This window comes from Eschrichtius robustus, chromosome 17 (genome assembly GCF_028021215.1).
Source record: "Eschrichtius robustus isolate mEscRob2 chromosome 17, mEscRob2.pri, whole genome shotgun sequence".
Classification (NCBI taxonomy): Eukaryota; Metazoa; Chordata; class Mammalia; order Artiodactyla; family Eschrichtiidae; genus Eschrichtius; species Eschrichtius robustus.
In genome coordinates, this window is record NC_090840.1 from 53,054,201 (window position 1) to 53,118,591 (window position 64,391).

A 64,391-nucleotide genomic window follows, 5' to 3' on the forward strand; every position below is an offset into this window, starting at 1 on the left:
ATTCTTGGCTCCTGAAATTCGGAATAAATTGGGTTCTTCTAAAAGAAGTTTTACTTGGGATTCTAGGCTGAACCCCTCTGGACGGCACGTAAGAGACGGCAAAGTGGAGGGGGCTCCCCGGCCCAAAAGCTGGACCCCGACACCGCGACAGCGTTCACCCCAGCCCGGCGGGGCCGGCCCAGAACCAGGCCCGGCCGGCACAGCGCGGGCGGGGCCCTGGCGGAGAGCCAGACCCGCCGCTGCCGCCGCGAGCCGTGACCTGCCCGCCAGACCTGGCGGCGCAGTCTCGCGGGATTCCTCAGCTCTCGCTCCCGGTGCGGCTCCTGAGGTGGCTAGAGTCCCGGACACTCCCGGGAGCCGTCTCTGGTCGCGGGGGTACGGTGGGCTGGACGGGGACGGGGAGGAAGGTGCCTTCGACCGCCGCCCGAGGTGAGGGTCCTCGGGCCCCGACTGGGCGGGCGGCCGCGGCCGGGCGGGTGCCGGGGTGAGCGGGGGCGGGCCTCGAGGGGTGCGGGGCGGGCGGGGGGCGCGCGCTTGGAGCCGCAGGTGCGGGGAAGGCGGCGGCGGCGGGACGGTCCGCACCGGCCAAAGTTTTCCCGGAAGTTGGGGAAAGGCGATGCTGGTCCCCGCGGGGCCAGGGGCAGGTGCCCGACGCTGGGCCCGGGGCAGGTGCCCGGGGGTGGGGCGAGTTGCCCTGCCTGGCGCTGGAAGTCGGGGCACCGGTGTGTGTTGGGGGATGGGGTGGGGGCGTGCGATTATTCGTGGCTCCGGGCCCACAGCCTCCCTCCCACCGAAACTCCGTCGCCGCCGCGGGACAGCTTTGCTCATTTCCCTTTTCCGTGAGATCGCTACTCCCCCCAGCCCTTGAATACTAGTTTCGCTCCTCCGCAGTAGGAATCCTAGAAGTCTCCCTCTAGTTGGCCTTTTAAAAAACGTAAAAGTATGTCTCCAGAAGAGTGCCACAAAAACTGGCCCTTTAGAGTCTTTAAAGAATTGAAGAACTCATGAGATCTTAAGGAATTTCCCCGGGACTCGATTTTCTCGTGCGTAATAAGATAGCCAACAGGGGCTTTTAGGTTTTACAGTTCTTTTAGTCCTTCTTAACTTATTCCCATCCCCACCAGTTTCTCCATCTCACTCATCCAGTGCCCCCCTTTTACCCTGTGTTCCGTACAGCGCAAGCCTCCTATCATCCGTTCCCTAGAGATGAGACTTCCTCAGCAGGCGATAGATTCTGTGCCAAGGCAGGTGGAAGAGGATCTCGATGGGACGAAATTTTCCGTCGTTTTTCCGGTGTTAGTTACCTAGGGTGAAAAATCTTAACTCTGCACTTTGACGTACGCATTTGAGTCTATGACAAACGTTGCTGATACACCCTTTTGGTTGTTTTTACAGTAATTGACCCAGAACCCATTTTCAGGAAAAAGAGCTTCCTTCAAAATGGTAAAATAATTAAACGAGGAATTTGAGCATTTTATCTTTGGATGGAAATCTGAGAATGAAAAGAGCGATTAATCCAAGCCATGTGGTAAAATTAGGAATTTGAAGAGAATGGAAACGTTTACATTTTTGTGGACATGTATGTTTCTACCCCTCGTACGAGGGCACAGTCTTTTCACCTGTGAACCAATTACTGTTCCCAGATGTATGAAAATGGCCTACAACATGACATTTTTCCCTAATCTGATGGGTCATTATGACCAGAGTATTGCGGCTGTGGAAATGGAGGTGAGTAGTTCTTCGTATCTTTATGGAAAAATAGTTTATGCTCTGTTCTGGAATAAACTAGAAATAGGACCTTTTTATTAAAAAAACCACAGACACAGTAAGGGATTTCTTCAAGTTGTATATAAGTCCTACTTTGAATAAATCCCTTTGAGAATTAAATCTCCCTACTAACTTACGCTCGTGTACATCTGTGGCCCTGCTTAGTGGATTTGCTTAAGATCGAGTTCATTTTATACGAAGTATAGTTATGAATGATTTTGCAATGTCTTGCACCTGTCAAATATTTTGCTCTCCTGAGTAAATTATGGTAGTTCCTCTAGAAATGTGAATTCTGAATTTTTCCTAATTGATTGAACGTATAATCTATATTGCCTGGACTAAAAGTTCTTGGACTACATGTATTTTCATAAGTAGTTGTTACGTTCACTTGACCCTGTTTTTCTGAAGCAAATCAATGGCTAGAAGATTTTGGGGCTGTAGATAGCGTTTTGCTAAAAAGTGACTTTTTTTTTTCTTTAAGCATAGTGCTTCAGTATTCTTTGTAAGATACCTGTTTGAAAAAAAAAAATAACATCAGGGGAGGAGCAGAGTGACACTAAAGATTGCCTCAGGTGCCTCAGTTACCTGCCTCTGGTTTAGAGATACGCAGATTGCTAGGGAGGTGTGGGAAGAAAGAGTTACCTGTAGAAACCTGTCCTCTCCTACAGGTCTGTTAGGTGGATAACCTTCATGAAGGAAAGAAGACTAATGTTTCTGTAGTTTTTTTCCAGAAAAACTGAGGATGGTAAAGGCTTTTCCCCCTCAGATTGTTTCTAAGAGTTGAAACCCCGGCAATTTTAATATAGACACAGCTTTAAAAACTGACCAGACTTGATTTCGCAGCTTCTAAAGTCTTCCATTGTTGTTTAGTTGAATAGTTGTCCAGCTACCTCATGGTAGACTCATGTCTAAAATAGGAAGGCTTTTGAATACTAAGTAGAAGTACTTTTAAAAGATATTGCAAATTATATTACTATAATCTTTCAATGGTTTTTCAAACCAGTGCAAGGTGGGTGTCTTTTTGAACACTGAACAGATGATGTGGTGAGACTTCCATTGGTTAATCAGAACCATTTTGATTGTTTAATCTGATTAAATAAAGTATGTAGTATGAGTAACTTCAAGGAATAATTATAACCTTCATTCACATTTTTTTCTGATAAGTGTTTTATAACTCATATCTTACAGAGTTCTCAAAAATTTTTTTAAATCTGGTCTCCTTTTTGTGTAGTAGCTACATGCATTTTGAATGCTGACATTGACCTTATAAATTCAGATAATTTAGAATTCCTTATCATAGAGTACCATTATGAAGATAGGGAGAGATGCATCCCTGCTATTAAATACTATAATTATAAGATGATAAGAACTAGTTTTTGTTCTAGACATGTCTTTTTAAAACCAATTGTTTCTGACCCAAAAAAGGTTCTTTTTCATTTACCTAGCTTCTTTCCCGGGTAGTTTTGTGTCTGGACTTGATATCAAGAAGGCATTTTTGTTCTTACCTCCTTTATTTGATTGCTGACATTACTAATCTCTTCATTATATAATCTACACTTTCTCTTAGCCTTTAATATTAAGTTTTATTCCATAAATCACATTTCAGTTGGTTTAAGGATATAAAAGAAAGCCATCAAGCAGTCATTTAATACCAGCATTAACCTAAGTTTACCAAAAAAGAAAGGGAAATGGAAAGGCAAAATAATATCAACCTAAATCAGACTTTAAATCCCTATAAATTATCTTTTTGGTTCAGTGTATTACGCTTTTCCTATTGCCCTGTCCTTATTTGTCCTTAGCCATTGGCATTCTCTTTTAGTTCCTGTATTGAATGTCCAAAATTCTATAATTCGAGAGTTGTAAGTGACTTAAATATCATGCAGAGCTTCTTATCCTCTTTTGTGCCATTGACCCATTCTCAGAATTTTAAAATTTAAATAACATAAGTAGGATTACAAAGGAAACCAATTATATTGAAATATACATCTATTTATAGCCCAGGTTAGGAAGCTTTGAACCTGTCATTATATAGGTGAAGAAACTGAAGCCCAGAAAATTTATGATTTGTCCAAGATCTGAGCGCTATAATCTGATGCAGTCTTCTCTGTCAACATGGACCATAATGTCATCTTTAACGGTTTTTGTGGGGTGTTTTTTTTATCCTTGACCTTATTGGATAAAAAAGAAAATATTTCCTAAGATTAGAATGTCCTGTGTTAATTTCAACCTTTGCTGCTTCTTCCTAAACTTCATTTTGATAAAAATTAAGCTGGGAGATTTTTTTTTAACCTCTAATCAGCTCTACCTTTCTGTTTCTCATCCATGCCTTGAATACAAAGTCTTGTCAAAATTTTTAGATCAAACATAAAATCCTTTGGCTTCAGCCTGTCCCCTCTGGTAGTGCCAAAGTGATTTCAGTAAAATGCAAATCCATGCAGTCCACTCTGGGGTTAAAATTCGTCACCATTTTCCTAAAGCTGGAAAAATAAAGACCTGACCAGTGCGGCACCTAAGGTTCTTTATATGAGACCCTGCCTTCCTGTCCAGCTTCCCATCTCGTTGCTTCCCATGTTACACACTCTGCTTCGGCCAAGCTGACCTGTTTGTAGATGTAGAGCTCAGGTCCATATTACTCCCTCTCACTTCCATACAGTTGCACATATTGTATCCACTGCCTCCTGGGCTCCTTACCTACCCTTCTTCATCTGCTCAATTTCTTTACATCTCAATTAAAGCAATAACTCTGTGTCTAGCAAAGCATTCCTTTCACCTTTCTCCCAAGCATATTTAATCAGCTCACTCTCTACACTCTGATAGTACATAATATATACAACTGTTCTTATACTTACCGTGCTGTATTGCACTTATTTACATGGCTCTCTCCCTAGCTTTTGAGGTTGTTGAGAGTAGGGATATTTATTCATTTCTATGTCTAATGCCTAGTACAGTGTACAGTGCCTCTGAGCATGGTAGATGTTCAATGAAGGCGAAATAAAGGAAAAGAAGATGTTTCTTATTCTAATAAATCATCAATGAGAATTTTCCCTCCAAATCTTTACCTTCCACCTTTATCTTCTGCAGAGTCTACGTGAAAGGCACTAATATTTTTATTTTTTATTTTGTTTATTTTTTATTTTTTTAACATCTTTATTGGAGTATAATTGCTTTACAATGGTGTGTTAGTTTCTGCTTTATAACAAAGTGAATCGGTTATACATATACATATGTTCCCATATCTCTTCCCTCTTGCGTCTCCCTCCCTCCCACCCTCCCTATCCCACCCCTCTAGGTGGTCACAAAGCACTGAGCTGATCTCCCTGTGCTATGCGGCTGCTTCCCACTGGCTATCTATTTTACGTTTGGTAGTGTATATATGTCCATGCCACTCTCTCACTTTGTCACAGCTTACCCTTCCCCCTCCCCATATCCTCAAGTCCATTCTCTAGTAGGTCTGTGTCTTTATTCCTGTCTTGCCCCTAGGTTCTTCATGACCTTTTTTTTTTTTTTTAGGTTCCGTATATATGTGTTAGCATATGGTATTTGTTTTTCTCTTTCTGACTTACTTCACTCTGTATGACAGACTCTAGGTCCATCCACCTCACTACAAATAACTCAATTTCGTTTCTTTTTATGGCTGAGTAATATTCCATTGTATATATGTGCCACATCTTCTTTATCCATTCACCTGTTGATGGACACTTAGGTTGCTTCCATGTCCTGGCTATTGTAAATAGAGCTGCAATGAACATTTTGGTACATGACTCTTTTTGAATTATGGTTTTCTCAGGGTATATGCCCAGTAGTGGGATTGCTGGGTCGTATGGTAGTTCTATTTTTAGTATTTTAAGGAACCTCCATACTGTTCTCCATAGTGGCTGTATCAGTTTACATTCCCACCAGCAGTGCAAGAGGGTTCCCTTTTCTCCACACCCTCTCCAGCATTTATTGTTTGTAGATTGTTTGATGATGGCCATTCTGACTGGTGTGAGATGACGTCTCATTGTAGTTTTGATTTGCATTTCTCTAACGATTAATGATGTTGAGCATTCTTTCATGTGTTTGTTGGCAATCTGTATATCTTCTTTGGAGAAATGTCTATTTAGGTCTTCTGCCCATTTTTGGATTGGGTTGTTTGTTTTTTTAATATTGAGCTGCATGAGCTGCTTGTAAATTTTGGAGATTAATCCTTTATCAGTTGCTTCATTTGCAAATATTTTCTCCCATTCTGAGGGTTGTCTTTTGGTCTTGTTTATGGTTTCCTTTGCTGTGCAAAAGCTTTTAAGTTTCATTAGGTCCCATTTGTTTATTTTTGGTTTTATTTCCATTTCTCTAGGAGGTGGGTCAAAAAGGATCTTGCTGTGATTTATGTCATAGAGTGTTCTGCCTATGTTTTCCTCTAAGAGTTTGATAGTGTCTGGCCTTACATTTAGGTCTTTAATCCATTTTGAGTTTATGTTTGTGTATGGTGTTAGGGAGTGTTCTAATTTCATACTCTTACATGTAGCTGTCCAGTTTTCTCAGCACCACTTTTTGAAGAGGCTGTCTTTTCTCCACTGTATATTCTTGCCTCCTTTACCAAAGATAAGGTGACCATATGTGTGTGGGTTTATCTCTGGGCTTTCTATCCTGTTCCATTGATCTATATTTCTGTTTTTGAAAGGCACTAATATTTTTATGTGGTTTACATATCATCCACCTTTGATCTGCCTGAGCCTAGTTCTAATAAAATACATCAGTTGATATCCTCTATGTTCTTTCCCATTATTAGCTTGACACATGTTTATTTTGAATTTATTTAAAAGATTAGATTTTTTAACCATTTATATTTATTTATATGGAGTGAAAGAATTAATCTTTTGATTGGACCATTGTATTATAAACTATATGTGTCAGATTTCTTTTCAAACATTGTACTTTAGTACTTAATCTCTAGTCCAGTCAAACACTAAATTATAACTGAATATACCTCAGCTTTTACTTTTAAAAAGTGTTTTATAGTTTCTCTAAAGAACTGATTGTGTTTTACACTTCCAACCCAACTGCCTTTGGCTCCTGCTGGTCCCGGTTGAATTTCCAGTGTTTACTATGAATTAACGTTAGGATGAGGGGCTGCAGAATTATCTGATGATTATGGCAACCAATTGTGCCTTCTTAGCTACCAAGAATTTCATGTAAGTCAAGAGATCTATTTCCCTCCTCTTTTATGCCTTAGTTTTCATTATGTGTGATGGTTATCCTGGTTTATGGAATTTATAACATTTGTGGTCATTGCTGATCTGTGATTATATGAGATGGTTTAGGGCAGTGGCTGTCAAACTTTAGTTCATAGACTAGCAGGTTGTGAGCTTGTTAGAAATGCAAGCTCATGGACCCCATCCCAACCTACTGAATCATGATCTGTGAAAGTAGAGCTCAGGAAATTGATTTAACAAGCTGTCCAGGTGTTTCTTATGAGTGTTAAAATTTGAGACCCAGTGGTTTAGAGCAGGGAATGCAGACATTTTCTGTAAAGGGGTAAATAATAAATATTTTTGGCTTTGCAAAACATTCAGTCTCTGTCACAGCTATTCAGCTCTTCAATTGTAGCCAATACAAATGAGTGTGGATGTTTCAATAAAACTTTACTTATAAAAACAGATAGTGCATCACTTTTGGCCCACAGGCTGTAGTTTGCTGAACCCTGGTTTAAAGTACTTGAAAATGTTCTTAAGGATTGCACACATAAAGCATGTAATAAAAATCATTATTGTGCATTCTTATTAATATGTTACCATATGTGTATGTGTTATTTTCTTTCCAGATAAGTTTTAAGTCAAATTTATCACAAACCAAAGGATCTGACTGAGATATCCTGGTCCTTTAGTTTTGTTCCAGAGATTGCTTGAAATAAGGGACTTTAATTTTTTCCTTATTTTATTATCTGAGACTGAAGTCATTTGTATTATTACAAAGAGTTAATTTAAAATTCTGAATAGTAACTTGGCTTTGTAATGAAAAGGATGTTGTACAGTCTAACTCTCCCAAGTGGAAAAACAAATGGTTGCTGGTTTCCATTGTGTTGCTTTTTGTTTCATATCTAGAGCATTGTTTCTCAAATTGTGAGGTTGATGTCCCTTGAGAGACTGATTTCATCCAGAAAGAGCTGAGATTGATCTAGGGAAAATGGAGACCAGAATATTGTATTTTTCTTTTTGAATTGCCTTCATTAAGGCCTAGGCAAAGCTAAGTCATGTATTGTGTTTGGAACAGCATGTGGTTGTTCTACTTTTGAACAGTCTAAAGGGAAGTGAGCCAAAAAAAAAAAAAACTCCTTTCCTTTCCACCTGTTAATATGCACTAGTAAAATGTCTCTAATCAATTAAAAGTAAAGGGATGGAGAAAAACTGTATAAATAAACTTTAAAGAAAAATTGTTTCTATTGGTTTTTAAACATATTCATCTGCTTTTAGATGAGTCTAGTGGATCCCTTCCTTTCCTCCTTATTCTCCACTCTTCTACCCCATACAAAAGGAAAGAAAATGTTTAGTGTGACTAACCTCTTTATTTTTCAGGGAAGACTTTCTGAAAATAGGTGTAATTATTCTGAAAGTAAGCTATCGAGTCATTTAAAATGAAATAAATATACAAAACTATTCCAGATCAGTTGTGTGTATAGTGGCTACTGTTGGGTTTTAAATGTAGAAACTATAAACTTACCTTCCTTTCTGACATTGTACTGCAGTAGTAGGGAAAGTACCTTGACTAATTCTGAGTCTACAGAATCAGGGTTAGACCTGTATGTGAACAGAGGACAGTATTTCTCCTGGGAGTCTCTGCTGATAGGCACAAAGTCCCTAGGGTCATTCCTTGTTATTCCACAGTCTAGGATATTATTAGTTATGCCTTCAGGAGAGCCTGTCCACAAAGAGACATGGTTCTTTTAGACCATGGGAAGACTGTTGTGTTGTGATTTTTTCCTTTCCTTGAGAATGTGGCATGTAGATAATGAAGTTTTATTACTCTAGTTTGTATATATGTATGTATTCATTCATTAATGTTTGTTGAATGTGTACCTGATGTGAATTATAGTTTTTCAAGGTACAAGTTCTCTTCAAATAAATTCGCTGCCCCTTTCTCTCTCTCTCCTCCTTCTGGGACCCTGATAATGCAAATTGTTAGTATGCTTGATGTTGTCCCAGGGGTCTCTTAAATCAAACCGTCCTCATTTTTAAAAAATTCTTTTTTCTTTTTTCTGTTCAGCTTGGGTGATTTTCACTACTCTGTATTCCAGTTCACTGATCTGATTCTCTGTATTATCTAATCTACTGTTGATTTCTTCTAGTGTATTTTTTATTTCAGTTATTGTATTCTTCAGTTCTGTTTAGTTCTTCTTTATAATTTCTAACTCTTTATTAAATTTCTCACTGTGTTCATCCATTCTTCTCCTGAGTTTGTTGAACATCTTGTGATCATTGTCTTGAACTCTTTATCTGGTAGATTGCTGATTTCCACTTTACTTAGTTCTTCTTTTGAGGTTCTGTCTTGTTCCTTCGTTTGGAACATATTCCTCTGTCTCCTCATTTTGCCAAATTCCTTGTGTTTATTTCTATGTATTGGGTCGGTCAGTTATGTTTCCCAGTCTTGGCGAATTGGTCTTATGTAAGAGATGTCCTGTGGGGCCCAGTAGAACACTCCCCTCTGGCCACCAGAGCTGTATGCTCTAGGGGTGCCCACTATGTGGGCTGTGTGGACCCTTCTGTTGTGACAGGGCTAACAACTGTGAGCACCCTGGTAGGTGGGGCTGGTCCCCAGCCCTGCTGGCTGCAAGTCCCTACCTTGTATGGTGGCTGCCAGAGGTAGTGGTACCCACTTACCGCTAATAGGCTAGAGGGAAGACTCCAAAATGGTGCTTGCCAGTACCAGTGTCCTCGTGGTAGAATGAGCTCCCCAAAATGGATGCTGCCAGTGTCTATTTCCCCAGGGGGAGTCCCGGCCTTCTGCCTCTCTGGGAGCCTTTCTAAGATCAGTAAGAGGGTCTGACCCAGTCAAATTACTGCCTCTGCATTGGGACTTGGAGTGTGTGAAGTTTTGCATGTGCCCTTTAAGAGCGAAGTGTCTGTTTCCTGCATCTCTCCAGCTCTTCTGTATGCAAGCCCTGCCAGCCTTCAAAGCTAGACATTCTAGGGGCTCATCTTCCCAGCGCGGGACCCCCAGGCTAGGGAGCCTGATGTAGGGCTCAGACCCCTGGCTCCTTGGGGAAAACCTCTGCAATTGTGATTATCCTTCCATTTATGGGTTGCCTACCCTGGGGAGTGGGTCTTGACTGTACTGTATTACTACCTCTCCTGCCTGTCTCATTGTGGTTCCTTCTTTATATTTTTAGCTGTGGAAAATCTTTTCTGCTAGTCTTCAGGTTGTGTTCATCAATAGTTGCTCTGTAAAGCTGTGATTTTGGTGTGCCCGTGGGAGGAGGTGAGCTTAGAGTCTTCCTACTCCACCATCTTGGCCACACTCTCTAAGTTACAAGTTTTAAATTAAATAATTGACTCTTCAGTGGACAGATTATTTTGCAGTACCAACCACTTACTATATATCTTTGTCTAATTTCTAAAGGAAAGGTCTTTTGGGGAAATAGTTTAAAATTTGTAGTGCTCGCTAAGAACTACTTAAAAAATAACAAGTTTTCTGTTGTGGAAATAATGCAGATTTCTGTTTTTTATTCTTGTATTGTATTCCAGGCCCTGGTTTGCATTTTTTAAAAAGAAGTTGACTTGCCTGAGATTGGTCACATTCATGATAATAAGTGGCAGAGTTTGTACCACTTGATTATACAGTAGTCCATTAACATTCTCAAAGAATTTACTCAACTCTCCTAACCACTTTGACAGTATTTGCTCTGTGAAGTGTAAACATTTAAGGACCCCTTTAGATCTTTAGTGAGTCTGTTGCCTACCTAAGGCACACCACTTTTTTTTTTTCAATCATTTTTTTAAACTTCTTCACTTTTTCTCAATTTTCATTACTATCACTAGAGGTTGGCTTTCTTTTTGGTGACTTTTTTTTTTAAATTCTATTTATTTTTATTTATTTATTTATTTATTTATGGCTGTGTTGGGTCTTCGTTTCTGTGCGAGGGCTTTCTCTAGTTGCGGTGAGCGGGGGCCACTCTTCATCGTGGTGCGCGGGCCTCTCACTGTCGCGGCCTCTCTTGTTGCAGAGCACAAGCTCCAGACGCGCAGGCTCAGTAGTTGTGGCTCACGGGCCTAGTTGCTCCGTGGCATGTGGAATCTTCCCAGACCAGGGCTCGAACCCGTGTCCCCTGCATTGGCAGGCAGATTCTCAACCACTGCGCCACCGGGGAAGCCCTTGGTGACATTTTAAAGTAAGAAATAAAGCTCTTACCACTTCTTGAGAGTTACTGTGTGACACCATGAGTAGAAAGCACAAATCCTGAGATGAGAATCAGATGCTTTACGGTCACTTGGCCTTGGTCACTAGTAAAGTGGCTTCTTCCATGTACCTGGGGGATTCTGATTCATGCTTCAGAAAAGTGACAAATGTCTATATAACCTGCATCTTTATTACTAAGGGAGGCAAGGTGCAGGCAAGATACTGCCACAAGCCCACTCTGCTTAGACTTAGCTTTATGTATTTTTTAAAATCAAAATATTTTTCTTCTTTTGATCCCTCTCTATTAGCCTTTTAACCCAGAGTTTCTCTTCAGGATCTTATAGCACCAGCAACCCCGGGTCTATACTATGGTCCCTTCCATTATCATGTCATTAGATCATGGGGAGCTAGCTGGTGTGTTTTAAGGAAAAGGTGTAGTATGACAGAAGTAGGCGTTCTGAGAGTGTGAGCAGTACGCTCATGCTGCTTTCCCGTGTCTTTAAAATCTACTCCGGCCACTTGAAGAGGGAATGATATTGGCTACACCTGATGTCATAAATAGGTGACTAGAAAACACCCAGTTCATGAGAGGTCTTGGGCTGATTATCTCTAGATGTCCCATAGTTGTGTCCAGTATCTACCAGGAACCATTAGCAGAATCAAAGTGGAAGGTTCCTTTTATTTATGTAGGGTTAATCTCCTCATTGGTACATACCTATGGCCTCACCAGCTTTATGTCCTAATATGATGGGCCAGCGTGATGTCCTGTGAAATAGTGATATGGTTAGAGTCTCTGGTCAAATGAAATTGAGGCACAGAGCTGAAGAGCTGATATTACTCTAAGGCGGTGCTTCTCACACTCTGGTGTGCATCAGAATCGTCTGAAGGGCTTGTTAAAACACAGATCACTGACACCACCTCCAGAATTCCTGAATCAGTAGATCTGGGGTGGGATGGAGAATTTACTTCTAACAAGTTTCCAGTGGGGCATGCTGTTGCTGCTTCAGGGACCACTCTTTGAGAATGACTGCTCTAAGGCAAGTTGGGGAAGATGTGTTGCTGTCCTTGTTAGGTGAAAGTAAATTCCTTTTGGAGGAAAAAGCATTGGCCAGATTAGAGCTGCATATGTGTTGCCAAGGCTGTACTGATTTGCTATAGTAAAGAGACCACATCTGGAAAAGTACCTTAGTTAGCCATTTGATTAAGGTTGCTTAAGACAATGTATTAATAACATATCCAGTTAAAATGGACAGGTGCCACCGATTACTACCCCTGAATCTGTTTTTGATGGTGTCACTCATCTCTGAAGGCCCTGTCTACAGTATTGCTTTTGATTGTCTATCATGGTAGAGGGAGACCTCTAATGTTTTTTGTTTTGCCACCTCGACCATAAAAATGTTTATCCAGGAAGCCAGTATGGTGATTGTGCTATTGTGAAATACAGCTATTTGAAGTATACACACCTGGGCTTGGGAAATTACACTGGGTTGGGTTTGGGATCTGTTAGTTCGCATCCTCCTCCGGAGTTGCCCCTGTGTAATCTGAAACTGGCCCCCATACACAGAGGGCAGGGAGAGACTGAAGAAGAGGCAGACCACTCCAGATTGGTAGGTGGCAGATTTAATAAGCAAGAAAACTTACTTATGAGGCTTGTCTTGGGTGGCCACAAGGTGAGTAGATCTCCGCACTCACCTGCCAGAATCTTAAAAGTTTATATAGAGGCCTTCACTGGGCTCAGTCACACATACCGTCCAGGTGATCTCAGCACCACTTTACTATCTCAAGGCTGAGGCCTTGGGCAGCTTGTAGTGCGGGGAAGGCCAGTGGAACATACCTTCCAAGGACAGGAGAGGGGATGAGGGACTTCCGTTTGCCAGGGTCCAGCTCATGGGTCATGTCCTCTCGATTATCTCCTCCAACAGGGTCCCACCAAGCCCCTGTCAAAAGCCCAGTCTCTGAAGCTAGCACGTTGAATCTAGAATCAGTACACGCCTATCAGTATTAGCACCATCTAAAATTTTGTTCTTTCCTCCGTAATCCAGCACCTTCAAACCAATATAAATGTATAGTGTCTTACAAATAATGTATAATCCTTTTTTTCAGATTTAATTTTGACTTGACCCTCCCAGGGCATGGTGGGGTAGAACTCTTCTTATAGATTGAGACATTGAAGCATGGTGGGGATGGGGTATGAGGCTATTTATTTGCTTCTTACAAAGTAAATCTTTCAGATGAGTGCCTCAACAGACCAGGGATGAGGGTCTGCTTTGAGGGCTGGGGGTTCAGAGTCCTCTGTGGGGACTCTGAACCTTGTCATGTATCCCCACTTCAGATCTTGACATCCCACTGCCTTCTTATCACAATATCACTGGATCTCCAATGTGAAAGGGAAGCAAATTTAACTGATATAATTTGGCAACCTGCAGGATCAAACTGTGCCTTTGGTTTTCAACTTCAGTCTTGAGATAGTAAAGTGGTGCTGAGACCACCTGGACGGTATGTGTGACTGAGCCCAGTGAAGGCCTCTATATAAACTTTTAAGATTCTGGCGGGCGGGTACGGAGATCTGCTCATCTCGTGGCCACCCAAGACAAGCCTCGTATTTAAGTTTTCTTGCTTATTAAATCTGCCACCTACCAATCTGGAGTGGTCTGCATCTTTTAATCTTTCTGTTTCACTCCACACCTTGAGCCAAGAATTCAGGGATGCCAGTATGTCGCTCTCTTCCTAAGCCCCTAGAAGCACTCACTTCGGCCCATAGTCCTTGAATACGTGATGGTCTTTATACCTTTCTCTGCTTGTCTGGCAGCAGCCACTCAGCCTTGTCTTCACTGGGCACATAATTCTAAGAAGTTCTTTGAATCTAAGTGATTATAAGGACAATACAATTAGTTGTTTTTCTGCTATATACCATGGGCTGCCAGATTTCCATCTTTGAATACTGACAGAATGTTTGCTCGCTTTTGGCCCCAGTTAGTCCAGAAAACCAGTTCTAGAATTCTTCCCATTTCACCGAGGTCACTTACAACTTGTTCTTTATATAATTTTTATGCCAGTTGGTCTTCTTGGTTGCAAACAATAGAAACCAACTTTGACTAACTGAAGCAGAAAATGGGTGGATGTTGGGTAGCTTGTCAGATCAATGGAGAGGCTGGAAAACCAGGGAGAAGCAAAGGGAACCAGAACACAGCTAAGATCATGCCATAAGATCAGTCTGTCACCAGTGCCAACGCCAGTGGACACTTCCTGAACCATTGTCCCTGGACACTTATTTTGGCACTGTGGGTATTATTGATTCCACTGCAACTGCCTCAAATAATCTGACTGTTCTTTCATACAAGAATCTCAATACCTGGAGCATCCAGCTGGCCAAGCTTAGATTATGTGCCTATGTTTTTGTTGTCAGGTTGCACCCCTGCATCTGTCCTTAGCTTCTGTAACATCCCACCTACTTTGGGATTCCCCAGAATAGCACTGCTGGGCAGATGGATATGGAAATGTTCACTGTAAAGCTCAGTGTAAGACAGAGTTAGTTAACTAACAAGGAGAAAATTTCATTGTGGTACCTACAGTTGCTTTGAAATTTATGTCCAGCTCTGTTATTCAAGTCTTTGTTACCCTCTTCATAAACTTTCTGAGCCATAAAGTGTCCTTAGAGACCATCCAGTAGTTCATCATGTTCATTTTACTGATGAATGCTCTGAGACTCAAAGACAGAAAATTATCTGCCAAAGGTGACACCAGCAGTTAATGACAGAGCTGGAACCAGAATTACAATGCTGGCATTATTTCCAGCAAAGGATTGTATAAAATACTCCACATATTTTGGTTCTCATTGTCTATATATCATAGTTTGGCTCTGCTCTTTTTCAGAATAGAGGTATAGTTTGCCTTCTTAATTGCCCTCTTCTTCCTTGTCCTTGCTAGTACTGATAGTAACTACCACAGGATTTCTACCAGGAACTGACCATTTTCTTAAAGGTTCCTACCTTTTATTTCTCTGAGTGTTAAAAGTGTAATCAACAGGACTATTTTAATTATTACTTAATGCTAGAATTTCAAAAGCAGCATTGATTTTTTTAATGCTGTGGTTAGTTATTGGGTGAGTTTCTGAGCCTTCTTTGAGAATAAAATTTGAAAAGGAGAAATTCTTGCGTGAGACCATGAAGGCTCTGGGTTACTGAGAGAGTTGAAGAAGGTGTGTCGTTCAGGGAGGAGAGAGGGAACGGACTGAAGAGCCTAGAAAGTTTGAACATTGCTCAGTTCATGGGTTTACATAGCACTTACCATGCTAAATACTAGTTTAATAATCTGATATTCTGAGTATGAGATTAAGGACACAAGAAATGTCACAATGAGTCAGGTTAGTAGTCTTTCCATCTCAGTCAAGGTTTGGTTTCTGAGAATGATACCTAGGACATTTTATGGAAGAACATAAAAGATTCCTGTCAAGAATTTTATTTAAACAATTAGGGAAATATGCTCATTCTGCTTTTTCAACCATTTGGGATGAGTTCAATAACAGGCTGACTATCCATTATTTGAAGTGCTATTATTTGTTCTAAAATTACCTGTTCCAGGGAATTCCCTGGTGTCCTGTGGTTAGGACTCCAAGCTTGCACTGCATGGGGCATGGGTTCGATCCCTGGTCGGGGAACTAAGATACCGCAAGCTGCATGGCGCGGCCAAAAAAATTTTTTTTAGATAGATAGATAGATAGATAGATAGATAGGTAGATAGATTTTAAAAATTACCTGTTCCAGAATTACCTGCTTCAGGAGGTACATGTATCATCTGAATATGATAAACATAGTTTGAGGTTTTACTGTCTTTGATTAATGTGTCCTGTGAACATTTGTTGAGTTTTGTTTCATGTTAGAAGATTCTCAGTCCTCTTTTGATATCCTTCTTCCCCTTCATTCTTATTTGCATTCCTGCCTGTCTCATGCTTTGGGGAAGGGTAATTTTCAGGGAGAGTTGGGTGGCAACTTAGTATCAGGATTACAGAGGACAGATCTGGAGTCATTTGGACCCAGGTTCCTATCCTGGTTGCCACTTACTACTTATGTGACCCTATGAAAGGTACTCTTAGAGCCTCAATTTCCTCATCTGCAAGGTGGAGGTAAGAACATCCCTCTCAGGGACTTCCCTAGTGGCACAGTGGTTCAGAATCCGCCTGCCAATGCAGAGGATGCGGGTTCGATCCGTGGTCCAGGAAGATCCCACATGCCGCAGAGCAACTAAGCCTGCGGGCCACAACTGCTGAGCCCATGTGCTGCAACTACTGAAGCCTGTGCTCCACAGGAGAAGCCACCGCAATGAGAAGCCCGAGCAAAAAGAACATCCCTCTCACAGGATTGTTGTAAAAACAACTGGTATATGAGAAAGCACAGTGCCTAGTTTATGGTAGGTGCTGAATAAATCTCATTTATTATCAGTAGCATTAGCTCAGGAATAAGGGCACTTAATTCTAATTTAGGCTAGATTTGGGGATTTCAGTAACAATTTCAATGAGGAATTGGATTTCATTTTCTCACTTGTAATCTGAGAAAATGGATTAGCTCAGTAGTTTTCAAACTGTGATCTCTGGAGGTGGTTTGAGGTCACCGGTGGGGAAGGGGAGCAGTGAGAGGTGTCTCAGAGGGAGGGCTTCCTGTTCAGCCGGAGCAGCTGTGCTTTTATTTATTTAATATATTAAGCTTCTTTGTAACCTCTTAGTTAAAGAAACTATTCCTTGGCAGAATACACACACACATTTTAAAAACAACAGGCTTAAAAGTCTACTCAGGTCCCTTCCAAGTCTAAAAAAATTTCTTTATGTCTATTAGTTTGCAACGGAGCTTGAACATTAGTGACCCACACTAGATCTGATCTGAAGACGTGTTTTGTTTGTCCTGTACATTATTTTAAATGTTCACATTAAAATTTATTTTAATTTGGAGATTTCGCATACAAATCCAGGTTCTGTTTTCTTATGAAAAATTGAAATACCTAACAGCTCTGTGCTCCCACTCTCCAATAACAGTCCACTAGAACTGAGTAGCAGCTGCTCCCCAACTACTCCTGCTGTCTTATACCCTTCTGAATTTATCTGCCTGGCCACTGAAGGTATTTGAGTTTTCAGCATCTCATTTATCCCTGCAGACTGCATGAACAGCAACGTTATTGGATTAACCAGTGTTGGCACTCTAGAAGAATTAAACAGAGGATGTGACTTGCCATGTTTGCCCCATAAGAAAATTGTTCTAATATAGCAAAAAGTACTTGTGTTACTTTCATTTTGTCTGCCCTGGACAATAATAGTTCTTAAGTGCTGACCATCAATTTATTTATAGCTATTGTAGAATGGCTTCTGAGTTAGAAGAATTAAACAGTGTGTTTTAATTATTTCCATCATAAGATTTGATTACCAGACACTCAAAATTTGTAGGAACTAGGCTTACTTGGAACAGGAAACAAAGAGGTAAATGCTACCAGTTGCCCATGCCTCCCTTTATTCCACCTCAGTCCGAGAGGGGGATGCTCACACAAGCTGGGCGTTCTCCCCCTCCAGAAAGAGAAAATTGGGAAAAGTACCCTACTGTTTGCTCTCCAACAAGCTCTTGTTAGGTGGCAAAGGTTTAGGCCTCAGCACCATTCAGATAAGGGAGATGCAGTATACAACCGTGGCAGCCCTGTCTTTGCTCAGTCAATTTGCCCCATCAGGGCAGGGTGGATTCTCCACTGGTCCAAAAGTCCTCCACAGCTCTTGTCCTCTGTAATTGTTGGGTGTGGGTTCTGTATGTGCCCTTTAAATGAGACTTGTTAATTGTAGTATTGTAATCACATCTCATATTTACTTATTAATCTTTTTTTTGGTCTGCTTGGCCTTTCATTTACTAAGAAATATGAATTGAAATTTCTGATTGTGATCATGGAATTGTCCACTTCTCCTTGTAGATTTGTTGCTTTTCATTTTACATACTTTATGCTATTTTATTAGGTGTATGGAGTGCTCAGCAATGCATTTTAATGTATATCTGTTGCAGTTTATCTAGAATCTGAATGTTTTGTGGCCAGAGATATTTAATTGGTCACAGTGCTGAAAATAGAAGTCCTCATTCTCCTATTTATTTTTCAGAGATGTCTCAGTGTTCATAGCTCACTGATGAGACCCTTCCCCTGTTTTTTTGTACAGCTATAGATTTTCTTTTTTATCTTTAAACATTTTCTCATATTTCAGTGGTATTTGGAAAGGAAGAAGACTATATATAAGTTCAGTGCATTGAATCAGATTTTTGAATCCAATTTTTTCGTCTAACTCTACATGTTCTCTTTGGATAATTACATTCAATTATTTCAGTTACTGTTTTTATAATGATGACTTCCACATCTATATCCTTAACCTAAAGTCTCTTGCCTGCAGAGCTCTATTTGTTTAACTTCCTGTTAGTAGACATCTACACTCAAATGTCCCCCAGGCACTTCATACTGTCCATCAACGGGTGAATGGATAAACAAATTATGGTAAAGCCATGCAATAGAGTACCACTCAGCAATTAAAAAGAATGAAGTATTGATACACAGAACAACAGGATGAATCTCAAAATGATGCTGAGTGAAAGAAGCCAGACAGAAAAGAAAATATACTGTATAAATTTATGAAAAATTCTAGAAAATAACACTCTTTAGTGACAGAAAACAGATCAATGGTTGCCAGGGAAGGTTACGGGTGGGGGAAGAGGGTGTTGATGAGAGGGGAGATAAGAGGAGGGATTATCAAGAGGCAAAAGGAAACTTCTGGTAGTGATGGATGAATTTGTTACCTTGATTATGGTAATGGTTTCAAAACCCGTCAATGTGTGCACTGTATACATGTTCAGTTTATCATACATCGATTGTACCTGAATAAAGCTGGGAAAAAACCCTCATTATTAAAGACTTTTAACAGAAAAACAATAATCCCTGTCCACTGTTCTCTATCCCCACCCAGTCCTCCTCCCCAGTGGCAGCCACTTTGAACTCTTTTGGGTGTTCCTCTGCTACATAGGCCATATTCTACCTAATATGCTTCGGGTGTTATTTGGATTCATCAATTTAGAACTTCAGGCAGTAGACTTTTAGTCTTTCCTTCATTATGGTAGTTGATAATATATTTCTCTTACTTTACCACTTTTGCTTCTCCTCTCAACCTCCTAATACAATTTTTTTTTCACTGCTGAATCAAGTAGTATACTTTGATTGCATTTATTTCCCATAAAACCTCCCCCCCCCCACGTAGTTAATACAGCAATTGCATTTTTCCCCATTTGCTTTGTTTTCTGTGTACCTATGGTTAATTTTTTTTTTAGATGTCCCAGCAGACCTGTTAGACATATAGCAGTAATTATCTCAGATGCTCAGAATATCATATAATCTGTCAGTTCCAATCCCCCACTCCCATCCCCTTGGACAGACCTACTAGAGAATGGACTTGAGGATATGGGGAGGGGGAAGGGTAAGCTGTGACAAAGTGAGAGAGTGGCATGGACATATATACACTCCCAAATGTAAAATAGATAGCTAGTGGGAAGCAGCCGCATAGCACAGAGAGATCAGCTCAGTGCTTTGTGACCACCTAGAGGGGTGGGATAGGGAGGGTGGGAGGGAGGGAGACTCAAGAGGGAAGAGATATGGGAACATATGTATATGTATAACTGATTCACTTTGTTATAAAGCAGAAACTAACACACCATTGTAAAGCAATTATACTCCAATAAAGATGTTTAAAAAAAAAAAAAAGGAAGAGCAGAATTGGAGAAAGTGGGTAAAGACAACTGTTTTCAGGGTTTTTTCTATAAAGCGGAAGAGAAAAATGAAATAATAGCTGGGTGGGGGTGGGAATGTGGAGTCAAGGAGGGATTTTTTTTTTTTTTTAATTTTTTGCTGCATTGGGTCTTTGTTGCTGCACGCGGGCTTTCTCTAGTTGCGGCGAGCAGGGGCTACTGTTCGTTGTGGTTCGTGGGCTTCTCATTGCGGTGGCTTCTCTTGTTATGGAGCATGGGCTCTAGGCTCACAGGCTTCAGTAGTTGTGGCACGCAGGCTCAATAGTTGTGGCTCATGGGCTCTAGAGCGCAGGCTGAGTAGTTGTGGTGCACAGGCTTAGCTGCTCCACGGCATGTGGGATCTTCCCGGACCAGGGATCGAACCCGTGTCCCCTGCATTGGCAGGCGGATTCTTAACCAATGCGCCACCAGGGAAGCCCAAGGAAAGATTTTTTTTTTATGGTTAGAGATAATAAAGTAAGTTTGTATGATGGGGGAATCACTGTAACACAGAGGGGGAAATTACTGCAAGAACAGGAGACAGGACAGTTACCAGAGCAAAGTCCTTGACTAGACAAGTGGGAAGAGATCCAGTGTACAAATGGAAGACTTGGTTGGTTAGGAGTTCAAGCTGTTCAACCATTGAAATAGTGAAGGCAGAGAATGTGGATAAGCTGCAGTTAGGTTTGGTACCTTTTGTGAGAGAATAAGGAAATTGTCTTCTGGTTATTTTTGATTTCTCAGTGAACTAGGAACAGAATCATTAACTGAGAGGATGGGGTGTGGAACTGGAGGTTTGAAAAGAGAGGAGAATGTGAGAGAGGTCTCTGTAAAAGAGAGTTCATTGACTGATGTTTTAGCCCAGAAATGTTTTAGTAGCAGGATTGCAGTGTGCTGCCAACCTTTTCAGTGTGGAAACTGGTATCCTTCTGTTCTGAGAAATGTTCTTAATTTCTTCTTTGATTATCACCCCAACTCGCATTTTCCTTGTTTCTTTCTGGAAGTCCTTTAGTCAGGAGTTGGACACTTGGAGTGATCCTCCTATTGTCCATCTCTTCCTTCAGCTTTATCTTCTAATCCTTCTATAGAGTTTTTAATTTCAGCTATCTTATTATTTTTAAATTTTCCATAGCATCTTACTCTTTTTTAATGGAAGCGATAGCTTCTCACTTAAGTTATTCAGGGTTTTGTTTGTTTTGTGATTTGTTTTCTTCTGTTCCCTGCATAGTCTCTATTTCCTCCAAATTTCCTTTTATCTGTTTGCTTGTTTTGGTCTCTGTCTTTCATGATGCTTTCTTCAAATGCCTGATGATCCTTGGCTGCCCGTTCATGTTTGTGGGGCCCTGAAAAGCTCTGTGTGCATGAATGGGACTGGTCACCTGTGGGCTTCTTGGTAAGGTGAGCTTGAGGTCAACTGGCTTTTTCATTGTCAATGTGTAGAGAGAGGTCTTTTCTCCAAGACTGTTGGGTTTTTTCAAAGATTGGGGATGGTAGGTGTATGCCTGTTTGCCAGCCTTTTGGGAATAGAGCAGGAAAAGAAGGTGAAGGCTTCCTGTTTCTGTAGGTAGACTCTTACTCAGTCCCCCTTTCGTCACTGTGGATTGTACTTCTGCCCTGCTCTGTGCCTGAGCCAAGTGCAGAACGTCTCTAGTGCCATCTCTTCTGGAAACAACTCTGGTAGAATGCGGTGGTCATCTGGCTGCCTGGCTGGGGATGGGGGGTGACATAGTGAGGAAGTAATTTGTAAACATTCCTCCAATTTTAGCCTTTTATGCTACTTGGTGCTTCAAAGAACTGAGACTCTCAGATTCTTTAGGACAAATCAGCTCATTCTCATGTGAATCCCTCCTCTCCAGCTTTGTCCCATTAAGTGACTTATCACTCCTCTAATAGCTTTCTGTCGCTCAGAGTTTGGGGCTTTGTTTTTTGTTGTTTTGTTTCATTTTTGTTCTTTGGAAAACTCAGATATGCTAATGTAGTTTATCTTGTTCACTTACTAATAGATTAGTACCTTTTTTTTTCTCTATTGTCATGTTACTAAGGAAGCAAGGAGGAGGGAAAGGAGATAAACATATGTGCTCAATCTACCATGTTTTTCCAGAACCTGTCCACACTCTCTAAAGGGTAATCACAATAACTAATATTTATTGAGCACTTACCTGTATGCCAGACACTGTTACAAATGCTTTACATTTATTAACTTAGTATTCATAATGATTTTATGAGACAGGTACTGTTATTATTGCCAGTTTACAGATGAAGAAACTAAGGCACAGAGAATTTAAGTAACTTGCCAAAGTTATAAAACTAGTAAATGTGGAGCTAGCATTCAAACTTAGCTGTCAGACTGTAGAGACACGTCCTGCTTACAACTCTCCCATAGTATCCCACTCCTTATTTTTAAATCCAAGCAATTTAGCATGTCATCCATGCTCTCCACGATCAGGTCCAGAGAACCTCTCCAGTCTCATCTCTCTCTACTCTGTCCTTGACTTCACCTCTTTGACCTTATCTTGTAGTCATACTGGACTTCTTGCCCTGAATACTCCATGTTCTTGTGATCCTCGTGCCTTTTTTCATGCTGTTTCCTCCACCCCAAACATTCCTTTATTCTCTAGAATGCGCAGTAAAGCGTTAAGGTATTTCAGCATATACTTACAAATTAAATATTTGTATGATCTATTTCATCTAGCAATCAAATCATACTTTTGATTTGTTTTGATTTAGCATGTCTTCTTGAAAAATGCATAGTTGAATAAAATAATATTTCACTGTGTATTAAGGGTTCTTATGTCTAACTAAACAAAATTATCTTCTCAAATTTGATTATATTGAGAGTGAGATTTAAAGATTCTTTTGGAGACTAAGTGAAAAAGTATATACTAAAAAATTCATTTGTTATATTAAAATGTTTTCTAACTGTATCTTACTGTTTTTCTTAATAGCTTTTTCTTCCTCTTGCAAATCTGGAATGTTCACCAAATGTTGAAACTTTCCTTTGCAAAGCTTTCGTACCAACCTGCACAGAGCAGATTGATGTGGTTCCACCCTGTCGTAAATTTTGTGAGAAAGTGTATTCTGACTGCAAAAAATTAATGGACACTTTTGGGATCCGATGGCCTGAGGAACTTGAATGTGACAGGTAAATTATGTTTTCAGCTGAAAGCTACTGATGATATTTCAATATTGATATTAATTTTCCAGAATATTAGTGACAGGCTTTCATTATTTAAGTCAACAGCTGTTTACTGCACACTTAATATATGTTAGGCACTTACTATATATCAACACTGTAAACAGTGGTGAACAAAACCAGACTTGGTTCTTGTTTTCAGGGAACTTACAGTGGTGTGGGAGGAACAGCGAGTAATCAAATAAACATAAAAATAAATGCAAAATTACAACTGTGTTAATACAACAAATGAGGGTGCATAGTTCTATGAGAATGTGTGATGGTGCCTTTGCCCTAAACTGGGGAGAAATGGGCCTTATTATCAATTCATGGACCTTTTTGCATCTGTCTTGATTAATTACTTTTATCTCCTATTCTCTAGACGTTGGGAGCTTGTAATTTGAAATATTCTACTAACATAATGACACCTCATATAATAAATCTGGGAAGGAAGGTGGCTCTCTTTTTGTTTCTTTATCTGTAGACTGAAGAAACTACAGACCCTTGTGGAACTCATACATTTCTGGTAGATACATAATCACTTTCCAGAACGACTTAATACATAGTAAAGGTGAAGATGCTCATGCCATACATCTTAGGAGATCCCCTTCTATAGAAACTTTTTCACAAACAAGGAATCGTATGCAAGAATACTTATTGTAGCATTATTCGTAATTTTTTTTAAGTGAGAAAAAGTCTGAAAGTCCACTGTAAGAATGATAAGTAAATTGTGATGTACTTACACACTAGAATACTGCTATACAGTTATAAGATGAATGCAGTTGACCCACATCTGTCAATATGGATAAATCTAAAAATTATAGCATAAGTAAAAAAAAAAGTATGATGTATATAGCACAATGTCATTTATATAAAGTTCAAAACCTGTAAAATAATACTATATAACATTGTAGTTGGAAAATAACATAGTAAAATATTTAAAAATGCATGAGGAGAAATAAATACTGAACTTGTAGTAATGAATATTTTGGAAGAGAGAGAAAAGAGAATAGGACCAGAAAGGGGTCCAAACTGTATCTGTAATCTTATATTGCTTTATTTAAAAAGATATAAAACAAAACTGACATACCGCCTTTTGAAAAAGCTTGTAGATACATCTGTGTTGTTTTTATGGGCATATGTTTTATTATTTTCTATTCTTATCTAAAGCATATTTCAAACGCTTTCTCCTTAAAAACCTCCACTAATTTCTAAACTATGTAGATCCTCCAAAATAATTCTGGTGTGTGGAGACAACTCAGTGATAAAGTTCTGCACAAAACAGCAATATCCCTTTCTATCACTCCGGTCTGCCCATAAACAAGGGAGACAAACAGCCACACTGCAACAAAATGGTGATGTGAGTTAAGCTCGTCCTCAGCCTTCCTCTTCTTGCCCTGCTTTATGAACTTAGATATCACTTGAACTCTGTCCTCTCCATCTGGGAAATGATCTCATTTCAGTCATTTTAGTTGTCATCACCTTACTATGAGGCTGATCTACTTTGCTCATGGACGCTAGAAAATAAAAATTAATTTCCCCAAGACATATTTCAAATGCTTAAACAGACAAGCCAGCATTTTTTTGTCTAGAGAATACCAATCAAGATAAATTTTTTCTTAAGTACTTAGTCTTGAAACCAGAAATTATTTAACAATTATTAATTGATTGTTTTCTGGGTAAGGGAGTTTTCATGTTCACTTGCCTGATAATATATTTGTTAGTGTGTTGGGGCCTCATTAACACCTACAAGTTTTTAGTCAACTTCAAAACTTTCTCCCCAGCTCTAAAGCTGTAATCTGTTTAAGCTCGTATGTCTTCCCATCAGTTATGAATGCATAAGGAAATATTTTATAGTTGGAAAGCAGAGTATTAAAATAGTGACTCAAAAATGTCGACTTCATGTATTATTTGTTTAAATCTTTACAGATTACAGTACTGTGACGAGTCTGTTCCTGTAACTTTTGATCAACACACAGAGTTTCTCAGTCCTCACAAGAAAACAGAACAAGTCCAAAGAGACATTGGATTTTGGTGTCCAAGGCATCTTAAGACTTCTGGGGGACAAGGCTATAAGTTTCTGGGAATTGACCAGTGTGCACCTCCATGCCCCAACATGTATTTTAAAAGTGATGAGCTAGAGTTTGCAAAAAGTTTTATTGGAGTAGTTTCAATATTTTGTCTTTGTGCAACTCTGTTTACATTCCTTACTTTTTTAATTGATGTTAGAAGGTTCAGATACCCTGAGAGACCAATTATATATTACTCTGTCTGTTACAGCATTGTATCTCTTATGTACTTCATTGGATTCTTGCTAGGCAATAGCACAGCCTGCAATAAGGCAGATGAGAAACTAGAACTTGGTGACACAGTTGTTCTAGGCTCTCAAAATAAGGCTTGCACCGTTTTGTTTATGTTTTTGTATTTTTTCACAATGGCTGGCACTGTGTGGTGGGTGATTCTTACCATTACTTGGTTCTTAGCTGCTGGGAGAAAATGGAGTTGTGAAGCCATTGAACAAAAAGCAGTGTGGTTTCATGCTGTTGCATGGGGAATACCGGGTTTTCTGACCATTATGCTTCTTGCTATGAACAAAGTTGAAGGGGACAATATTAGTGGAGTTTGCTTTGTCGGCCTTTATGACCTGGATGCCTCTCGCTACTTTGTACTCTTGCCACTGTGCCTTTGTGTGTTTGTTGGGCTCTCTCTTCTTTTAGCTGGCATTATTTCCTTAAATCATGTTCGACAAGTTATACAACATGATGGCCGGAACCAAGAGAAACTAAAGAAATTTATGATTCGAATTGGAGTCTTCAGTGGCCTGTATCTTGTGCCATTAGTGACACTTCTTGGATGTTATGTCTATGAGCAAGTGAACAGGATAACCTGGGAGATAACTTGGGTCTCTGACCATTGTCGTCAGTACCACATCCCATGTCCTTACCAGGTAAAAACCTATCATTTGTGTTATTTCACTATTTAATTTTAACATGGAAAATGTTCCCTGGAAATATCTTTGAATTAGTCATGACCATAAAATTAGATTTCAGGTGAGAAAATCCAATAGACAGAGGGAGTTGTTCCCTACGCCTCAGTTGAAACTAGGGTGAGTGTCCCAAAAGTTCTTTCCTGAAGTTTTAGCTTCAGTTACAATAGTAAAGTGCCTCCTTTAGCTATTCTTTTAAAAATTAAATTGGCTTGCAAAGGCAGATGAATAGTACTACAGAACAGAATCAGAAGAACAGGTCTTGTCATAGGGAGAAAAAGAGAAGTAACTTGCAGGATTTCCCTGGCAGTACAGTGGTTAGGACTCGGCGCTTCCACTGCAGGGGGCCAGGGTTCAATCCCTGACTGGGGAACTAAGATTCTGCAAGCCGAACGGAGCAGCCAAAAAAAAAAAAAAAAGAGAGAGAGAAGTAGTTGTTTTTAATTCTTCAGTTAGTTGGTTGGGGAAACCCTTATTTGGGTTTATAATAAAATGGTATATATCATCTTATACTTTGCTTGTATATGCTTATAAAAACAGAATTTATGCCGAAACCACCCTGTCATTTCTTATGACAAAGCGCACAATTAAAACAAAATGTTTCATATGTTTCTAATGCTTCTGGTTGGATTAAAGTGTGATTTTAAGATTAAAAAAAAATATCTGAAAATAGAAAATCTCTTAAAGCATTTTAGTTGAGTTTTTTTAAATAGAAACTTTGTTTTTAATAGATTTTATACATTTTCTTGAATATTTATATATGGTATTAACTAATTATATTGAGTGTGAGTGCTGTCATCACAGCGTATCAGATCAAGCAATGTGTGGGCTGAATTATTTTACATAATTTATATTCTAGAAAATTACTGCACTGTAACACAGTGAAATCTATTTTACATACTGATATGTGGGGATAATGGTTTTACCTGCCTTACATCCTGTCCATAGTGTGTTATCCATTGTCTGTTTTTACTATATGATTAATAAGTGAGCTCTCTTAAAGTGATACTGCTGTATTAAATGTCTCCTAGATTCCTCAGTATTTTTGGCAAACTAGGGGGGGAAGGCAACTGTTACACACTACTTAAAAGTTTAAGATATATGATTTTTTATTTTTTGTTTTATTTTTTAAATTTATTTATTTTTATTTTTGGCTGTGTTGGGTCTTCGTTTCTGTGCGAGGGCTTTCTCTAGTTGCGGCAAGCGAGGGCCACTCTTCATCGCGGTGCGCGGACCTCTCACTATCGCGGCCTCTCTTGTTGTGGAGCACAGGCTCCAGACGCGCAGGCTCAGTAGTTGTGGCTCACGGGCCTAGTTGCTCCGCGGCATGTGGGATCTTCCCAGACCAGGGCTCGAACCCGTGTCCCCTGCATTGGCAGGCAGATTCTCAACCACTGCGCCACCTGGGAAGCCCAAGATATATGATTTTTTAAGATTACGTTTCATGTAAAGAAAGAAACGATATTAGAAGATTAAGTGAGAAAATTCTAATCTTATAGTGGGGAAGGACTTTATGATATAAAATCCAGGAGCTATAAAAGAAAAGATTGCTAAATTTGACTAAGGAAAAAACTTTTTTCAGATTCTGCATGGCAAAAAAACCCACCATAATCAAAGTCAGGAGACCAACTGGGAAAATTTAGTCACACATCACATCATAATTGAAGGGCTAATTTCCTTATTTATAAAGAGTTCCTATAGATCAATAAGAAAAAAACCAACAATCTGATATAAAAATGAGAAAAGAATGTATAGAGGGGTCACAAAAAAGGAAAGTAAAAAAGCTGTTCTTAAACATATGAAAAATATTATAAGGCAGATGCAAATTAAAGTTATAATAAAATTATATTTCTGCTTATGACAGGTTTTATAACCACTGCATTGATGAAACTGGCAAAATACACGTTCTAGACTTTGCTGTTCAATTAGTTCAACGTTCTGTGGAAAGCATTTTGATAATATCTGGCATTTAAAATGCTCATACTCTTTGATCCTGTCCTTCTGGGAATTTATGGACAGCTCTGTTCACAAATGTGAGAAATTATATACATACAAAGATAGTCACTGCAACATTATTTGCAATGGCAATAGGTTGGAAATAACCTGAATATCTATTAGTAGGGATAGCTGAATAAATTATAGTTCATCCACACAATGGAACAGCCTTTAAAAAGAATGAAGTGCTCTGGAATGGTCTCCAAGAAATATTACTAAGTGAAAAAAGCAAGATATAATGCATAATGTATAGTATTTTGATACTTGTAACATTTAAAAAATATTTGAAAGTTTATGCTTGAAAGAAAAGTATGATTTAATTTTTAGAAAATTTCCACATTTTTACATTTTACTGATAACTTATTTTGCTCTAAGTTTTTGTAACAAAACATCAACAGTGCATAAAGACTCTAAAATAGTATGTTGTTACAATGAGTTTAAATGTATTTTTTTATAGATTATAGTGAAGGAAAAGATAAATATTGAGAGGCAGATATTTTGGCAATTATAAGAAGCTGCTGTACTTATAGGAAAAAAAAATGCCAGATATCAAGCCAAGATGTAAGACGTCCTTCCTAAATATATTTAATAAGTATTTTTCCCTTTCTAGCTATATATTTTGATAAAAGTTCTTTGTTCAGAACTTCTATATTACACTTAAAGCACTTTTCATATTATGTTATATCAAACACTTCATAATAAAACAAACTGATTTATACTTTTTGTTCAAGTTTTGCATTGACTGTATAGACTTTTTTCCACTTTAAATGTATCACTAAAATTCTTATTCGTTACTTTTTTGTAGGCAAAAACAGAAACTCGACCAGAGTTGGCTTTATTTATGATAAAATATCTGATGACATTAATTGTTGGCATCTCTGCTGTCTTCTGGGTTGGAAGCAAAAAGACATGCACAGAATGGGCTGGGTTTTTTAAACGAAGTCGCAAGAAAGAGTAAGAATCTATTGAATTATCTGACATTGTTTTAAAATAAATAGATCAAATACCAAATCATTGTACTGGAGTTTCATTATGTCAACTGTTGTTTCAAGTTGAAATCTTTTTCATGGAGAGATATGCTTTATTTTAGCATTTGTTATGATGGTCTTTGACATGTACTATTCTATTGAAATATGAATGAAAAGTTTGTAAAAAGTGCATTTTCTTTCCATGGCTTAGAATATATCCAGTATTATTACTGCTATCTTTAAGTTCATTGTTTTGGGTTCAGAATTTTAAATAATTTTATCCTTTTTTATCAATGATGAAAGATGAAATGGGTCAAATATATGTAAGGCAGTCTATGGAGTATGATTCAAATGTGATGTACAATCATTACCTTTAAATTTTATCACACATAATACTGACTTAACATGTCACTTATTTGCCTTGCTTAAGATGGTAAAAATTTGAGCTTATGGAATATTCTGTAACAATATAGTAGATTTACATTTATGAGTAAATAGTTCATTTTGTTATTTATATATGTTATACTTTGTGTACAATCAACAATGTAGTATAGAGTTTTTTAAACTGTTCCCAATTGGTTTGATTAATGAACTCATTTTGTGGTAAAAATTTCAGAACCTTTTCACAAATAAGTTTTTGCAGCCTGAAGAATTGCATTTAACTGGACTTTAATTTTTTTGAACTATTATTATATCTCTATCCTGTATTTATATACCCACACTAACTTCAGAATAACTTGCTATAACTTGAACGTTAGAAAGAAAGCAATTGCATTTAAACAAAGACCATTAATTATATTCTGTGTTCTTTCTCTCTGGTTTACTTTCATATTTGATATATTTATATATGATACACATACAGATAATCCCCTACTTTATGCTGGTTTGAGTTTTCTTGCCCTCATCTTCTGATTTTGCCTATTTAATTTCTTTCTAGCTTTATGCTGACAAAAGCAACTAACTGTATGCACAAAAAGATTTCATTTCATGGCAATCTACTTATATCTCATAGTATTTATAATCCCAGATTTTATAAATAATGTAAATCATATAGACGTAACTTTAATGAATTAGGATTTTTGGCACAAGATATGTGATATGCTTTATGATTTCTGTTATAACACTTCACATTTATCAAGTAAACTCTCTCCTTGGATTTTCTTACAGTCCAATCAGTGAAAGTCGAAGAGTACTACAGGAGTCATGTGAGTTTTTCTTAAAGCACAATTCTAAAGTTAAACACAAAAAGAAGCACTACAAACCAAGTTCACATAAGCTGAAGGTCATTTCCAAATCCATGGGAACCAGCACAGGAGCTACAGCAAATCACGGCACTTCTGCAATAGCAATCACTAACCATGATTACTTAGGACAAGAAACTTTGACAGAAATACAAACCTCACCAGAAACATCAGTGAGAGAGGTGAGAGCAGATGGAGCGAGCACCTCCAAATTACGAGAACAGGACTGTGAGGAACCAGCCTCCCCAGCAGCATCCAGCTCCAGACTCTGCGGGGAACAGACTGATGGGAAAGGGCGGGCAGGCAATGTGAATGATAAGAGCAGTGTGTCTGAAAGTGCACGGAATGAAGGAAGGTGAGCTTGGACTTTGCTATCTTAAACCATGACTCTTGAATACTGCATTACACATTTTTCATTAAAGCATGTCATATCTGGAAAGAAAGCATTCTTTGAGATGACATGTCTATACACTTAATCCAAGGAAGTTCGGGTTTTGCCTATAAATGCTATTTTGTAGTTTAATTCTTAGCATTGAGAAGACCCTTTCATGTTTATTGTTCAAATAGAAAAGTAATGTTCATTTCTGTGGTAATTGTTAACAGTTGCTTGTATATTTAGGGAAATGTTTAAGATTCATATAAAATACAGGCCATTAAGTTTCAATTAGTACTACATTATAGTACTGTCTGAAAGGTATTTGTCAGACTTCCCTAGTGGTGCAGTGGTAAAGAATCCGCCTGCCAACACAGGGGACACGGGTTCGAGCCCTGGTCTGGGAAGATCCCACATGCCGCGGAGCAACTAAGCCCGTGCGCCACAACTACTGAGCCGGCGCTCTAGAGCCCGTGAGCCACAACTACTGAGCTCGCGTGCCTAGAGCCCGTGCTTTGCAACAACAGAAGCCACTGCAATGAGAAGCCTGCGCACCACAACGAAGAGTAGCCCCCGCTCACCACAACTAAAAGCCTGCGCATAGCAATGAAGACCCAACGCAGCCAAAAATAAATAATAAATAAATTAAAAAAAAAAAAATATATATAAAGTAAAGAGAAGCAAGAAGAACTACAATCCTGCAGCCTGTGGAACAAAAACCACATTCACAGAAAGATAGACAAGATGAAAAGGCACAGGGCTATGTACCAGATGAAGGAACAAGATAAAACTCCAGAAAAACAACTAAATGAAGTGGAGATAGACAACCTTCCAGAAAGAGAATTCAGAATAATGATAGTGAAGATGATCCAGGACCTCGGAAAAAGAATGGAGGCAAAGATCGAGAAGATGCAAGAAATGTTTAACAAAGATCTAGAAGAATTAAAGAACAAACAAACAGAGATGAACAATACAATAACTGAAATGAAAACTACACTAGAAGGAATCAATAGCAGAATAACTGAGGCAGAAGAACAGATAAGTGACCTAGAAGACAGAATGGTGGAATTCACTGCTGCAGAACAGAATAAAGAAAAAAGAATGAAAAGAAATGAAGACAGCCTAAGAGACCTCTGGGACAACATTAAACACAACAACATTCGCATTATAGGGGTCCCAGAAGGAGAAGAGAGAGAGAAAGGACCAGAGAAAATATTTGAAGAGATAATAGTTGAAAACTTCCCTAACATGGGAAAGGAAATAGCCACCCAAGTCCAGGAAGCACAGCAAGTCCCATACAGGATAAATCCAAGGAGAAACACGCCGAAATGCATAGTAATCAAATGGGCAAAAATTAAAGACAAAGAAAAATTATTGAAAGCAGCAAGGGAAAAATGACAAATAACATACAAGGGAACTCCCATAAGGTTAACAGCTGATTTCTCAGCAGAAACTCTACAAGCCAGAAGGGAGTGGCATGATATACTTAAAGTGATGAAAGGGAAGAACCTACAACCAAGGTTACTCTACCCGGAAAGGATCTCATGCAGATTCAGTGGAGAAATCAAAAGCTTTACAGACAAGCAAAAGCTAAGAGAATTCAGCACCACCAAACCAGCTCTACAACAAATGCTAAAGGAACTTCTCTAAGTGGGAAACACAAGAGAGGAAAAGGACCTACAAAAACAAACCCAAAACAATTAAGAAAATGGTCATAGGGACATACACATCGATAATTACCTTAAATGTGAATGGATTAAATGCTCCAACCAAAAGACACAGGCTTGCTGAATGGACAAAACCAAGACACATATATATGCTGTCTACAAGAGACCCACTTCAGACCTAGGGACACATACAGACTGAAAGTGAGGGGCTGGAAAAAGATATTCCATGCAAATGGAAATCAAAAGAAACCTGGTGTAACAATACTCATATCAGATAAAATAGACTTTAAAATAAAGAATGTTATAAGAGACAAGGAAGGACACTACATAATGATCAAGGGATCAATCCAAGAAGAAGATATAACAATTATAAATTTATATGCACCCAACATAGGAGCACCTCGATACATAAGGCAACTACTAACAGCTATAAAAGAGGAAATCGACAGTAACACAATAATAGTGGGGGACTTTAACACCTCAATTACACCAGTGGACAGATCATCCAAAATGAAAATAAATAAGGAAACAGAAGCTTTAAATGACACAATAGACCAGATAGATATAATTGATATTTATAGGACATTCCATCCAAAAACAGCAGCTTACACTTTCTTCTCAAGTGCACACAGAACATTCTCCAGGATAGATCACCTCTTGGGTCACAAATCAAGCCTCAGTAAATTTAGGAGAACTGAAATCATATCAAGCATCTTTTCTGACCACAAGGCTGTGAGATTAGAAATTAATTACAGGGAAAAAAACGTAAAAAACACAAACACATGGAGGCTAAACAATACGTTACTAAATAACCAAGAGATCACTGAAGAAATCAAAGGGGAAATAAAAAAATACTTAGAGACAAATGACAATGAAAACACGACGATCCAAAACCTATGGGATGCAGCGTAAGCAGTTCTAAGAGAGAAGTTTATAGCTATACAAGCCTACCTCAAGAAAGAAGAAAAATCTCAAGTAAACAATCTAACCTTACACCTGAAGGAACTAGAGAAAGAAGAACAAACAAAACCCAAAGTTAGCAGAAGGAAAGAAATCATAAAGACCAGAATGGAAATAAATGAAATAGAAACAAAGAAAACAAGAGCAAAGATCAATAAAACTAAAAGCTGGTTCTTTGAGAAGATAAACAAAATTGATAAACCATTAGCCAGACTCATCAAGAAAAAGAGGGAGAGGACTCAAATCAATAAAGTTAGAAATGAAGCAGGAGAAGTTACAACAGACACGGCAGAAATACAAAGCATCCTAAGAGACTACTACAAGCAACTCTATGCCAATAAAATGGACAACCTGGAAGAAATGGACAAATTCTTAGAAAGGTATAACCTTCCAAGACTGAACCAGGAAGAAACAGAAAATATGAACAGACCAATCACAAGGAATGAAATTGAAACTGTGATTAAAAAATCTTCCAACAAACAAAAGTCCAGGACCAGATGGCTTCACAGGTGAATTCTATCAAACATTTAGAGAAGAGCTAACACCCATCCTTCTCAAACTCTTCCAAAAAACTGCAGAAGAAGGGACACTCCCAAACTCATTCTATGAGGCCACCATCACCCTGATACCAAAACCAGACAAAGATACTACAAAAAAAGAAAATTACAGACCAATATCACTGATGAATATAGATGCAAAAATCCTCATCAAAATACTAGCAAACAGAATCCAGCAACACATTAAAAGGATCATACACCATGATCAAGTGGGGTTTATCCCAGGGATGCAAGGATTCTTCAGTATATGCAAATCAATCAATGCGATAAACCATATTATCAAACTGATGAATAAAAACCATATGATTGTCTCAATAGATGCAGGAAAAAAAATAAATAAAAGGTATTTGTCATTTTATATGAAGATGATTATAAAATGTTTTTATTTTCTGAACCTGAAAGGATATTGACATTATCTTTAATTAATTTTTCCAAATGGTCATAGGTGATCCTAACACAGGTAAATATCGAATTAGCCAAAATATTGACAGCTGACTACTTTAAGGTCTCAAGGTTGTCTTACCTCATCTCCTCCCAAATAGGCCAAATGTACCTCCAACAGCTTTTGCATACTGGATTATGTATGATTAGATACATGCCTTTATCTTCCACTAGATTTGTAAACTCCTCGAAGTCAGAGCTGAGGTCGGGCTCATCTTTGTGCTCCCAACCTCTTACACAGTGTCCGATCCATGGTAGGAAATCAATAAAAAATTTGCTAAACTGAAGGCAGGAATCAAGCTGTCTTATTCCCCACGAGACACCATGCTCAGCCCATACATGGGTGGTGCTTGATGAAGTTTCTGAAGTTAGCAAAAATTGTATTTGAAAATAAATTATTTGTAGTTTGAGGAGTTAAGAGTATACATAAAGAGTTAATTATTTCTGATAAAAGTGGATACTGGTTGGGAGTAAAACTCATGGAAAGAGAAACAGCAATTATGAGGACAACTGGCATCACATTTGTGCTTTGGTGTGTATGTACATCAGCTTTTGTTCTTGTACCTAGGGTCACTCCAAAGAGTGATGTCACTGAAACTGGCCCGGTGCGGAGCCACAGCTTGCATGTTCCCAGGTCGTCAGAGCCAAGCAGCCTCAAAGCCTCCACATCACTGCTTGTTCACTCAGCGTCAGGAGTTGGAAAAGAGCAGGGCACTGGTGGTCACTCAGATACTTGAAAACCAGATCATCGCGTTACTAAGAAGTGAATTCCTGTTACACTGGAGGTGACAGTACACCCTCTTATAAGAATCACTGTTATATTCTTCTTCTGCACTTAAAGCTACATTGCCTCCTGTTACACTGGAAACAATAGATTCTGAGAATATGATTCATTTCACATAGAGGTTAATTGACAACAGTATACCCCCAAAACGGAAATGTGCAGGTTAATGATATTTTTTAAGTTGTGTGGGAGGAGGGAGTATTAGAGGAACCTTCCTTTTCTATTTATGAAGATTCTACTCTTGTTAAAAGTATTTTAAGTTGTACTATGCTCTTTCACTTTTATGGTATAAAATCAAGATTTTTCTTTGCTGAAGTATTTAAAACTTACCTTTGTATCTTTTTTTTATATATTTGAAAACAAGTTTATATGTTTTGAGCTTTTTTTAGAAATCCTGGAAAGTCTTTTCAAATATTTTTATTATGTTATTCCAATACCTTATTTTAGCACTGCTTTGGTAGCTTTTACACTGAATTTCTAAGAAAATTGAAAAATAGTGTTCTTTTATAATATAAAAAATAGTTGATACACCAAAAGATGTTATAATGGGAATTCAACTAAAAAAATCCATTTACTCTACCTTATCATCTTCAATGTGTGAATTTTATAAAGTCTAGTTGGTTTAGGAATTTCACAGATCTATTATGCAGCTGAAATAAGGTGCTTACTGAGTGTCCACTGTTGATAATATTATGCTGCTGGCTGGTCCTTCTGATTTTTTAAAATAAAATGTCCTGAAGGATTAGTAGATGAAATGTTACTCCTTTATAAATTAAGCCAAGTGCAATTGATTTCCTTTTTTTAATATATCATGACCACCCAAGATTATGTTTGTATGACCATTTACAGTTGCTTAAACTTTTGTTTTAACTTTTGTTTTTTAACATTTAGAATACTACAGACCCTTTGCATTTGTACAGTATCTTTCTCAGACATCATGTAGAATTCATCTCTGCAGCTAAATAGGATTTTGCTGAACATTCAGAAATGCTAGCAGTGTTAGTGCCAAACAAATGGAAAAAAATGTAGTCCTGATAAACAGAATAAAATGTATTTCATATAACATACTTTGAAATATTAAAGAATTTTCTTAATTTTGTTTCCAATGACTATTATTCCTTGAACAAGGTTTTCTTATACTTTTTTTTCTCTATTTAACATTCTGTTACAGCTTAAAAAGAAAATTATCATGTACTGTATGAAAAAGGTTGTAAATATTAACTTTTCCACATTTTTTAACTTTGTATACAAAAACTTTGTGTGACCTTTTCAGTAATAAAATTTTCTCTGTATATGAGATTGTATTCTGTGGTTATGCACAGTGGTTCTGGCCCAGGAAGTGGTATAATTTTTCAGATCAGTGGCTCCATGACTAATAAGCCAGTAGCTTCTTTTTAACTAGAGAAGGAGAAGACAGTCAGGACATGTGTTATTTTCTCTTTGTCACAGTTTCTTCCCAAAATATAATTATAGAGCTATATTTGTCATAACTTTTTTTTTTTTTTTTACTATTTTTTATTTTATTTATTTATTTTTTTGGCTGTCTTGGGTCTTCGTTTCTGTGTGAGGGCTTTCTCTAGTTGTGGCAAGCGGGGGCCACTCTTCATCGCGTTGCGCGGGCCTCTCACTATCGCGGCCTCTCCCCTTGCGGAGCACAGGCTCCAGATGCGCAGGCTCAGTAGTTGTGGCACACGGACCTAATTGCTCCGTGGCATGTGGGATCTTCCCAGACCAGGGCTCGAACCCGTGTCCCCTGCATTGGCAGGCAGATTCTCAACCACTGCGCCGCCAGGGAAGCCCCCTGTCATGACTTTTTTAAGCCAGTTTTAGACCTGGGTTATGGGGTAAAGCAAAGGGAACCCAGGACCCTGCTTTCACTCCTGACAGTGGGAAATAAAACAAGATCATCCTGAAAACATTAGAAAAACCTAATAAGATCATGTGAAATTGCCAGGTTAAGATCTGGGAGAAGAGAAATTCATACTGCCAAGCCCAACATTTGGTGCTTCTTTTGCCTAGGGAGCATTTGATGATTTGGAAAAGCTGGCTGAGACATTAACAGTGCTATTAACAGCCTCAAAGTCTGGAGGACAAGGAGAAGGGAGTCCGAATTTTGACCTCAAAGGGATACATCTAGGAGTAAGATGAACTATATGGAAAGCAGCCCTGCCTTGTTATCTGGGTGGACTAGAAAAATCTCTAACCCTCAGGCACCAGGCAGAAACAAATGAAAATCTTCTCTGGGGGAAGAAAATGTCATTTTACATACACTGTGAATACTTTTTCAAATGTAATGTCCATCATATAATCAAACATAGGTATGCAAAAAGACAATACATGAACAAGAATTGGCACAAGCATCAGACAAGAGAAAAAGATCCAGAGATACTCCTAAATTACCAGGCATAGGTTCATTAAACTCATATAACTTAAAAAGATAGCAAAGAAAACAATGAGATACTGCTACACACCTATTAGAATGGTTAAAATCCAAGAAATTGACAACATCAATTTCTGCTGAGGTTACAGAGCAACAGGAATGCACATTCGTTGCTGATGGAAATGCAAAATGGTATAGTCACTTGAAAAACAGTTGGGCGTTTTCTCACACAACTAAATAAGGTCTTACCATATGATCCAGCAATCACACTCCTAGGTGTTTATCCAACTGATTTATAAAGATATGCCACCCTTGAGGTGCAGTATAAGAACCTCCACTCCTTCAGTCTGGACAGCACATAGTGACTTCCTCCCAAAGAATACAGTATGGGAACAGGGTGGGGGAAGAGTATTTGTTACAGTAGAGAAACTTGACAAACACTACCTCCACCAGGTAAAGGTCAATATCAACAGTAGTAAGTCATGTTGAGAGTATGTACCCTTCACACTGTGTGCTGAAAATGGCACTTGACCTCTGTGATCTTCCTCCCCAAAATCTATAACTTCACTCTAGTCATGACTTGTCCAGTCGCATAAATCTAGGCAGATGGACATTTTACAAAATACTCCTCAAAACCAGTACTCCTCAAAACTATCAAGATCATCAAAGTCTGAGAAACGGTGACAGCCAAGAAGAGCCTAAGGAGACATGATGTAAATGTAACGTGGTATCCTAGAAAAGAAAAAGTACATTAGATAAAAACTAACAAAATCTGAGTAAAGCATGGGCTTTAGTTTCGTCATTCAATTCAGTGGAATATTCTTGAATTATGTATGTGATAAGTTCCTCCCTTCTGCTTGCTCTTTGTCTCTGGAATTCCTTTTCATCAGCTGGATGGATGCTCCAATTTTCTTATCTTTCCTCTCCTTTTGTTCATCTCTGAATTTTTGTTCTCCTTCTAAGAAAATATCTCAAACTTTTCTAAATTTCTATTGAATTTTTATTTTGGCTACCATTTTTTAACTTCACAGAGCATTTTATCTCCTCTTTTTAAGTAGCATCTTCCTGTTTTTATGACTCTTTTATATATATTGAAAGATATATAATTTACTTTTTAAAGGTCATAGAAAATATATTAATGTTTAATTTTTATTTTGTAACAAATGACTTTATTAAAGTCCCTTAGTCCCTAATAATTTTGTAGTTGATTTTTCCTGGACTTTCTAGGTGGGTGATCTTTTCATATCAAATAATGATAATTTCATTTCTCACCTGTTGAAGCCAGTGATCATTAATAGTGGTAGCAGCAGGCATTCTTGTTTATTTTAATGAAAATGCCTGTAGTACTCCATCATTAAGAATGATGTTGGCAAAAAAAAAAAAAAGAATGATGTTGGCATTTGATATAAGGTAGATATTTTTAACAAGTTAATAAAGAATCCTGTTCCATTTGACAATTTTTTTAAATTAGCAGTAGGTGTTGAATTTTATCAAATGCATTTTTGTTATCAGTATTAGTCAAGGGGGCTAACTGCTCTAGCAAACCTCAAAATTTTAGTAGCTTAAGAAACTGTTACCACTCACACGACAGATGCAGATGTCCTTGAGGTAGCCTTCCAAGTGATTATTCAAGGACCCATCTCTTCCATCTTGTGACGCTGCCAACCCTTTCGGGCTTCAGATTCTTCTGCAGGATTGTCTGCACCCAGCCAGCAGGTGGAGGCAGAGAGACAAAGAGTAACCGACTGCACACACACAAAAATATGGGTGGAGCGGGGAACTGGCTCACATCATTTTCAGCTAACATTCCATTTGACAGAACTCAGGCACGGATCCATACCCAAGTGCAAGGGAGGTTGAGAAATGTGGTCTAGGTGTGTGCCTGGGAGGGCGAAGAAACAGGCTTAATGAGCAACTGGATAGCAATGTTTCAATCTACAAATGTGACGTAGTCAGTACTTTTCCTAGTATGTATAATGTCATCCTTTCATGCTTTGAATAACTGTAATTGATCATGGTTTATCATTTAATATGCTGCTGGATTTGATTTGTTAGTGACTTGTTTAGGATAAAAATTTTCATCTATAGCCACCTATATTCCAAATGATGTCTCAGCCATGGGCATAATTTTTGTAATCAGTAAGCTTGAATTTTTTTAAGTATTCATTTTTAATAACAAACTTCAAAACCATCATCTAATCCAAAAGAAAAGGGCAGTTTCTCTTTTTCGTGGGACGAGAGTCTTTGATGCAAAAAGAGCCTGCTATTTCAGAGCTGGTGACATTAATTTTTATAAGAATTTACGTAGCATTTTTTAACCAAGAACGTTTTAACCTAAATTACATAATGTTTACATTTACAATGACAAGGTTGGCATGAGCAATGTGCAGCTGAACTCAACAGCAGTAAAGATGTGATAAAGCAGCATTTCACTGCTTTTTATGACAGTCAGCCACAAATCCTCAACAGAACTTTATGGAATGCCATCTTTCAAAAAAACTCAGTACCTCGTTGGGATCCATCACTGCTGGGCTATTCGTGGTACTGAAGGAACCTGGCCCTAGACTCTCCTTGAAAAACTGGCCCGAAAACAGCTTGTAACTGCCACCCATCATCAAAATCACAGTTTTAGTGTTTCCTTACTTCTCAGAACTATACCACTGGTGAGAGTTTCCAGTTACTACTGCTGGAAAGTTTTAACACTGCCAAGGCAGTTAAACACTGGTACTCTCAGGAAATGAAAGATATAATATTTTAATAACCACAGGAGCCCTGCTGTTACTTTGCTGCATGGAAAGCATAATCTTTAATACCTCGCTGCTCACACCGCAGGTCAAAGACTTAAAATTCCAGATGCTAAAGGTTTTAACAGTGGCCACTGGGATTTATCATGTGCAGAAGAATCACACTTTCATTAACTCACAATAGCAGTGAATCAACAAAGAGAAAAGAGAAGAAAAGATTAAAAGGCTAATCCAAAAGTATCAAAAGACATTGGGACCCAGAACTAAACAGTAATGAAAGTGACATAGTAAAGTTTGTTGTGAACATAACTGGAGGAGTGGAAACCAAAGGAAGCAGTATGAAAGAAGGGTGATAAAAGAAAAAGAAGGCGGAACTGGAAGTTGTAAACACTAGTTAGAAATGAAAACAAATGAAAAGATGATTGCTAGTTGAACACATTTTAGCAGGCAAATTGGAGGGTTTTATTTTCCATCCCAAGAAGAAAAAAAGGGAAAACCAGGAAAATGTTCTAAGTAGGTTTTCTAATTCTCCACCACAAAAGGAGGGGGTGAGAGGGGGTTAAGCTACTTAAGTTTTCATAGAAACATCTTAGAGAAATTTTTTCCAATAAACTATCTTCCAAATGCATGCCATAGTTCATTTTCATTTACAGTGGTCCTATTTTAAATAATTCCTACTTATTTGGTTTCACTTATACTGGGGTTTTTAAAAATTAATTAATTAATTAATTATATTTATTTTTGGCTGCATTGGGTCTTTGTTGCTGTGCACGGGCTTTCTCTAGTTGCGGCGAGTGGGGCTACTCTTTGTTGCGGTGCATGTGCTTCTCATTGTGGTGGCTTCTCTTGTTGTGGAACATGGGCTCTAGGCACGCAGGCTTCAGTATTTGTGGCACGCGGGCTCTGTAGTTGTGGCTCGTGGGCTCTAGAGCTCAGGCTCAGTAGTTGTGGCATACAGGCTTAGTTGCTCTGTGGCATGTGGGATCCTCCCGGATCAGGGATTGAACCCGTGTCCCCTGCGTTGGCAGGTGGATTCTTAACCACTGCGCCACCAGGGAAGTCCCTATACTGGGTTTTAACATACCTAAGTGCAAAGCGTTTATTAAACCCTACGTTTAATACCTATGTTTATAAATACACTATTACATACTATTACATTTAGGATATGTTGAGAAAAGAGGTATGAAATCAACAGAGATTAAGAAAAACTGTTTCCTAAACTCAAAAGGAAATAAAATATCTTAATATCTTCTCCATTTTATCTTCCAGAGTGCGAACCAAAGCAAAACTGTCTAGTTGTGAGTTTATTTCCTTGGGGGCCTATTCTAGGAGCTAATTAGTTTCACGGTCAGGAAATATATGCATCTGAATATATAGACTCCAGACTTTATCTGGGCAAAGTCACCAGCAAAGTACAAGCTCCCTAGCGGTTTCAGTCCTTCTGAATGGCCAGTCCAGTGCCCCCATGAAAACTTTCACAAAACAGGAACCTCCGGAGCCTGTAAACCAAGCTGACCACTGGCAAAACCCCTTGCTGGCATTTTCAGCCTCTTAGCTGCCAACCCTGTTAGTTCAGAGTCCAAGTGAAGAAGAATAACACACTGTGTTTCTAGAGCTGACCTTGTTGGCAGGCTGTGTGCAAATAAAAAGTACAGTAGAACACAACAGGAGGACTGTGTTTCCTCAACTGACAGTCATCACTGCCTCTTTGTCACTGTTCTGAGACTCCAGGTTGGGCCTTCCAGGCTGGCCCTGCAGACACTGGGAGATCCAAAGGTTTTCTTTATGAAAGCAAAGACGAAGAGAGGGGCGTGCAGCACATCCAAAACCGGGGTGTTACCGACCAGGGTTCTCAGAGTCCTTAATCAATAGAAATTGCTAAGAGGCCAGACGAGGAATTCAGGCAAGGCTTTTCTGGGACTCACGCTGCCGTATGAGCGAGGGAAGACAGGTAACAGGTGCCCTTGCTTGCTCCCCGAGGCGGGGTGAGCTGGTCCCTTAAATGGGGTGAGGGTAGGAGTGGATTGGTGGGTCAGGCCAGAGGGGCGGCTTAGGTGGTCTGCCTGCCCCCGGGGGGTGCCGTGTGCAGGGATCATGGGCAGCCCCTGCTTTTGCTCCTGGCACCTCGGAAGTAGCAGTTGGGTTTTGGTCTTTTTGTACCTTACTGTTCATAATTTGCCCCAACTGTGCAGGCATGCAATTATTTTCAGTCCCTTATAGCAGGGCTCCCCAACCCCCGGGCCGTGGACCGGTACCGGTCCGCTGCCTGTTAGGAACCAGGCCGCACAGCAGGAGGTGAGCGATGGGCGAGTGAGTGAAGCTTCATCTGCTGCTCCCCATCGCTCGCATTACCGCCTGAACCATCCCCCCCACCCCCATGGAAAAATTGTCTTCCACAAAACTAGTCCCTGGTGCCAAAATTGTTGGGGCCCCCTGCCTTCTAGTTTCTTTGTATTCCGTGGCTCAAAGAGACGTTTCTCCAAGTGCAAGCACTTCAGCAAAGGGTCCCAGGTCTTAGCCTGTCTCAGGGGCAGGGTGCCTTGGGGACTTCGGAGGCAGGGCAGAGTCTGGCTACCCTGGACACCCTGAAGAGACCAAAGACAGTATAAGATCCTGTCCCTTCCATTCAGCAAGCATAGAGCTTGACGGAAGGGGCTGACTTCACACATGCAAGAGGTAAGAACATCTAAAGAATTAGCATGAAATCTAAAGGCACTGACATGGAAGCCTTCCAAAATATTGCTCAGCACAAAAAAGCAAGTGGCAAAACTATACTTACAGGGTAACAGCACGTATGTGAACAACCCCCGTGCCACAGAATAATGCTGAATGCTTTCTCTAGTTACATAAGCAGGGACTCTGGAAAATGTGGTAACGTGGGTTATCTCTGTGGAGGGGACCAGCATCGTAGGTGATGATCAAAGCAGACTTTAGCCTGATCTGTAATGTTTAAATTTTTATAAGGAAGATCTATTAATATATCACATGGTATAATTAAGAATTAATTTTTTAATAGAAGATCTACTAAGCACATGTCTAGCTAATGGTGACACAGTGGGTCCACCCACATCTGGCTGCAAGGGTTCTTGCATCACTGATGTGCACACCTACAGGCCAGGGAGGGGCGGCAGCCCACACCAATGAGATCTGGAAAGGCCATCAGCTCATCCAGTTCAAGCTCCCTTTGCTTCCTCCCTCCTGTGCTTCTCTCTGTCCCTGAAACAAGCTTTTGTTGGCAATCAGCATATGGGCTTTGAGAATGTCCCTTCCCCAGACTCTACTCCCATCCCCACAAATAAAGCTTAGGCCTGCTGACTTGATCCAGCACTGAGAGACAGAGGACAAGAGGACCAGCCCCACAGAGTGTGATACGGGGGGACACGAGGAAAGGAGGAGAGGCTGCAGTAGGCTGAATTCAGCTGAACAACCACAATGGCAAATACTTTATATCCACCACCCCTCCACCCTCCCACCCCCCTACACACAGACCACCACCACCTCAAGCGCTCCAGCAGTGGGTAATTCAACATACAATTTGTTTCTGTGTTCATGAATTTCAGGTTGAGAAGCTGGTCAAAAGTGAATGCCAGAGTCTGGGATCTGAAAGTCAGGGAGAGTCTAAGGCGTTTGTGGCTTTCTGAAGAAGGCAGACCCCTGCTTTTCTCTAGCGACTCCCCCCATGTATTCACCCACCCCTTAGAGCCCTGCAGTTGGCCCAGGCTCCTGAGTCCTGGGCTGAGGGATTGGGGCCCACGGATCTGAGAAAGAAGTTGGCTGTTTATGGCTGGCTCTGTCCTAGCAGCCTGGCTAGGTCCTCCTGGGACCACCTAGTTTTGATCAACCGTTCCCAGCTGGCTCAGTAGTTCCAAATTCAGGCTGGACTGTGAAGGGAATAATTTTCTTGTCTGTACCTTCCTGCTGCCTCAACTGCTAAGGGATTAGGTCTTGATTTTAGCAGTTGACATGGTCTTTTCCCTCCAGACCAGGTGAGTCAACTTCTCCTCTTAACATGTTTGCCAGGAGCAAAAATAACCTTCTTAACCACCTGACACTTAAACCAAAGATTCACTAAATGTGCCAATAGGAGTACTATATGCATCAGCCAAAGACAAGGCCCAGCTGTGGGCCATGAGAGCCTCCCGCTGCTGGGTCTGCCATTCAGCTCCAGAAACAAGCCAAGAAGAAAAGGTAAGTTATGTTTTGGCAAGATTACGCACACACTGTAAACCTGAACTCAGGGACTCCCAGTAGCTATTTTGTTTGTATGTTTTGGTTCAGTTTTATGGTTTCTGCAAAACTAGAGGCTGGTGTCCAAGTTGGATTGTGTTCCTCCCAAGAGGCAGGTGCTACAGTCCCTCCTTGGCATTTCCAGGCGGTGGAGGTGAGGTCCCAAAGGCAGCCATTGTGCGGACCCCAGGCTGCAGGCAAACTCCTCCTGGAATGGCACTCCAGATACACCAAGGAGTTAACATCGTGTGTCTCACACAAAGAACAGGGGTCCATGACAGTAATACAACTTTGTTTTTTCTAATATTTTGCTAAGACACTTATTCCATATCACTTTGGAATTGGAAACAGGATCATTTCCTGGTTGTAAAAGCCTATTCATGAAGGAAAGCAAAGGGTGCTCTTGGCATTCCAGTTTAAAATGGATAAGTATTAAATGTGGGGGGTGTTTGGGGGGTGATGGGAGTGGGTGTAAGCTTGGGAACCTCTAAGAAAACCCCACATCAAGCCTCCATCATGCACACTCAGGCAAATGAGTCTGTGCTGGAAGCTCCAGTTTTCCCTTGGGTGACCTGTTCTGAGGTGTAAACTTTGGAGGTTCAGGAGGCAAGGAGCACAAGCGAGCCCACGTGGCTCTCACAGTAAGCGACATCCTCCAGTAGGTGTTTAATGTTAACAAAAGTAGGATTTTTATCTTCATCTGTCTGACTTCTGTATCAATCTCTCAGTTGCTTTCAGACGGAGGTATCATTTATTAGAGACCTCCGAAGACAAAAATTTAGCCTGCAGTCTTGAAAATTAAGGAGGTAAAATTAAACGAGGAACCACTCAGACAAGCCATAGAGATTTTGGTAAATCAAATGGAAGAAGACAGGTTTTGCTTTCTGGAACAGCTGGATATCCACATGCAAAAAAAAAAAAAAAAAAAAAAAAGAGCCTAGACATAGAACTTACACCCTTCACAAAAATGAAAGTGGATCATAGACCTAAACGTAAAACACAAAAATGTTATTGAAGATAACATAGGAGAAAACCTAGATGACCCTGGGTTTGGAGATGTCTTAGATATAACACTAAAGGCATGATCCGTGAAAGAAATAACTGATAAGCTGGATTTCATTAAAATTAAAAATTTCTGCCCCATGAAAGACAGTCAAGAGAATTAGAAGACAAGCCACAGACTAGGAGAAAATATTTGCAAAAGATACATCTGATAAAAGACTGTTATCCAAAATATACAAAGAACCCTTAAAACTCAAAATAAAAGAACAAACAACCCAATTTACAAAATGGGCAAAAGACCTTAATAGACACGTCACCAAAGAAGATACACAGATGGGAAATAATCCATCGGATTCCATCAAGAGCAAAGGGGTCTAGGGATGTGAGTGACTGAACGTGTCCTGCCTCCCCACCTACCCCATGCAGCCAGATAAGTTGTAAAAAGGAAAGGAGCTGGGCGGGGGGTGGAACGCCAGAGACCTGAACTGGTTCCTAATTTTCAGACTGGAAACTTTGAAGGTTTCAGAGAAGCAAATCTCCAAAAGGGCACTGCTTAGGCAGAAAAGAGTTCTAAGTGGCTAAGTGAGGGAACTAGGCAGGGAGAGAGCAGAAGTAGCTACCTCCCCCCACGTTCCCCTCGGCTTTCATGCCTCGTGGAAGGGATCTAGAAATGTCCAAGTGCTCCCAGTAATAACAACAAATAATATTAACTCTCCTGGATGCTAGCAATATAATGAGGAACAAGAGACAAGCCCCTGCTTTCATGGGGCTCATATCCCAAGGGGTGTCAGACTATAAGCAAGTAACTGAATAAACCATCAAGGTAAATTCAGACAGGGATAAGCTTTATACTAGAATATTATTCAATGATATTAATTGATGCATCATTTATAACAGAAACTTAAGTGTCTACAAATATACAACTGGTTATATAATTCATTCCATTGAATGGAATACTGTGAAAATATTATAAAGAACAAGGAGGGGACTTCCCTGGTGGCACAGTGGTTAAGAATCCGCCTGCCAATGCAGGGGACATGGGTTCGAGCCCTGGTCCGGGAAGATCCCACATGCCGCAGAGCAACTAAGCCCGTGCGCCTCAACTACTGAGCCTGCGCTCTGGAGCCTGCGAGCCACAACTACTGAGCCCACGAGCCACAACTACTGAGCCCACGTGCCACAACTACTGAAGCCTGCACGCCTAGAGCCCCTGCTCCGCAACAAGCGAAGCCACTGCAATGAGAAGCCCACGCACCGCAATGAACAGTAGCCCCCGCTCGCAGCAACTAGAGAAAGCCCGGGCGAAGCAATGAAGACCCAACACAGTTTGTTAAAAACAAACAAACAAACAAAAACTATGTTCAGTAATATCCTTTAAAAAAAAAAAAGAACAAGGAGGAACTCTCAATATTCATAGGGAAAGAAGTCCAGGAAGTATCACTGGTGAAAAAAAAAAGCAGGTTATAGAAAATCTGTTCCAGCGTGGGTGTATTTTCCACACCACCAAGCAGTTAATTCAATTCTGACACCGGCTGTTTGGAGACGGAAACAGGTTAAGGCTTCAGTCCCGGAATTCCCCGGCAGACCGGTGGTTAGGACTCCAAGCTTCCACTGCCGGGGGTCCGGGTTCGATCCCTGGTCAGGGAACTAAGATATCCCACAAGCTGTGTGGTGTGGTGTGGCCAAAAAGAAAGAAAGAAAGAAAGAAAATTATTGCTCACCAGATAAATATTCCTTTTTTTTTTTTCAATTTAGTAAAAGACACAATATGCTTGTTTCTACATGCATGAAAATTTCCTACGTGATGTAAATTTTCATTCATTCCATGTTTAATATTAATGTATAAAATACGTAGTTGATTTTACTTCCTACTGTAACTTGGTTTGGAACTTGACTTTAATGAGTGATCTGTATCTCCGGATAGAGATCTTAGAAATAGTTGACATGTTTTAGTCCTATACTGAATTCTAAGTTAAATATTTCAAGATGGCTTTGATCAGCCAAGCTGGACGGCTGGTATGCAGACATGAGCAAATCACTAAGAAAAACAGTTAAAACCCTGACTTTGGATATTCAGCTTGGAGACCGGCATATCTGTTGAATGTATTAACAGTGACTCATGACCACATGAGTTAAATATACTAAGGAATTAAATGTTTAGCTCATAGTTCTGGATGTGCTGAGGTCTAGGATTACTGTCACACCAACAGAAAATTGGAATTGAAATAGATATACTGGACTTGACTCCTAACTTCAAGGCCAAGAGTTTGCTAATAATGTACCCTGCTGAGTTGAGACAGGAGGGGAAACTCCCTGTCTCCCTCTGCCTTCTGTTTTCCAGGACTCTGTCAGGCAGGAGGGGAAAAATTCCATTGCAGCAGCCCATGGTATAACTTGGATTCTTGCTCCTGATGCAAAGTCCAAAAATCCCAGAACAAAAGGAGCCCTGGTGACAAGTTATAAGGAGAGGGAAATCTGTACTTTCTCACCTTCTTAGGGAATCCCCAGGAGTTCCCTGGGACTTGCATCTGGTCCCCCTCCACCAGTGGAAGCAGCTCACTGGCACACTGTCGTCTGCTCTCAGCACATTCCTGGCCGCGGGGGTCATCCCTCTGCAGTGGGAACACCCCAGAGCTCCAGCCCCTGGGGCCACATCCTGCTCTCTGGAAAGGAGCTGATGGCACTCACTCATCCTAAACTGTAAATGATGATGGGGTATAATCTCTGATAAATGGATAAACAAACCATGGAATTTTGCTCAGTGATAAGAAGAAACAAACTACTGATTTTGTAATGATAGATGGATCTCAGAAATATCTGGCTGAGCAAAGGCAGCCAGAGCCATGAGTACACAAAGGGTACATAGTCTGAAGGGGGTGAGTATGAGGCTAGGCCTGCTGAGGGGTCAAGGGTTGTACTACAGGCATTTCTAGCATCTCCCCGTAGAATGTGCGGGGATGTGTCCTCTACTCAGGCTTCATCCAAAGTTCCGAGGAAAAGGGAACAGTCATCTTTAGCATCCTGTTATACATACCTGTGTCCTCAACCAGAAGCTGTTGGTTACCAACTCAACATTCATTCCCCCATCTGTTTTCATTACCAACTACCCCAATTTACTCACGTAGCAATTCTATTCTACGTGGAGAGTCTTCTTGATTTGCTGAAGTCTATGGTGGTGATCACCTTTCCCTAGTTAAGGCCTATTTTAGGGTTGCGTATGTGACCCCCTTCTGGCCAATGAGATGTAAAAGGGCTGGGGGCTGCTGGGAAAGATTCTCTTCCTCCTAAAAAGGAGACATCATGAGAGATGGTCCTTTTCTTCTCTTGACATTGTTGCATGCAGCAGGGACACTTGGACTGGCTCTCTCCCCAGGGTGGGTGATGACGTGAGGACAAAGCCAAAACCCTAAGAGTAGCAGAACAGAAAAATGGAGAAAATCTGAATCCTTGATGATGTGTTCAGTCACATGGAACAGGCTTCCCTCTGAACTTCATGTTAATAGAGAAAAGAAATTTCCTTATTGTTTACGCCACACAATTTTCTGTTACCTGCTGCTGAAAGCATCTTAACTGATATAAGAATCAGCTCCTTGGGGGTGATACATAGCCCCCAACACAAAGTGTCTATCACACAAATGATGCTCAATAAATGTTTATTGAAATATTATAAGAAGGTATATATCAGACCTCTGATGATCTCAACTAGAGTTACATCATTCCACCCAATACGACTGAATTTGAGCTTGTTTATACTGCAAAATGAGTTGCAAAGTAAGAGGACATGGTAGGGTTTATGCGGAGTGAGCACATCCGGGGATCACTGATGGTCAGGAGTCAGCAGGGAAGGCAGCAGTAACCAGCTGGCTGAGGAAATGTGGTTTATGCCTTCAGGGACTTCAACCTTCAGTATGAAATCCTTGAAAATTCTGCTATAAACATGGGGGAATGATGGCAGAGCAGAATAATAACTAGTAAGCTGAAAGCTTTTCTCAATCTGAGGTCGGGTGAGAAAAAATGAAACAGATACAGAGCCTTTAGATGTCAGGTTTAAAGCTTTTGGCTATGCCCTGAGTTCCTGTACTCTTTTGTACATACTTAGAGAAATGCCACTCCATACAGATCTGCTTTGCACATTCAAAGTGATTTTTGCAAAGGGGGAAATGGCAATTCTAGGAAGACTTTGTTCAAAAAATGATCCAGAGCCATAAATTCATGGGGACCTTATTCAACACGATACTATTCTACACAATCATACCCAATTTAAAAACAAAACAAAACAACAGGCTTTTTTTTAGAGCAGTTTTAAGTTCACGGCAAAGTTGAACAGAAGGTATAGAGGTTTCCCATATACCGCTTGCCCAACGCATGCATAGGCTTTCCCATGATCACCATCACTCACCAGATTGGTACATCTGTTACAACCGAAGAACCTACATGGTCACACCATTGTCGCCCAAAATCCACACTTTATATTAGGGTTCACTCTTGGTGTTGTATATTCTATGGGTTTTGACAAATAAATAATGTCATGTGTCCATCATTATAGTATCATACAGAATAATTTCACTGCCCACCATATCCTCTGTGCCCTGCCTATTCATCCTTCCCTCCTCCTCTGACCCTGCCACTCCTGGAAACCACTGATCTTTTTACTTTTTCCATAGTTTTGCCTTTTCTAGAATGTCATTTACTTGGAATCACGTACTGAAGAGCATCTTGGCTGCTTCTAAGGTTTGGAAATTATGAATAAAGCTGCTATAAATATCTATGTGCAGGTTTTTGTGTGGACGTAAGTTTTCAACTCATTTAAACTCATGTAAACACAAAAGAGCATAATTGCTGGCTCATATGGTAAGAATATGTTTAGTTTTGTAAGAAACAACCACATTGTCTTCCAAAGTGACTGTACTATTTTGCATTCCCATCAGCAATGAATGAGAGTTCCTGTTGCTCCACATCCCCATCAACATTCGGTGTTGTCAGTGTTCTGGATTTTGACCATTCTAATAGGTATGTAGTGGTACCTTACTGTTGTTTTAACTTGCAATTCTCTGATGACATATGATGTGAACATCTCTTCATACACTCATTTGTTATCTATAAATCTTCTTTGGTGAGGTATCTGCTCAGGTCTTTTGCCCATTTTTTAATACGGGTATTTGTTTTCTCATTGTTGAGCCAAATTTTTAACTTTATTTTGGTGACAGATTTCAAAAGAGATTGATCCTCATCCCATCTATTTTGGCTACTCTGGAATCATAGGAAGGCAAGGCTAGAATTTCAGTTCAATATAATGCACATTATTTAACATCTATTATGTGTCCCCGCACATTGCTTTAAGTATTGTCAAAGATACAAAGACATGTCAGATACAATCCCTGCCATTTTGGCAATCTTTGGGGGAACCAAAAATATGGCTATAAAAAAATTAGACAACACTGAAGGACATAAAAGGTTAATTGCCAGATGTGTGTTATCCCCTCTAAGTACTTACCATGAAACTTTTTGATCTAATTAAAACTCAAAGTTTCTATCTACATACATTTAAAAGATATTTTATGAAAGGTGGTGATCAATTAGGCAGGTGTTTTACTGAGAATTATTAATTTATAAACTTATAAATAGCATAGACATATCATTTTTACTGATGCACTGAACTACAGCAAGCAGAGTAGAAGAAGGAATGGAGCAATCATCTTATACCTCTTTCAAACAGATAAATTGGTGGAGAACGCTGTAAATGGAGAAAACATCACAAGGACTCATACTTTCTTCTTTGGTGTGGAAATAACGACCACATCAGTGGAAAAAAAGACTAGTGTGGGAACAACCAACCAGTGAGCTAAAGTACAATAGTGATTATTATAATAGAGGCATGATAGCAATCATTAATAGTAATTTGGAAACCAATGCCTAATAACTGAGTTTCTACCAATGGACCAATCCTTCAGGAACGTGGAGACTGTAATGAGCCTAGGAAAGAAAATGAGCATCAGGAGAGAGCCTAAGTTTCATATGAGGCATTATCAAGAGACAGTAAACTGCCCATGGAAGAATGACTGACCAGAAAACCTTCGCTTGTCAGTGACATTTCCCAGACTTACACAGGCTCTTTGGAAAGTGGGGCCCCCCAGATGATCACCCCAGAAGGAAAAGGCACATTCCTTTGAGATTAGAATTACGGTGGAGGGGGGAAGCAAACATTCCAGACAAGACACTGAGTAAGCAGAAAAATGTGTGCAAGCTTCTTGGACTCTGCATAAAACACTCATAAAAATGGATCTTCTCAGGAACATTCCATTGCAACCACACTGAGATGGTGCTATTCCCCTAAAATTAGAGCTCGTTCTCTGATTAGCCTTTGTATACTAGGAAAAGTACCAGTACAAGAAGAGAGCAGGTATCATGGGTTAATATCTATGAATGGAACTTGGTGATACATCCTTTGAACTTAAGGGTTTACTTCCTCTGGTGCTTTGCCCTAAGCCTGTCACCCAGGAATCTCCCATCTCCAAAAGATATCCAGAACTGAAATGACTGATGGTTGGTTGGATAAATAAACCAAGGACTTTCCTGAGGTTGACAGGAAGGGGGAAATGGCAAGATTATCACTATGAGGGTTTCATTTTATCTTATCTTGTGGCAGATACACTCAGGTGCCTACCCAATAGTCAAACCGGCTATGCCTGCCACTCGCCCTTCTTCCTTGCTAATAGAACCCAAATGTTGTTCATTGTCCTCCGAGAAGCCATGTTCTTCAGGGGAGGCACAGTCTCTTTTTAGCCCCACAGAGCTAATGTCTCTTGCCAAAGAGATTTGTTTTAGGCAACAAGCATGTGAGACAATCCTGGCCAGTGAGACTGGAAGGAAATCTACAGGGAGGAGTCAGGAAAGAATGCTCTTTCCCTTGAAAGGGAACACACAACAGGGTCATTTCATGTTTCTGCCTCTGGAAGAATGCTAATCTATATTTAGTTATTCAATTAATAAATCTGTATTGCCCAGCATGTGTCCTGAAATCCAAAGTCTATCTGTCCTTGAACTGGAAAGGAATGGCTTTTAAAATGTAGGTGAGTTTCAAAACCACAGTCTAATAAAGTCCTATACTTTAAAAATAGAGTGGAAAGGTAAAGGAAATAGCAGACCAGAAGAAGTAAGGGCTGGGTCTCTAGCTAGACAGTTCTGAAAGCCTAGTTTGGTGGAGAGGTTGGGGGGCAGGGGGATGCTTTGTCCACATGCCTATTTCCGGAATGTAGTCTTGGTCTTCCAGAATCAACTGAAATTGCCCTATGCGAACCATCCCCAAATAGGAGGGCTCACAGAGGTACCACTGCATGTACTTTTTTTTTTTTTTTTCCACACTATGAGGCTTGTGGGATCTTAGTTCCTGACCAGCGACTGAACCCGGGCCCTCACTAGTGAAAGCTGGGAGTCCCATCCACTGGACCACCAGGGAATTCCCCCACTGCACGTTCTGACAGCACCTCTGCTCCTGCCTACCCACAGCCAGGGCACGGGGATGTCTGTTGCAACGCAAGCAACATCCTCAATGATCACTTCCACTCTTCGCACTTCCTGGAATGTAGCCGTGACTCTCAGAGAAGTTTACACCACCCTATTAGTACAATAGACCAAGGCTCTTCTCTCCCTTTTGTGACAGCCCTTCAGATTTTTGCATCTTGTCTCCTCTTAAGCCACCACGCTCTGATTTTTTCAACTGTTCCTTCTTTGAGATGCTTTCTAAACCCCCTTACACTCATGCTCACTCTACTTAGAAACATTCCTGTGCTGTATTTGCCAATGTTCCTCTTAAACATGTTGCCTAGAAGAGAATACAGTACTCCAGCAAGTTCTTCACCATGCGAGACAGTGTATGTCTGTCAATGGATTTGTTTCTTATAGTGGTTATAATGCCACTAAGATTACCTTTGCTTATAGTAGCCACATCATCCTGGCCTTGATAATTGTGAAATATGGAGCCATATAATTACAATCAGAGCAGAAATTCAGGACTTTGTCTACGTGCATGAATATGGGCTGGGGAGGCAAGGGGACTGGGAGATAGCCCAAGAATCTAACATTCCAAACACAACCTTGACATGTCATCAGACACTTAATAAAGGATTACCAAGAAGCAGAAGCTCCTGGAGACATATCTAGCAGATGTTGAGAATGTGACCTGGCTCTCAGAAGAATTCTACCTAAACGAAAGTGGTAGAAAGGACTAGGACACGAGTACAAATTTCCTGTGATGCTCAAGGGAACGATCACTTAAAAATTAAGGTCCATGCCAAAGACTCCAGTTACCTAATGAAGAGATTTCGCAGTGAAACCCTGAGGAGGTCAAGCTCCAGGGTATTTCTTATCACCCCTGGTATGGGAGTAACACACAACTAGTGGCAGCATCTAATCGGTGAATTTAAGATCCAAAAGAAATTTGTATATGAATGGGGTTAGTAGACTTTTATATCTGTTTGATGAATAAGTGAGACTTTTTATTCTCTCTCAGTATTCAGTGTCAGATGACTTTCCTCTGTATAACAATTCTTTGGTTTTCACTTAGCAAGTGGCTAATTCCGCCCTGCTCCCCTCACCCCCAGATCTATCCTCCCTGATCTTTTTCTCAGAAACTGCTGCAAAGCTGATCTTTCCCATCTGGCTTTAGTGCAGACAGCTTGAGCTATCTCTTCCAGCTTTGGGTCATCTATAAATTTCAAACATGCTTTCCACAGAATCCATAAATAAATGGGGGGGCAGTGTCCATAAAAGTAGGAATCATTAATCTAGCCAAGAGTTAGAAGGAAAAGTGGTAAGAGGATGTTTCTGATCACACTGATAATTCTGTAATTCTGATGATTCTGATAATACTGCCAAAGTATTATTAATGTTGCCAAAGGGTTATTTTCAAATCATGGTAAGGAACATGGGAAGGGAGTTTGCCTAGACTTAAATTCAACACAGTGGGTAGCAAGTCCTATGACCACTAACTTTTATGCCATAATTGACAATGAATTATTCCATTAACTTTTTTAAAAATTAATTAATTAATTTATTTATTAATTTATTTATTTATTTTTGGCTGCGTTGGGTCTGTTGCTGCGCACCGGCTTTCTCTAGTTGCAGCGAGCGGGGGCTACTCTGTGTTGTGGTGTGCGGGCTTCTCATTGCGGTGGCTTCTCTTGTTGCGGAGCACGGGCTCTAGAGCGCAGGCTCAGTAGTTTTGGCGCACGGGATTAGTTGTTCCGTGGCATGTGGGATCTTCCCGGACCAGCGTTTGAACCCGTGTCCCCTGCACTGGCAGGTGGATTCTTAACAATTGCACCACCACGGAAGTCCCCTATTCCATTAACTTTTGTTTTTTCTTTGGACCATTTACCCATTTCGTGTTTTGTATCCAAACCTCTTGATCTCTTTCTCTCACCTGTCATCAGTCAATTCCCATTTTGTCACTGTTTAGCATCCGCTATTGGACAGATTTGGGAGATGTAAAACTGCATTCAGCTTGCTTTGTCATTTAATAAAAACTCTGATAGGTGAGGGAGGAGATTAATATTACTGGCTTATTTCAATTTCCATTGCAATGGTCTGACTTTATATCAACAAAGCAATCATATCAGGGGAGCTGGAGAAAAAAAATAACCAGAAACCACGTTTTAGCTGATGGGGTTGGATATCTGTGGAGGGGGACAGGAGACCTGGATGTATTTTGTAAACCTAAATGTTTTAAGATGTAATTCCAAATATCCTGCTTACTTTGGCTTTCTTTTGTCATAAAACAGACAGTGCTTTGTGCCTGGAAAGAGACACAGGCTGCAAAGACTCATCTGAACTGCCCAGAAACGTCTTTAATCTTGACCATTTTCAAACACAGATCTCCTTGGTGAAGAATTTTCTAAGGAATTCTTACAATGCAGAGTCTGTTCAGAGGACGCTGATTTCAAAACCTCTGTACACAGGGCATAATGAAGAGGGAAAGAAAGTGCACAGCTTCGGGTAACTTAAGAAAAAGGAAGAAGATTTGACAGGAAATGCAAGACTACCCAAGTAGAAAGCATGTAGCACGCTATGACTCAGAATAAACGAAATGTAACTCGAAGTGTAACTCTTCTGGTCTAACACAGACCAGGGCTTGCCCTCAAGCACTGCAAATGATGCCAGCTTCCAGCTGTATACATATGCACAAGTAAAACAGGGTGCATGTAGAATGTACTTGCCACGATCCTGGGCAAGGGACTCTTACTCATCTTTCATCAATGATTTCAGTTCTATAATTTTCCATCATATTTTATTCTTTTAGAACTATAAAAATTCCAATCACTCATGAGCTGGTAAGGGAAATGTATATTTAATGTCTATCAGTGCAGGATGTGGGTACCAATTTGAACAGTCTGGTAATCTAGGGATTTAGGAATGCAGATGAAGCCACTACATTGTTGGATTTTATTGCTGACTGTGTGTGCACGTGTGAACTTGAGCCAGTGGAGGGAGGAATTCAGCCCCCCGTTTCAGGACTTATCAGTGCTGTTTGCCCTCAGTACCGTTCTTTGTGCTTCTCCTGCCCTGCTCTTTATACCAGGAGGCTGACCTCTGCAGCCTGTTTCCAGGCTTCTGTCTGTTTCCCAGGCTCTTATCATTAATACCACTACTTTTCCTTTCTTCTCCCTCCCTCCCTCCCTCCCTTCCTTTCTCTTCCTCTAGCTGGGTTTGGTCTATCAGAAATTGGAGGGTGGCAAAAGGGGAGAAGCCAGAGTACTGATCATCTTCCCTCTCTGGTAGTGGCTTCACCTCTTCCTTGGCTCCAGCTTCCAATGGACAGGCCCAGTATGATCCCAGCTTTGACTGGTCACCTATGTCTCTCCAGCTTAGGAGTGGTAGCAGCTTATAGCTATGACCAATCTGGGGTTGCTTCACTGTCCCCTGTTGAGCTTCTAGCATTTGTGGTCAACTTCCTACATTAAATTCCTTCTGTTTTAAATACCCAGAGTGGTTTCTGTGTCCTAATTGGATCCTGAATGATACAATTGTTTTGTAGGTTAAGCGTCATCTATTAAATCAAGGCTTCCTTTAATTTTATACAGAATCCCCTACTTTTATAATAAAAATAATAATAGCTAATGTATATTGAGCACTTTATTTTTTAATTTAATTTTATTTTTTTAAAGTGAGTTTTTTTTGTTTGTTTTATTTTATTTATTTATTTATTTATGGCTGTGTTGGGTCTTTGTTTCTGCGCGAGGGCTTTCTCTAGTTGCGGTGAGCGGGGGCCACTCTTCATCGCAGTGCGCGGGCCTCTCATTGTCGCGGCCTCTCTTGTTGCAGAGCACAGGCTCCAGACGCGCAGGCTCAGTAGTTGTGGCTCACGAGCCCAGTTGCTCCGCGGCATGTGGGATCTTCCCAGACCAGGGCTCGAACCCGTGTCCCCTGCATTGGCAGGCAGATTCTCAACCACTGCGCCACCAGGGAAGCCCCATATTGAGCACTTTATAAGTACCAGGTAAAAGTACTGAGTAAGTAACTCAGCAGAGGATAGCTACAGCTTTAGCCTCCAGCTTCTCTTGACAGCAGCCATGCTATACTCCCTCGGAGGTACCAGCACCAGCTGCCCATGACCTCCTTGGTGGTCCAAATACTATGCACTTGGTGCTCCAGCCAGAAGTCTAAGGACCAACTATTCACCCTCGAGTTGGGGTTGGGACTTCCTCCAAGCTCTAGCTTCTAGTCTCCCCCAGAGACTCTTCCCTTTTGGATTCCAGCCCTAGGTGTGGTAGCTGCTTCCTTCAGTAACTGTCTGATTTACCTCAGCATCCTGGCTTTCCAACATCTGGAAATACAATACAATATCCTGTATTAAATCTCCTCTGGTTGAAATATCTAGCATGGTTTATGTTACTCTGACTAGACCTTGACTAATACGGAAGTTCTTCCACCTTAATTCTAGTAAGTGTCCCATTGATTCTAAACAATTGGCACTTTCAGCCCATTTATTTCTATATGTATCTCAACTATACTAAGTTTAAGAGTTCTTATCATTACTATCACTACTTTTTTAGAAAATACGAAAAAATTATCAAATAATTGCACAAATACTGTTTACAAAGATAGAAATGCTGCTGAAATGAAATTTTGGACTGACAGGCGGTGATTATGTGATACTTTGAAATGTTTATCATCAACTGATGCACCAAAGATACACCTAGCATGCAAAGGGTGATGGAGAGATATGTGAATGCTTAACAATTTAAAAGCTGAGGAACTTGCCTGTGGTCCAGTGGATAGGACTCTGCGCTCCCAATGCAGAGGGCCCATGTTCGATCCCTGGTCAGGGTACTAGATCCCGTGTGCTTGCCACAATTAAGAGTCCCCATGCCTCAACTAAGAAGCCCGCATGCCTCAACTAAGAGTCCACATGCTGCAACTAAGAGTCTGCATGCTGCAACTAAGAAGTCCACATGCAGGAACTAAAGATTCTGCATGCTGCAACAAAGACCCCACGTGCCACAACTAACACCTGGAGCAGCCAAATAAATAAATAAATAAATTTTAAAAATAAATAGAAGTTGAGAATCTCCCGTATTTGCTTTCCTACAAAAGAAATATAGAAATCTGTTGGCTGACTCTGACCACTAGTGTGGTTAGGATAGTTTTATTGGCCATCTTGATCTTCTTGCCACCTACCTAAAGGACTGGTTACCTTTTATGTCATAAGAAGGCAACTGTTAAAAATCAAAAGCTTCCAGCTATAGCCAGTTGATACATTTGGTAGACAGAACCCTGAGATGACTGCTAAGATTTCTGCCCTATGTTGTATAATCACCTCCGCTTGAGAATGAGCAAAACTGTGAATATGGTGGATGTTGCTCCCATGATTATGTTACTTTATATGGCAGAAGGGATTTTGCCGGCGAAATTAAGTTCCCTAATCAGTTTACTTTGACTTACTCAAAAGGGAGATTATCCTGGGTGAGCCTAACTTAATTGTGTGAGCCCTTAAAAGGAACTGCACCCTTCCTGAAGCCAGAGATTCAAAGTGTGACAGAGGATCTATGGAAGAGGGCTATATGGCATAGACCTGACAGTGGCTGCTAGTAGCTGAGAATGGTCCCCAGATAACAGACAGCAAGGAAGCAGGGACCTCAGTCCTACAATCACAAGGAAATGAATTCTGCCAACAACCTAAGGAAGCTTGGACGTGCATCTTTTCCCAGTCAAGCTTCCAGATGAGGACTCACCTGGATGACACCTTGACTTCAGCTTTGTATGACCCTAACCTGTGCTGGACTCATGACTCACAAAACTGGGAGGTAATAAATTTGTGTTAAGTCACTAAGATTGTGGCAATTTGTTACACAGTAATATAACAATAATACAATCAGTGCGGAGGTGTAGATTCCATTTGCAACAGCAGCAAAATACATAGTAGCCATGATAAAGAATATATAAGACCTATATAAGGAAAAATTTTACCTATGCATAAAACAGGATTTGGATAAATGGGGAGCTATATTATGTATCTAAATGGGAAAATTAAATATTTTAAAGATGTCACTCTTGAAGGAGTTTTTATGGGACTTCCCTGGTGGTGCAGTGGTTAAGAATCCACCTGCCAATGCAGGGGATATGGGTTCGAGCCCTGGTCCAGGAAGATCCCACATGCCGGGGAGCAACTAAGCCCGTGTGCCACAGCTACTTAGCCTGCGCTCTAGAGCCCGCGAGCCACAACTACTGAAGCCCGCGCGCCTAAAGCCCGTGCTCCGCAACAAGAGAAGCCACCACAATGAGAAGCCCGCGCACCGCAACGAAGAGTAGCCCTCGCTCGCCGCAACTAGAGAAAGCCCACATGCAGCAACAAAAACCCAATGCAGCCAAAAATAAAATTGAAAAACAAAAGTTACTAACTGTATGAAAAAAAAAAACTCTATAAAAAAAGACGTTTTTATGACAGATAAGAAATGCATTAATAGTTCACTAGTGGGACTTCCCTGGTGGTCCAGTGGTTAAGACTCTGTGCTTCCACTGCAGGGGGCACAGGCTCGATCCCCAGTCGAGGAACCAAGATCCTGCATGCCATGCAAGACAGCCAAAAAATTTAAAAAAAATTTTTTTAATTAAAAGAAATAGTTCGATAGGAAAAAAAGTTAAATATTTGAACAGAAAATATGTAGAACACTTGGAAATCTTCAGGAAAGATCACTCTGGAAATAGCACCTAGGACTTTAATCCATAACCCCCAATGTAAACTAAAAATCTATAATGGTAGAATGGGTCTAAGTTTTAAACCAAGAAAACTCAAATTCCAGAGGTAGTAAGAAAAATGACTTTGCAAACCCACAGAGGTATAGAAGTAAGCATAGAGAGAGCGAAGTTAATCAAACCCATAGTGGGAGTACTTTTATGGTAATTTTAGGATCTGAGAGACAGAGTATGTGAAAGCCCTCTGTATGCTGTAAAGCACTTATACATTATTATATATTATCTTTGAAATATAGATAACAATATCTGGTTTACTTATCTTGCAGTGTAATTTAATTAACTATGTGAATGTGTAGATTAAAAAATGCATGGATGTTAACACAGAATTAGCTAATTGCTAATTTCGACCCCAAATTCACACAGAAAGGGACCATCTGAAGTCACTGGGCGGTAGTAGTGGCAGCAGTAACAGCAGCAAGAATTGTGGATAGAAGACAGACTCTGGTGGTGCCCTCTTCTCCTCTCCAGCCTGTAGACTGCTGCCACCACACTGGTTTGTCTACATAAGGGCATCAGCTGGGACCCTGTTCAGCTTTACACAGGGCCGGTTTCACGGGTGAGCAGCCCGTGTGGCTGCACTAAGATGGGTCCCTTGCTTGGTGTATTGCTCTGTTAACACTGTCTTGAAATTCTTAACAATTTTTTAACAAAGGACCCTGAATTTTTATTTGCACTGGGCTCCACATATTATGCAGCCAGTCCTGGCTATAGAACCCATTTGGATGTTTGTTTCTTTTGACAAACAGGAATAGAATTTACCTGAATTTAGGCACTGGCCCAGGAGTGAACATTCCTAGAACTGCCCTGAACTGCTCCCCTGCCAGACTGTTCCTTCTTTTTAATATCCATCTGTTGGGCCCACCATAACTTCCCAGAACCTGGTGGGTCTGTAAAGAGAACCCTGCTGCGCTGAATTTGACCTCAGCATCAGCGCCATTCTGTTGGCAACCTCTATCGTTGCCAAGAGGTTGTGGTGTGGCAAGACTTCTGTCCTGCCTGACTCCAGCCAGTGGTGTATAAAGGAACTCCTGCTCCAGCCTGACCCTAGCTGGTGGGTGGCCTGGGTCTCTGAGGATGCTTTCTTCCAGAATGGACAAAGGAGGACAGAGGGGGTTAGAAAAAGCTAATTATCAATCAGAAGTCAAGAGTGACTGCTCAAAAGTGGACTTCTACCACTGAGTGTTGCCTAACCTCCCGAGCCTCAGTTTTCTCATCTGTAAATGGGGCAAGCAGAGGAGGTATCAACTTCCACAGTACTGCCAAGAGGACAGAGAGTATGCGTTAAAGACTATGTGGTTCCTGGAGCTTTGTGTTAGCACTCTGTGAAGCACGGGTTCTTAATTATGTGGGTCATGGGCCCCTGGGAGAACCTGATGCTATCTATGACTCCTTCCCACCCCTTCCTAAGCCCCCCAGAAACGTCATCTCTCAAAAGAGCTCGCCCACGGTGCCAGGGTTTGACCCAGGTGTTCCTGGACCCAGGTGAAGGCACGGGCCTCTTCAATGCTCATTTCAACGGTGCCGTCTCCACTCGGTTCTCGAAGCCTCCACCTGTGGTTCACTAAACACGGCCACCCGCATCCGCACCACCCCTCCCAATCCCAATCCCCTCCCCCGCCTCTGCAGGGGGCTGATCCCAGCTGTCTGCACAGCCCCCGAGGGTCCGCGCGGGCTGAGCGGCCGCAGGAGGGGGCGGGCCCGGCTGTCGGCCCGCCCCGCGTCGGGCTCGGGGTGAGGGCTCCGACCTATGACGGGAGGGAAACTCCTGTGTCCGGGGGGCGGGAGTGAGGGGCGGGGGGGAAGCATGCGGCTGAAAGGCGCATTGATGCAGCCGGCGGTGGCCTCGGAGCGCGGCGGGGCCGGATTGTGATCACGTCCCGGCTCCCGGGTCGTCGCCTCCTCCTCCTCCTCGCCTGCTCTGCGCGTCCCGGGGCCGCCGCGCGCCATGCGCCTCCAGGGCCCCGCCACCGCCTCCCCGCAGCGGCTCCTCGGCCTCCTGCTGCTCCTGCTGCTGCAGCTGCGGGCGCCGTCGAGCGCCTCCGAGACCCCCAAGGGGAAGCAAAAGGCTCTGCTCCGGCAGAGGGAGGTGGTGGACCTGGTGAGTCCGGTGGAGGGGACAGAGCCCCGAGCGGGGACGGGGGAGGGGGTGTATGTCTTGCGTGCGCCTGGGGGTCCCGCTTTGTCTGAGTCTACGGGGAAGGAAGGACCTGGGCTTTGCGGGTAGTGGAGTCCTGGAACTGGCGAGGGAGACCGATATGAGAGGGCCATCGTGAACCAGAGATGCCCCACGGGTCGTGTGGGACGCCCCAGAGTACAGGGAGTCGCCCAATAATTTCTGACCTCTGAGCCCCCATCGATTCCCGGCCCCCCCCCCACCCCCCAGGGATGGAGAGGGTTAGGGCTGCAATGAGAGTAGAATGAGGAGCTTGGGTAGGTTAGAACGTGGGCCAGGGAGCTGCCTGGGACACCCTGGACTAACTGACCTCCTGGGTGGGCCTGGGCCAGGGACTTGCAACGTGTCCTCTCTTGGGGCTGGTGGCCACATCTGCCAGCGGGAGAGAATAACAATCCTCACCCAACATCCGTCCAACTCTTTGTAACTTGATGACAGTGAGTCATGTTGGGTCATCTTCCTAGGGAGTATGGGCTGCAGTTTACTTTGTTGGACGACCACAGCTGGGCCAGGAATTGTTCAGAGGGTTTACGATCAGAAGGGGAAATGAAGGGGCCCAGCACTAACCCTCCAAGGACCCATTTCATTGTTCTGTTTAGACAGATGGGCAGCCCTTCCAGACACCCTGGGTCTTCAGCCTGTGACCACCAGGTAGGAGCATCACAGCTGAACTAAGGGAGAAGACAGTTACCAGCAGAGCTAATAAATAGCCCAAGTGCTCTCTGAAGGGGTAATCTATGGGAAGGTCTGTTTACTTAAAGCTCTTTCCTTCTAAAAGTCAACAAACCCAGTGAAGGGCAGAGTGGTTCTCTACCCTGGAGCAAGAGTGATGGTTTCAAAACCACCATATTCCTTGGCATATAATAAACTTCAATCTTTAAGCAGACAAATATGGGTTACAGGCATTGCAGGACATAAGAGGGGGCATTTTTTTGATAAAAAACTGTTTCGAATTTGTCAAGCTGCCATTGTAAACTGAGCTAATAAGCCAAGCTCCCTGGCAGCTAGTTCTATGCCAGATTCAAAAGCTCTGTAAAAAAATTCCTGCCGTTCCACACTGCACTTTTTGGTGTGGTGCTATGTAATTTTGCTCCACAAAGCAGACTGTGTGTTCAGGGCTACAGTTCTATTTTTAGTGCCTAAATTGTTTAAAACTCTACCAAATGAATGTGGTTCATGTGCAGTCTGCATTTTATGAATCTGTCGTTATGATACACAAAATACCCCCTTTCCCTATAAAGCTAGCAACTTTTTTTCTTTCCCTCCAAGGATTTACAGTACCTGCGGTTTCCCACAACTCTAGCCCGACTTGGAAAACTTTATTGTGCAGCCTGGCTCAGGTGCATCCTGTAGATTGGATTTGGTTTTGCTGGGGGGAAAGAATCCACACAGTCATTAAGGTTTCAACAGATTCTATAAAGCAGCTTCTTTGTACGGGATCTTTCAAAGCCTTCCTTTCAAGCGTGCAACAAGCTCTGCCCCCTGGTGGCCAGTGAAAGAAACAGGGGTTCCTTCTGCAGACATTCATGGAACCCCTACCTGATACTAATCATGTGCTGGGTTAGTGAAAGAAGTGAAAGAAGGCAGATGTAATACCTGTGGAACCGAATTCAGTAAAATTATGTGGTCTCTGAAATGCAGTTTTTAGATAAAAAGGTGAATAAAAATTCTCAACCATGGCGCAATTGACTTTTGGGGCTAGATGATTCTTTGTTGCTTTGTTGTTGTTTGTGCATCTAGCATGCTTAGCCGCATCCCTGCCATCTACCCACTAGGTGCCAATAGCAACCTCTCCCTCCCAAGCTGTGACAACCGAAAATGTCTCCAGACATTGCCAGGTATCCTCTGGGGGACAAAATTGTCCCCCGTTAAGAACTGCTCATATATAGAAAAATAAAACTTTGATCTGAGGGGAATAACAGTGAAAAAAAAAATCAAAGAATACCAGAAGTTGTATTGTTTCTCCCTTCCCACTTGAAATCTATGTGTAAACATTGCATATATCTGCTAGTGAAAGTAACCTATCTACTAAATGAAAATTAAAGTATATCTACTAAATTTAAATTTAAATCTAAATAAAATTAAAGTATATCTACCAAAATGAAAATTAAGTATAAAATTAAGCCAACTAGAATGTTTTATACTTTAGCATGTCTTTGAGTACTTTTGCAATTTTGTTAAATACGTTTCTTATTATTTCTCTGGCAGCAAATAAATAGAAGTGTCTTTTTTTTTTTTTTTCTTAAAGTCAGGAAAATGGCACTGGTCAAAGTCATAAAAATCATTTAGCAAAATAAAGATCAAATTAGTGATGTGAGAAGATTGATTGGCAAACATTAGATACATAAGGATCTTTCCTAGGCAGTGTCATTACTGTATTTAATAATATGACCATATCTAACCCTAGATGGTGAAATTAAAAAATAAGCTTTGTTAGAGAAATGCAAATCAAAACTACAATGAAGTATCACCTCACACCGGTCAGAATGGCCATCACCAAAAAATCTACAAACAATAAATGCTGGAGAGGGTGTGGAGAAAAGGGAACCCTC

General features: G+C 40.6%; 2 protein-coding genes across 2 annotated transcripts in view; both read left to right on the forward strand.

Moving 5' to 3' along the window:
- Positions 1-363: 363 nt before the first annotated feature.
- On the forward strand, positions 364-35,373 carry FZD6 (frizzled class receptor 6). Its single transcript, XM_068525557.1, has 7 exons — positions 364-429; positions 1,396-1,728; positions 22,865-23,061; positions 25,021-26,038; positions 28,878-29,026; positions 30,208-30,636; positions 34,848-35,373. Exons 2-7 carry the CDS (start codon positions 1,552-1,554, stop codon positions 35,014-35,016), a joined length of 2,139 nt encoding a protein of 712 aa, XP_068381658.1. The 5' UTR covers positions 364-429; positions 1,396-1,551; the 3' UTR covers positions 35,017-35,373.
- Positions 35,374-61,458: 26,085 nt separating this feature from the next.
- Positions 61,459-64,391, forward strand: part of CTHRC1 (collagen triple helix repeat containing 1) — an 11,322-nt gene continuing 8,389 nt past the window's right edge. Inside the window, exon 1 of the mRNA XM_068526246.1 lies at positions 61,459-61,764. Within this exon, the coding sequence (XP_068382347.1) occupies positions 61,612-61,764 (153 nt within the window). The 5' untranslated portion in view covers positions 61,459-61,611. The remainder of the gene's footprint in view (positions 61,765-64,391) is intronic.

What these genes read in the sequence shown, in the direction of transcription:
- FZD6 (XM_068525557.1), top strand. Translation starts at nt 1,552, where the DNA reads ATGGAAACGTTTACATTTTTGTGGACATGTATGTTTCTACCCCTCGTA. An exon ending in TTGCGGCTGTGGAAATGGAG is followed by an intron (nt 1,729 to 22,864) that starts GTGAGTAGTTCT and finishes TTTTCTTAATAG; the next exon opens with CTTTTTCTTCCTCTTGCAAA. An exon ending in AGTGCACGGAATGAAGGAAG is followed by an intron (nt 30,637 to 34,847) that starts GTGAGCTTGGAC and finishes TCTTGTACCTAG; the next exon opens with GGTCACTCCAAAGAGTGATG.